This window comes from Schistocerca americana, chromosome 6, assembly GCF_021461395.2.
Source record: "Schistocerca americana isolate TAMUIC-IGC-003095 chromosome 6, iqSchAmer2.1, whole genome shotgun sequence".
Taxonomy (NCBI): Eukaryota; Metazoa; Arthropoda; class Insecta; order Orthoptera; family Acrididae; genus Schistocerca; species Schistocerca americana.
In genome coordinates this window covers 405292061-405350049 of record NC_060124.1, presented here as the reverse complement: position 1 = coordinate 405350049, position 57989 = coordinate 405292061, and the positions used below count along the sequence as shown (strand labels likewise).

Below are 57989 nucleotides of genomic sequence, written 5' to 3'. Positions count from 1 at the left end.
TCCTAGAACATAAAAAAACATTGCTTGTCAATCTCAGTGGAGAGAAATTTTCGTACGTAAAATGGACCTCGGACATACCCCAACAGAGTGTTGTAGGACCATTGCTGTTCAATACAGGGTAGTCAGAAACAGTCTGTAAAGCCTACAAGGGTATTTCAGGGTGGGCTGTGCTGAGAAATAATTGATAAGAAAAAAGTTCGATACCACACGCCGTTTTCAAACTAACTAACTTTGAAATTAGCCAATCAGGTCACTCAGCGAGCAAATTCAAGCAATCCGCCAGATTTGGTGTCGTCAAATGTGTTCTCCCTTAGGTTTCCTAAAATCAAACAAGAGAGCGATTCAAAAATTGGACATGGGACGGAAGCAAGGCTCCAGGCAAAGGCTCTGCAGTGTCGCATGCCATCATCTGCGCTATGAGAACGCCTGACATTAATTGCATCTGGCGGACCGATTGAATTTGAACTCGCAATGGCCATACTGGCCAGATTAAATGCTAATTAACTCGGTGAAACGTAGCTAGTGTTACTCTAAACAATCATTTCTCTGTACAACATACCCTCCAACAGCCTTACTGGCTTTCTAGAATGTTTCCGGACACCCTGTATACCTTCAGATCGATTGCTTTCAAACATGTTTAAGACATCGTAATTCGTCTTTCACTCAGATGAATTGTGTGAAAGTCTTCATAAACTATGAATAGTCTTTTTCATAGCAATATTAACTACAGGGAAATTGATATGACAGGTTGAATACAACTGAGAATGTTAAGTTGCTGAACTCAGAATGTCAAAGAAGAGGAAATAACTTCACAACATTTATTCGCCTCAGAGACATTCCAACAGTATTCACAGAATGAACAATTCCACCACTGAGAAAGATGATAATCAACAGGAAATAGTTTACTTTCTTCAAAATAGGCCATTGAAGATACACCATCATGTTATTAATGAATCACACGATCAGAATGACACTTAAAGCCATTCTTTTAAACATTTACGGAAAATTAAATCCCATAAAAAGAGAGAGAATCAATAGCAACAGAATCTACAAGTGTTGTAACAAATTTCTGTTGTTCAACATATGAATTAATAAATATAGACATCGCTCGGTCCCTTCATTCAGCTCATATGAGGTCCTATAAAACACGTATAGGGTAATAGGGTAAAAACTGAAACCATTTAGCCGCAATGTGACAACGGAAATGAATTACAAATCACTCATCCTTTCAGATCTTAGCGGTGAACAAGCCGTTCTTATATTTTGAGTCAGTTAACTCTAACTAAAAAAAAATAATTGTGACCCTTTAACAACGAGTATTTAAAACAGAACTACCAATCAAAAGATTAATCTTTCACGGTACTTTTAATACATGAGTTCTTAAAAAGGAAACACACAATTTAAAAATGATTGATTCTTTTTACACCTGGTCTTGATTGCACCAAATAGAAAAAGTGTTTCATTTTTTCATTGTGTTGCTCATCACAAGTAGGTTTAGCATTAATTCAGGTATATCCTGGTAACTCAGAATGCTGATCCACATTGAGTACTAAGATAAATAGACAAGTCACTAGTCAAAGCTAGAACCTGAATTAAATTTCGGTAACAAGGGCTAGCTCGAATAAAAGTGGTTTTCGCTAATCACAACCAGTAGCATAATCGCAAGTAACAAAAGGTTCTTACCGTTTCCTTTCTACACCGGTCCTTGGCTTTGTGGTAAATTCTGGCAGCCAGGCACCCACAAAGCAAAGCAAGAGAACTGAGAAGTGTGCACGAAATCAGTGGCAAGCATTAACTTTTTGTTTCGTTGGTATATCTTTCACAGTTACGGATCATTATCGATAACATAGCGAACCGAACCTCAGATCACGTTGAACAACCGTAGTTACCACACGGAACTGCAACAAAAGAATCGTCGGCGAAGAGGACGTGTGCAGTTAAATCCGCGCTGAGGGTGCCTGCCGGGATGTTGGCGAAACCTTCTCTGTGATATGAAGTACAGTGAAGTTTAATAAGCAGCATGCATCGATACTAACGTGCGAACGGTTCAAATTTAGGTATCAACTTTCCTTTTTCAGATTGATTAATAATAATTATTGCTGCTAGTTTCGTCGTCCTAAAAGACTAGTTACTAGTCTAGCGTAAATACAATGTTCAGAACTTAGTATTTATCTGTTTTGAACAGGAAGAAGATTTTCTGTCAAATATATTCTATTCGAAAAATTTATGTTCATACTAGTATCTGTGCGACTATTACTACTGTCAAAGCAGATTATACGTCACTTAGTAAGGAAGTTTTCAGACTTCATTACGGTGAACATAACATTAAGGCATCTTAAGTGGTTTCGGAAATGTATTTACACGTAGGTGAATCACCCATATTGTTTAACAACAGGAAAGGGGCAGTACACAATACCGTACGGGGGATAAAGGGAGGAACGGAATCGTCAATGGTAGTGTTTCGCCGCTCCTGCTCCGGTTTGCAGTGATAATATCTCGTATCTTTGTATTACATCCATCGCGCTTGTTGTGAATACCGGCGGCTCCTTTGTGTTGCATTAAATTATACCGGGTGACTATAATTAAAGTCAAGATGATGACAGAGGTGCTGCGTGAACTGCGATTATAGTATGGCAGCGAAACGTGGTAGGTATTCTAATGTGTTAATGCGGAACCAATTTACACTGGTAAGAAGTTAATCCCACATCAGGCGGGCATTTGTAAGCCCGGCGCTAAGAATGCGAGAGAGATGCATGGAAATGACTGCATATGTAATGGATTAGGAAAGACATGTGGTCAGAAAAGATCAAACTAGTGAGGACCTCATAACGTTCATTTTAGTATTAACCGCCGGCTACACAGTTTGTTCACTGTGACTACCGGAGATGTCGACGAAATGCTGTACAGCGTCAGATTCGCAGCTGGTTGCCAAAGCTGTAACAAATTTTTTTCAGTGTCGATTGGTTCCGCATTAACGCTTTAGCACATGTACCAAGGTTTTCTGCGGTACGATGATCACATCCGTGTGTAGTTTCAGTCTTATTATAACCACCAGGTATGTCTATGTCTTGGTCGCGTGCTACTTTATTCAAACTCGTTTCGACTTTACAGCCATCATGAAATCTAAAAATTACAAGAGGCCCGTAATCAGCACTAATGATAGCTGCAAAGTCGAAACGGGTTGGCAATGGTGATAAAGTAACATGTGGCCAAGACATAGAATTTTATAATCTAACCTGATGGACAGGTCGCCGGCGTGTTAGAGAGGTCAAAACGGCCTCATTCTGCGCCTTTGTCTTACATCCGCCATGCTTGTTGTGGTGTTGCAGGCCGCCTGGTGCCGCTGCCCGCCGCCCTGCCGCGGTTGGCGCCTCTGCCGCCCCCCGCCGCTCCCGCCGTCGTCATCGCCAAGGCTCCCGTAGTGTTCGCCGCCCCCGCAGTAGTCGCTGCCCCCGTTAAGGCCGCCCCACCGCCCCCAGCCGCGCTGTACGGCGCGCCACTCAAGAGCTCGCACACCGCCGTCACCACGTCACACGCCAGCTACCAGTACTGAAGAGCACCGTCCCGTCTTGTCTGTAAATACACCGTAGCAGGCGTTAAGTTGTAACATATTGTGCAAACTATTTAAAAACTCAAATAAAAACAACGAATTTCTTTTAATATATGTGTGTTTTTTTGCAATCTCCTTGCTTTCTAATTAATTGTTGTTGTTGTTGTGGTCTTCAGTCCTGAGACTGGTTTGATGCAGCTCTCCATGCTACTCTATCCTGTGCTAGCTGCTTCATCTCCCAGTACGTATTGCAGCCCACATTCTTCTGAATCTGCTTAGTGTATTCATCTCTTGGTCTCCCTCTACGATTCCTACCCTCCACGCTGTCCTCCAATACTAAACTGGTGATCCCTCGATGCATAGGAACATGTCCTACCAACCGGTCCCTTCTTCTAGCCAAGTTGTGCCACAAACTCCTCTTCTCCCTCCTCTTCTCCCCAATTCTATTCAATACTTCCTCATGTGACGTAGCATGTGAAAGTTGCTGAATTGGGCGGTTACTCCTGTAACATTACTTCCTCATTAGTTATGTGATCTACCCATCTAATCTTCAGCATTCTTCTGTAGCACCACATTTCTAAAGCTTCTATTCTCTTCTTGACCAAACTATTTATCGTCCATGTTTCACTTCCATACATGCCTACACTCCATACAAATACTTTCGGAAACGACTTCCTGACACTTAAATCTATTTCTCTTCTTCAGAAACGCTTTCCTTGCCGGCCGGAGTGGCCGAGCGGTTCTAGGCGCTACAGTCTGGAGCCGCGCGACCGCTACGGTCGCAGGTTCGTATCCTGCCTCGGGCGTAGATGTGGACTGATGACCTCAGAAGTTAAGTCCCATAGTGCTCAGAGCCATTTGAACCAAACGCTTTCCTTGCCATTGCCAGTCTACATTTTATATCCTCTCTACTTCGACCATCATCAGTTATTTTGCTCCCCAAGTAGCAAAACTCCTTTAATACTTTAAGTGTCTCATTTCCTAATCTAATTCCCTCAGCATGACCCGACTTAATTCGACTACATTCCATTAGCCTCGTTTTGCTTTTGATGATGATCATCTTATATCCTCCTCTCAAGACACTGTCCATTCCGCTCAACTGCTCTTCCAAGACCTTTGCTGTCTCTGACAGAATTACAATGTCATCGGCGAATCTCAAAATTTTTTATTTCTTCTCCGTGGATTTTAATACCTACTCCGAATTTTTCTTTTGTCTGTTTTACTGCTTGCTCAATATACAGATTGAATAACATCGGGTAGAGGCTACAAGCTTGTCTCACTCCCTACTAAACCACTTCTTCCCTTTCATCCCCCTCGACTCTTATAACTGCCATCTGGTCTCTGTACAATTTTTAAATAGCCTTTCGCTCCCTGCATTTTACCCCTGCCACCTTTAGAATTTGAAAGAGAGTATTCCAGTCAACATTGTCAAAAGCTTTCTCTAAGTCTACAAATGCTAGAAACGTAGGTTTGCCTTTTCTTAATCTAGCTTCTAAGATAAGTCGTAGGGTCAGTATTGCCTCACGTGTTCCAGTAAGTGTGCGGAACCCAACCTGATCTTCCGCGAGGTCAGCTTCTACCAGATTTTCCATTCGTGTATAAAGAATTCACGTTAGTATTTTGCAGCCGTGCCTTATTAAACTGATAGTTCGGTAATTTTCACATCTGTCAACACCTGCTTTCTTTGGGATTGGAATTATTATATTCTTCTTGAAGTCTGAGGGTATTTCGCCTGTCTCATTCATTTTGCTCACCATATGGCAGAGTTTTGCCAGGACTGGGTCTTCCAAGGCTGTCAGTAGTTCTAATGGAATGTTGTCTACTCCCGAGGCCTTGTTTCGACTTAGGTCTTTCAGTGCCTGTCAAATTCTGCACGCAGTATCATGTCTCCTATTTCATCTTCATCTAAAGCTTCTTCCATTTCTATAATATTGTCCTCATGTACATCGTCCTTGTATAGACCCTCTATATACTCCTTCCACCATTTTGCTTTCCCTTCTTTGCCTAGTACTGGGATACCATCTGAGCTCATGATATTCATTCAAGTGGTTCTCTTGTCTCCAAAGGCCTCTTTAATTTTCCTGTAGGCAATATCTATCTTACCCCTAGTGAGATAAGCCTCTACATCCTTACATTTGTCCTCTAGCCATCCCTGCTTAGCCATTTTGCACTTCCTGCCGATATCATTTTTGAGACGTATGTATTCCTTTTTGCCTGCTTCAATTGTTGCATTTTTATATTTTCTCCTTTCATCAATTAAATTCAATATTTCTCTTGCTGCCCAAGGATTTCTACCAGCCCTCTTTCTTTTACCCACTTGATCCTCTGCTGCCTTCATTACTTCATCCATCAAAGCTACCCATTCTTCTTCTACTTTATTTCATTCCCCCATTCCTGTCAGTTGTTCCCTTATGCTCTCCCTGAAACTCTGCACAACCTCTGGTTTCATCAGTTTATCCAGGTCCCATCTCCTCAAATTCCCACCTTTTTGCAGTTTCTTCAGTTTTAATCTACAGTTCATTACCAATAGATTGTGATCAGTGTCTACATCTGCCCCTGGAAATGTACAATTTAATACCTGATTCCTAAATCTCTGTCTTACCATTACGCAATCTGTCTGATACCTTCTAGTATCTCCAGGCTTCTTCCATTTATACAACCTTCTTTCATGATTCTTGAAGCAAGTGTTAGCTATGATTAAGTTATGATCTATGGAAATTCTACCAGACGGCTTCCTCTTTCATTTCATACCCCCAATCCGTATTCATCTACTACGTTTCCTTCTCTTCCTTTTCCTACTTTCGAATTCCAGTCACCGATGACTATTAAATTTTCGTCTCCCTTCACTACCTGAACAATTTCTTTTATTTCATCATACATTTCTTCAATTTCTTCGTCATCTGTAGTGCTAGTTGGCATATGAACTTGTGCTACTGTAGTAGGCGTGTGCTTCGTGTCTATCTTGGCCACAATAAGGCGTTCACTATGCTGTTTGTAGTAGCTTACCCGTACTCCTATCTTTTTATTCATTATTAAACCTACACCTGCATTACCCCCATTTGATTTTGTATTTACAATCCTGTATTCACCTGACCAAAAGTCTTTTTCCTCCTGCCACTAAACTTCGCTAATTCCCACTAAATCTAACATTAACCAATCTATTTCCCTTTTTAAATTTTCTAACCTACCTGCCCTATTAAGGGATCTGACAATCCACGCTCCTATCCGTAGAACGCCTGATAACGACGTCCTCTTGAGTAGTCCCCGCCCGGAGATCCGAATGGGGGACTATGTTACCTCCGGAATATTTTACCCAAGAGGACGCCATCATCATTTAATCATACAGTAAAGCTGCATGCCCTCGGAAAAAATTACGACTGTAGTTTCCCCTTGCTTTCAGCCGTTCGCAGTACCAGCGCAGCAAGGCCGTTTTGGTTAGTGTTACAAGGCCAGATCAGTCAATCAACCAGACTGTTGCCCCTGCAACTACTGAAAAGGCTGCTGCCCCTCCTCAGGAACCACACGTTTGTCTAGCCTCTCAACAGATACACCTCCGTTGTGGTTGCATCTGTATCGCTGAGGCACGCAAGCTTCCCCACCAACGGCAAGGTCCATGGTTCATGGGGGGGGGGGGGGGGGGAGGAGTGGGGGGGAGGAGTGGGGGGGTTCTAATTAATATATGACACAAAAGCTGTACAGTTAAATAAGACACAGTGCAAAGCTATTAGAGGGAAACAGAAAAGTTTCAGTTCGAAGGCCGTACATCTAAGAATCGGTATGCGAAGCAGGCAAATTCGTCGAGAGCATTGACGCATCAGTTTGATGATAACCCATCGGTGGTCTCGTCCTTCACGAATCACCGACCCTTCAAGACCTTTTTGTGGGACCGGACGGATGATAATCGCATGAGCAGACGTGAGGGCTATCGGACGGGTGTTCGTCGTTCTCTCACTTGAGCTGTCGTATTTCAGCGTTACGATAATTGCAATATGAAGACGTGCGTTATCATGAAACTGCAGCTCTTCTTGTCGCACCATTCCACAACGGAATGCTGCCCCAAACAAATTCTTTATTGAACGATGAATGTCTACCGGTGTTTCTCCTTCTTCACCAACAAACGAATAACAGCACATTGCTTCTGTTTTTAATCATTTCGTAATAACGTTCCCTGGCCTCATGTTTCCGCATTTGCCGTATGCACATCCGAAAGACACGAATGCCGCACTAATCCCTTGCTATACGTCGTAGCGTGTCTAGATTCATCGGAGTGCACTATGTTGCATATACGCTACAGCAGCGTCTCCAGACTGGTACTGTCTGTCGCCTCTTATAGTCTCCCGCAATTAGCGTTATAGTGCGCTAAACGCGACTTGAACAGTGCCCTTGCGTGAAATAAATGGAGACGAAGATGGTGGAATATATGAAGACAACAATAAATTTGGAAACCAGGCCACATCAAGAAACAAGAAATAAAAATACAACATTAACTGCGGGAAAATACAACATTAACATAGCTGAAGGACTATTTAAAATCAAGCATAAAATACCAGTAGAAGGGAGATTACTGTGTCTGTATGACTACTCATAAGTGATGGGTGATCTATGCACTCTACCCATACTACATTAACGACACACAGATACTTAAAACACGAACCTCATTCTTCTCATGATTCAAAATAGACGTCAGATCCTATGGGAGACCCTTGTCGTCACACAAAATACAATTAACCGATACTGTATCAAGAGCTGTGTTTTAAGACTTTGGGACATTGTTGGCACCTCCTGCCGTAAGAGGGAACCATATGCTAATGGCAATGTTCCTCTCTGTGCCTTAAAAGGGATACTTCTTCTGATCGTCGTGGTCAGAGCGAGGCCTTCACCAAGATTTTAAATACTATTCTTCAATTGCTTCCACTAAGCCTACAACACAGGGATCAACTGCCCTCAGCGGATAGAGCAGCGAGCAGGTCGAAGGGATGACGCGCTTTTTGAAGCTGTATCGGCAAGTCCATTTCCTCGGGTCCCTATGAGCTCTGGGACTCACCACAAAATTACTTCCTTCTCTTACCTTTGAAAGAAAAGGAGAGCGTCTAAGACATGTCGTACCATCCTATCTGTGGTCTGCTAGGTATATGTGACCAATAGTAAGAAGGATACTTTGGGAAACACAGTACAATAGGAATTTCTTGTCACGATGTCAACTCATCTGATCCATTGTCCTCAGAGTAGCAAACAATTTCCCATAGCAAAAGGGTGAGGGAATACCGATGATAAGGCTAGCTGATAATACTGCTATCTACAGTGAATATGAAGAAGAATTATAATGTATCTAGGACATGTACACTGTAATGAATACAGGATATGGATTGAGAATAAACCGGGAAAAGGACAAATATAATGAGATGCAGCAGCCCTAAAATAGCGAGAGGTTTAATTTTTCAAAATTGATGATCAGGAAGTAGACGAAACTTCGGAATTCTGTTACCTTGTTAGCAAAATTACCCATGGCGGACGAGGCAAGGCGAACATAAAAATCAGACTAGGACATGCAGGGAGGACATTGATGGTGAAAAGAAGTTTACTGGTATCAAACATAAGCTATAATTTCAGGAAGTAATTGCTAAGAATGTATATTTGAAGGACAGCAATGTATGGTTGTGCGACATGGATGGTAGGGAAACCGAAGCAGAATCGAATCGAATTGTTTGAGGTGTGGCGCTCCAGAACAAAGTGTTAATTATGTGGAACTCGTCTCGGTCCGTACAAGACCACTCAGAAATTGATTTTTCTTTTTTTAATTAAGAGCTGAGCAGCGCTTAGGGAGCTCTATCACAAGAACACATTCGGGGAACACGACGGAGCAGTTGGTGATCTTCTCAGCTTAGAACAATAATGTAATAGTCAGAAGTTCAATCGGTGACGCTACTTGCTCCCAGCCCGAGCAGATTCGTGATTAACAACCAGTACAGCCAATAACAAGGGACAATACATGTACGTGATGACCTGCAACAACCTTGCGTGTGCCCTGCCGTATCCCTGAAACACGACAGACCATTCCCACCACAAACAGCCAGCCGGTGTGGCCGAGCGGTTCTAGACGGCTCAATCTGGAACCGCGTGACCGCTACGGTCACCGGTTCGAATCCTACCTCGGGCATGGATGTGTGATGTCCTTAGATTAGTTAGGTTTAAGTAGATCTAAGTTCTAGGTGACTGATGACATAGAAGTCAAGTCCCATACTGCTCAGAACCATTTGAACCATTTGAACCCACCACAAACAGCCCCATCTCGTCGAGGTCCATTTCATGGATTCCACACGGCAGACGTAACGGGCCTCCGTGTTGCCTTCGCTCTCCCCTGATATCACAACATCACGCTAACAGCACAACTTCGTGGGTAGGCGTCATGCTTGTAGCAACGCACCGTTCATACACGAGTCCCCGCCTCGCTTAAGCCGAGAGTCACATCACGTCACAGGTGGCGCAAGATGTCGTAGCTGCCAGTTCCGTGTCGCCATCTCGCAAGGTCTCTGGTGACTAAGGTCATGCCGCACTTTTTTTTCTGTTGTTATTTCACTGTCCCCCCCCCCCCCCCCCGATCCATATGGGTGGGGGCTGGGCTGTCAGTGGTCCAATACTCTGTAGTTCAGACAATGCTATTTTGTCAAAGATATATCAAGATGAAACAAAACAGAATATGAAGATTGTTTTCGTTTTAAACTAAAAAGATTTATGGGATACAGCTAAAAGGACCAAAAATGTATACAATTTTAAAAAACACAATTGCAATGTGGTGATATTCTTCTATGAAAAAGCATTGGCGCAATATACTTTCACTTCACATCTGAAGGACTTGCACTAAGTGAGTTGTGGGAGGAGCGAATAAGTTTCAAAGAGGTCGATAGGGTGTGGGTGAAGAGATAGGGTATCTGGTAGTGGATAAACCATGGAGGTGATGGGAGGAGGATAGAGGGAGTACAGACGGTGGAAAAGGCGGAGGGTGAGGAGGAGCATGATATGTGAGGAGGATAGTGGTACAAGAGGTAAGGGATTGGGGTGGATGGAGAGAGAAAAGGAAAGAGAGGATCCCTGATGTGGAGTGGTAGGAGGGATAAATACCGTGAAGGATCTCACTGTGTGGGGGAGTACATGGGCTGCAGCTGTGTTGAGATAGCATATGGAGTTTGTGTAGGTGTAGGGATGAGTATGTGAAGCATAGTGATTAGAGGCGAAGCAGTTGGGTTATAGCGTTATCCGAATCTAGTGCATAGACTAGGAGATATGGGTGAGAAAGGGTGGAAATTTGATAATATGGTAGAGGATCCAAGTGAGGGAAGGTAAACAGATCCATAAAGCGAGACGGAATGCATGGTGTTCGAGCATTTGGAGGGACTTATGGAACTTTGGTGGGGCAGAGGTCCATGCAACATTTGCATAGTAGAGGATAAGTCGGAACGAGATATTTTAACTGTGGGGAATATGGAAGGGTGTAAGCCCCAAGTTTATCCAGTTAGTAGTTTTAGTAGTTTAAGTCTCTTGCAGGCTTTCTGTGGGATGGTTCCCAAGTCAGTTGCAGGTCGACGGTTAGTCAAAATATTTTGGTGTGTTATTTAACTGAATAGGATGGTTGTGTATTGTAAGGTAGGTATTATGGAGGCAGAAGGTGCAGGTGATTCGTCCTATGATTATTGCCTGGATTCTGGAGGCACTGATCTTGAATAGCCATTGATTACACCAGGAGGTAAACTAACTGAGATGATTTTCGAGGTATCGACTGAATTTCTGGAGTGTAGAGTAGAGGCGGAGGAAAGTGGAGATGGAGTAATTTGGTCATATCAGCAGTCCACAGGAGATAAGGGAGAGGGAAAAGGACAGAGCTTGGGGCACTCCTACAGTGGGGTGTAGGATACGGTAACTGGTGTTGTTAATAGTGACAAGGGACTGCCGATTAAATAAGAAGGTGGAGGAGATAGTGGTATAAAGGGTTACAAAGGTGATCAGGGGACTTTAAGGTGTCGATAGATGATGAAGTCTTGAGCAGGGCACGTATTCCGTTTTCTGTGACGTACTTAAGTACTTCTAGAATGAGATTCTCACTCTGCAGCGGAGTGTGTTTATTTTGTGTCAGGTACTGCGATTGGTGTATCTAATTGTGGTATGTCACCAATGTACCGGAAGCCGGGAGTCAAGGGACAAACAGCCATGTTAGTACATTCGTGGATCATAGGGAACATGGCTTAACAAAAAGGAGGGTCATCAGGGATGGACAAGGTGATGGAGAAGCTTTGCTGAAGCTGTCAGGTAAGGGATGGTTGTATGGTTGTTGTGGAGCATCGGGTAGTGAGGTATGGGGTGAACCTGTGAGTCGATGGAATACTTTCCAGTGCTTGGAAGAGTTTATGAGAAGTGTAGCGTCGAGTCTGGTGAAAGTCTGGATGCAGATCCGGCATTTTCGTTCATTTAATAAATTCCTGATGTGCCTCAGTATTTGCTGGTGGCGTGTGAGTGCATCCTGCTCATGAGTCTGCAAGAAGAAGCAGCATAAGCGACGGGATTCAAGAGGACTAAAGCTAGCTGGGGGAAAGTGAGATAATGAGCATATACGCTCTTCATAGGAATGTGGGTGAATACAGTTTCTGACATCGTCTACTGCAGGAAGGATGCGGCATGAGGGATAATGTCAGGTTCCTGGAAGGTCAGGGGTGGCTCGCAATCTGTGTTTATATGGATTCCCAGTAGGCATTCCAGTTGGCACAGTCATTGTCTTGAAGAACTCTTGGATGGGGATTGGAATGGGATGTATAGAGATGAGGCTGTGGGAGGAGAAAGTGAGAAGTACAGTGGATTGAGGGCCTCTGCAGTGAGGCGTCCAAGGAGACTGGGAATTCTTGGACGGCATCTGGAGTGATGTTGCTTTCAGGACTGGTTTAGTGTGGGATGGGTACTATGTCACCCTGCAGGTAGTCGGTAAGCTGGCGCCACTGATGAAGTTCTGCGAGGTATTGCTGGTCAGCGGCAATAATGAGGTGTTCGGTGGGAGTAGCAAGGGTTGTGGTGGAACACAAATGCTGGTGGCCAATTGAAACGTGCCGCCTCTGTGTTGCATGTGGTGTTGAGGATGTTAGGGAGAAGTTCGGATGGTGTGATGGGGTTAGAGGAACGTTTCATTAAGGATGGAGGTATGGAGGTTCTGTTGGGGCAGGATATCTATTGGCTCAAATGGCTCTGAGCACTATGGGACTTAACTCCTGAGGTCATCAGTTCCCTTAGAACTACTTAAACCTTACTAACCTGCAGACATCACACACATCCATGCCCGATGCAAGATTCGAACCTGCGACCGTAGTGGTTGCGTGGTTCCAGACTGAAGCCCCTAGAACCGCTCGGCTACATCGGCTGGCAGGATATCTATTAAAAGAGTTTTATTGAGATATAGAGAGCGAATGTTGCAGTGCTGGATTTATAGTGCTGTCGCGTCGTTGTAAGGGATAAGAATGGTTTTCGTCGATGAGGGCTAGGGGAGATTCAGACAAGGGTGTCGAGGCAGGTGTTTGTGATTACAAGAATCACAAACACATGTGTGTCGATCTGGCTTTTTCCACAATTGCGAGAACTTGCAAGATATTTCACTTTTATATACAATGGTTGTTAAATGACTTGGTGCGAAATGCCAGAACAAGCGCTTTGTGTTAACAATATATAGGAGGTAATGCTGAAAAGTAATTTCTCCGAATTTTTATTCTGTTACCGATATCGGTTGAGGTATTACACGTCATACTTGTTACACACTCGAATTTCCAGCATTGTTGAAGCAAGCTGCAATCCTCTGCCACTAGAGGTTTCCGAACTGTAGTGTATAAAATGGCGGAGTCTACCGTAACTGCCGGGTGACAATTATTGAACTATGTGATTAAAAATAGTAAATTAGTTACAAACTACGACGTGCTCACAATTTATTCGACATGTAAAAGTCACCAAAATATTCGTATTTAGGATATGATGTATTCGATATGCCTGCCGTAATTGGCGATGATGTTGCGCAGACGAATAGCAAAATTCTGCATGATCCGCTGAAGTTTCGGAACATTGATTCTGTCGATGACCTGCTGAATGGCTGTTTTAGGCTCAGTGATGGTTTTGGGATTATTGCTATATACGATGTCTTTAAAATACTCTAAAAAAAGGAGTAGCATGTGTTCAGATCCAGAGAATATGTCGGCCAATCGAGGCCTATGCTAGTGGCCTCTATGTGCCCCAGAGTCAGAAAGCAGGCCTCAAAGTGCTCCTCCAGGACATGAAACACTCTCCTGCTTCAATGGGGGCGAGCTCCGTCTCTCATGAACCACATCTTGTCTAAATCTGGGTCACTTTGGATAATGGAGATGAAATCATCTTCCAATACCTTCACGTACCGTTCGATAGCCACCGTGACATGAAGAAATATCAGACCAATTATTCCATGAATAGACGTTGCACACCACACAGTCACTCGTTGAGGGCGAAGAGACTTCTCGATTGCAAAATGCAGATTCTCAGGTAGCCAAATGCACCAAATTTGCTTATTGACGAGCCCATCTAAATGAAAGTGTGCCGATAACAACAAGCCATACTATTCCCAAAATGCACCGTGGCCAACCGTGAAGTTTGAACGTCATAACGAAAACCGCCCAGAAACTATGACGGTTTTATCTGATACAGTTCAGTAACTGTCACATTGCATGTCGGTTCGTGAGACAAGGCATTCTGTAATCGAGTTTCTGAAAACATGAATTCGAAGAGTTCGTGCCCACATGGAGCACTTCCTCCTTCAGCGTGTCAGTGCCACATCACACACGAGTGCTACCACATCTGCAACTATATAAGACCTTGGGTTCCCTGTCATCGATAATCCTCCTTACTGTCCCGACTTCACCCCATACGATTTTCATCTGTTTCTAAAATTGAAAGAACACTTTCGAGAACTTCACTTTGATAGAGATGGTTCAAATGGCTCTGAGCACTATGCAACTTAGCTTCTGAGGTCATCAGTCGCCTAGAACTAATTAAACCTAACTAACCAAAAGACATCATACACATCCATGCCCGAGGCAGGATTCGAACCTGCGACCGTAGCGGTCGCTCGGCTCCAGACTGTAGCGCCTAGAACCGCACGGCCACTTCGGCCGGCTTGATAGAGATTAAGCGGCGGAAGGAGAGATGTAGTTGTGGCTCTGTTAACAAAGCCAACTTTCTATAATGATGGTATCAACAAATCGGTCATTCTTTGAGAGGAAGATGCTGGATGCCAGATGACCCATGTTGAGGAATAAATATGCAGACATGAAGAAGAAGGATGTATAATGTTAATAAACATTTCCTGGCAGATTAAAACTGTGTGCCCGACCGGGACTCGAACTCGGGAACTTTGCCTTTCGCCGGCAAGTGCTCTACCAACTGAGCTACCGAAGCACGACTCACGCCCACTACTCACAGCTTTACTTCTGCCAGTACCTCGTCTCCTACCTTCCAAACTTTACAGAAGCTCTCCTGCGAACCATGCAGAACTAGCACTCTTGAAAGAAAGGATATTGCGGAGACATGGCTTAGCCACAGCCTGGGGGATGTTTCCAGAATGAGATTTTCACTCTGCCGCGGAGTGTGCGCTGATATGAAACTTCCTGGCAGATTAAAACTGTGTGCCCGACCGAGACTCTAACTCGGGACCTTTGCCTTTCGCGGGCAAGTGCTCTACCAACTGAGCTACCGAAGCACGACTCACGCCCGGTACTCACAGCTTTACTTCTGCCAGTACCTCGTCTCCTACATTCCAAACTTTACAGAAGCTCTCCTGCGAACCATGCAGAACTAGCACTCCCGAAAGAAAGGATATTGAGGAGACATGGCTTAGCCACAGCCTGGGGGATGTTTCCAGAATGAGATTTTCACTCTGCATATCAGCGCACACTCCGCTGCAGAGTGAAAATCTCATTCTGGAAACATCCCCCAGGCTGTGGCTAAGCCATGTCTCCGCAATATCCTTTCTTTCAGGAGTGCTAGTTCTGCATGGTTCGCAGGAGAGCTTCTGTAAAGTTTGGAAGGTAGGAGACGAGGTACAGGCAGAAGTAAAGCTGTGAGTACCGGGTGTGAGTCGTGCTTCGGTAGCTCAGTTGGTAGAGCACTTGCCCGCGAAAGGCAAAGGTCCCGAGTTGGAGTCTCGGTCGGGCACACAGTTTTAATCTGCCAGGAAGTTTCATATCAGCGCACACTCCGCTGCAGAGTGAAAATCTCATTCTGGAAACATCCCCCAGGCTGTGGCTAAGCCATGTCTCCGCAATATCCTTTCTTTCAGGAGTGCTAGTTCTGCATGGTTCGCAGGAGAGCTTCTGTAAAGTTTGGAAGGTAGGAGACGAGGTACAGGCAGAAGTAAAGCTGTGAGTACCGGGCGTGAGTCGTGCTTCGGTAGCTCAGTTGGTAGAGCACTTGCCCGCGAAAGGCAAAGGTCCCGAGTTCGAGTCTCGGTCGGGCACACAGTTTTAATCTGCCAGGAAGTTTCATATCAGCGCACACTCCGCTGCAGAGTGAAAATCTCATTCTGGAAACATCCCCCAGGCTGTGGCTAAGCCATGTCTCCGCAATATCCTCTCTTTCAGGAGTGCTAGTTCTGCATGGTTCGCAGGAGAGCTTCTGTAAAGTTTGGAAGGTAGGAGACGAGGTACTGGCAGAAGTAAAGCTGTGAGTACCGGCCGTGAGTCGTGCTTCGGTAGCTCAGTTGGTAGAGCACTTGCCCGCGAAAGGCAAAGGTCCCGAGTTCGAGTCTCGGTCGGGCACACAGTTTTAATCTGCTAGGAAGTTTCATATCAGCGCACACTCCGCTGCAGAGTGAATATCTCATTCTGGATACATCCCCCAGGCTGTGGCTAAGCCATGTCTCCGCAATATCCTCTCTTTCAGGAGTGCTAGTTCTGCATGGTTCGCAGGAGAGCTTCTGTAAAGTTTGGAAGGTAGGAGACGAGGTACTGGCAGAAGTAAAGCTGTGAGTACCGGCCGTGAGTCGTGCTTCGGTAGCTCAGTTGGTAGAGCACTTGCCCGCGAAAGGCAAAGGTCCCGAGTTCGAGTCTCGGTCGGGCACACAGTTTTAATCTGCTAGGAAGTTTCATATCAGCGCACACTCCGCTGCAGAGTGAAAATCTCATTCTGGATACATCCCCCAGGCTGTGGCTAAGCCATGTCTCCGCAATATCCTTTCTTTCAGGAGTGCTAGTTCTGCATGGTTCGCAGGAGAGCTTCTGTAAAGTTTGGAAGGTAGGAGACGAGGTACTGGCAGAAGTAAAGCTGTGAGTACCGGCCGTGAGTCGTGCTTCGGTAGCTCAGTTGGTAGAGCACTTGCCCGCGAAAGGCAAAGGTCCCGAGTTCGAGTCTCGGTCGGGCACACAGTTTTAATCTGCTAGGAAGTTTCATATCAGCGCACACTCCGCTGCAGAGTGAAAATCTCATTCTGGATACATCCCCCAGGCTGTGGCTAAGCCATGTCTCCGCAATATCCTTTCTTTCAGGAGTGCTAGTTCTGCATGGTTCGCAGGAGAGCTTCTGTAAAGTTTGGAAGGTAGGAGACGAGGTACTGGCAGAAGTAAAGCTGTGAGTACCAGGGGTGAGTCGTGCTTCGGTAGCTCAGTTGGTAGAGCACTTGCCCGTGAAAGGCAAAGGTCCCGAGTTCGAGTCTCGGTCGGGCACACAGTTTTAATCTGCCAGGAAGTTTCATATCAGCGCACACTCCACTGCAGAGTGAAAATCTCATTCTGGAAACATCCCCCAGGCTGTGGCTAAGCCATGTCTCCGCAATATCTTTTCTTTCGGGAGTGCTAGTTATGCATGGTTCGCAGGAGAGCTTCTGTAAAGTTTGGAAGGTAGGAGACGAGGTACTGGCAGAAGTAATGCTGTGAGTACCGGGCGTGTGTCGTGCTTCGGTAGCTCAGTTGGTAGAGCACTTGCCCGCGAAAGGCAAAGGTCCCGAGTTCGAGTCTCGGTCGGGCACACAGTTTTAATCTGCCAGGAAGTTTCATATCAGCACACACTCCGCTGCAGAGTGAAAATCTCATTCTGGAAACATCCCCCAGGCTGTGGCTAAGCCATGTCTCTGCAATATCCTTTCTTTCAGGAGTGCTAGTTCTGCATGGTTCGCAGGAGAGCTTCTGTAAAGTTTGGAAGGTAGGAGACGAGGTACTGGCAGAAGTAAAGCTGTGAGTACCGGGCGTGAGTCGTGCTTTGGTAGCTCAGTTGGTAGAGCACTTGCCCACGAAAGGCAAAGGTCCCGAGTTCGAGTCTCGGTCGGGCACACAGTTTTAATCTGCCAGGAAGTTTCATATCAGCGCACACTCTGCTGCAGAGTGAAAATCTCATTCTGGAAACATCCCCAGGCTGTGGGTAAGCCATGTCTCCGCAATATCCTTTCTTTCAGCAGTGCTAGTTCTGCATGGTTCGCAGGAGAGCTTCTGTAAAGTTTGGAAGGTAGGAGACGAGGTACAGGCAGAAGTAAAGCTGTGAGTACCGGGCGTGAGTCGTGCTTCGGTAGCTCAGTTGGTAGAGCACTTGCCCGCGAAAGGCAAAGGTCCCGAGTTCGAGTCTCGGTCGGGCACACAGTTTTAATCTGCCAGGAAGTTTCATATCAGCGCACACTCCGCTGCAGAGTGAAAATCTCATTCTGGAAACATCCCCCAGGCTGTGGCTAAGCCATGTCTCCGCAATATCCTCTCTTTCAGGAGTGCTAGTTCTGCATGGTTCGCAGGAGAGCTTCTGTAAAGTTTGGAAGGTAGGAGACGAGGTACAGGCAGAAGTAAAGCTGTGAGTACCGGGCGTGAGTCGTGCTTCGGTAGCTCAGTTGGTAGAGCACTTGCCCGCGAAAGGCAAAGGTCCCGAGTTCGAGTCTCGGTCGGGCACACAGTTTTAATCTGCCAGGAAGTTTCATATCAGCGCACACTCCGCTGCAGAGTGAAAATCTCATTCTGGAAACATCCCCCAGGCTGTGGCTAAGCCATGTCTCCGCAATATCCTCTCTTTCAGGAGTGCTAGTTCTGCATGGTTCGCAGGAGAGCTTCTGTAAAGTTTGGAAGGTAGGAGACGAGGTACTGGCAGAAGTAAAGCTGTGAGTACCGGCCGTGAGTCGTGCTTCGGTAGCTCAGTTGGTAGAGCACTTGCCCGCGAAAGGCAAAGGTCCCGAGTTCGAGTCTCGGTCGGGCACACAGTTTTAATCTGCTAGGAAGTTTCATATCAGCGCACACTCCGCTGCAGAGTGAAAATCTCATTCTGGATACATCCCCCAGGCTGTGGCTAAGCCATGTCTCCGCAATATCCTTTCTTTCAGGAGTGCTAGTTCTGCATGGTTCGCAGGAGAGCTTCTGTAAAGTTTGGAAGGTAGGAGACGAGGTACTGGCAGAAGTAAAGCTGTGAGTACCAGGGGTGAGTCGTGCTTCGGTAGCTCAGTTGGTAGAGCACTTGCCCGTGAAAGGCAAAGGTCCCGAGTTCGAGTCTCGGTCGGGCACACAGTTTTAATCTGCCAGGAAGTTTCATATCAGCGCACACTCCACTGCAGAGTGAAAATCTCATTCTGGAAACATCCCCCAGGCTGTGGCTAAGCCATGTCTCCGCAATATCCTTTCTTTCAGGAGTGCTAGTTCTGCATGGTTCGCAGGAGAGCTTCTGTAAAGTTTGGAAGGTAGGAAACGAGGTACTGGCAGAAGTAAAGCTGTGAGTACCGGGCGTGAGTCGTGCTTCGGTAGCTCAGTTGGTAGAGCACTTGCCCGCAAAAGGCAAAGGTCCCGAGTTCGAGTCTCGGTCGGGCACACAGTTTTAATCTGCCAGGAAGTTTCATATCAGCGCACTCTCCGCTGCAGAGTGAAAATCTCATTCTGGAAACATCCCCCAGGCTGTGGCTAAGCCATGTCTCCGCAATATCCTTTCTTTCAGGAGTGCTAGTTCTGCATGGTTTCGCAGGAGAGCTTCTGTAAAGTTTGGAAGGTAGGAGACGAGATACTGGCAGAAGTAAAGCTGTGAGTACCGGGCGTGAGTCGTGCTTCGGTAGCTCAGTTGGTAGAGCACTTGCCCGCGAAAGGCAAAGGTCCCGAGATCGAGTCTCGGTCGGGCACGCAGTGTTAATCTGCCAGGAAGTTTCATATCAGCGCACACTCCGCTGCAGAGTGAAAATCTCATTCTGGAAACATCCCCCAGGCTGTGGGTAAGCCATGTCTCCGCAATATCCTTTCTTTCAGCAGTGCTAGTTCTGCATGGTTCGCAGGAGAGTTTCTGTAAAGTTTGGAAGGTAGGAGACGAGGTACTGGCAGAAGTAAAGCTGTGAGTACCGGGCGTGAATCGTGCTTCGGTAGCTCAGTTGGTAGAGCACTTGCCCGCGAAAGGCAAAGGTCCCGAATTCGAGTCTCGGTCGGGCACACAGTTTTAATCTGCCAGGAAGTTTCATATCAGCGCACACTCCGCTGCAGAGTGAAAATCTCATTCTGGAAACATCTCCCAGGCTGTGGCTAAGCCATGTCTCCGCAATATCCTTTCTTTCAGGAGTGCTAGTTCTGCATGGTTCGCAGGAGAGCTTCTGTAAAGTTTGGAAGGTAGGAGACGAGGTACTGGCAGAAGTAAAGCTGTGAGTACCGGGCGTGAGTCGTGCTTCGGTAGCTCAGTTGGTAGAGCACTTGCCCGCGAAAGGCAAAGGTCCCGAGTTCGAGTCTCGGTCGGGCACACAGTTTTAATCTGCCAGGAAGTTTCATATCAGCGCACACTCCGCTGCAGAGTGAAAATCTCATTCTGGAAAATTCCCCCAGGCTGTGGCTAAGCCATGTCTCCGCAATATCCTTTCTTTCAGGAGTGCTAGTTCTGCATGGTTCGCAGGAGAGCTTCTGTAAAGTTTGGAAGGTAGGAGACGAGGTACTGGCAGAAGTAAAGCTGTGAGTACCGGGCGTGAGTCGTGCTTCGGTAGCTCAGTTGGTAGTCGAGTCGGCCCTCGGCGGCCGTGGCGAGCGGACGCGCGCTGGTGTTTACGGCTCTGCTGCTGCCGGCTGAGCGCTGTTTACGGTGAGTTGACGCTATTGTAGCGTACACAGTTAAGGGTTATTGTGTGGAACATGACACGAATTGACTATGAATGAACTAGCACGAAAAGATACTTTGAAATTCAGTTTCGATCCGAAATATGCACGACCTAAAGCTTACGAACTCGAAGCATGGATTGAGAATGTTTTGAAACGATCTTTTGACGAAATAGTTGGTGTACATCTTTCGATCGTTAGCAGTACTGCGCACATAAAGTTTAAAACTGCTGCAATATGCGATCAAATTGTTCAGTCATGCGGTGATAGCCTTAAATTTACTCACAGCGATGGTAATATTGGCGAAGTTCATGTATCTCGTGCAGGATTTAGTGTCCGCACAATTAGAATTTTCGAACTACCTTTTGAAGTTCCTGCCGACGAAATAAATGCAGTTTTGAAAAATTATGGCACGATTATCAGCAATATTGCGGAAAAGTGGATGTCCTTCAAAGTTCCTGTCTTGAACGGTGTTCGACAGGTGAAAATAGAACTGGAGAAACACATTCCATCATATATTACGATCTGTGGATACAGGGCAATTGTTATATACGATGGACAGCCTCGCACTTGCTCTGGGTGTGGTGCAACTGATCATGTTCGCGCACAGTGCGTACAGAGACGAGTGACGCAGTTGCCACCAGGCGAAAGGGTTCCTAGTAACAAGATGTCATCAATGCCTCTAACGTATGTGGCGGCAGTCCGTTCGACCATGGCAGCGACGGAGGTCACTCACATGGACCCAACTGTCAACACCACCGAAGCTGACCAGACACCAATGGAGACTGCCACCCCAGAGGGCAACGCTGACACCACCCCCGACGTGATGATGAAACTGACCGATCCGGAGGCTACGTGTTTGGTTAGCGCCCAGGTTGGCGAGAAAACCGAAGATGTTGAGAATGATCCGCGCACCGACAAAGGAGCGGATTCTAAATCGATGGGAAGCGACGACAATACCGGTTTACCAATCTGCAGCCCTACCTCAGTGACTGTGGCAGATGAAAGGGCTGACATTTCTCCCAAAAAACACAAAAAGCGACGGATCGCTCACAAGGATGCTGAGAAAACAGCTCCACTGCTGCGCGAGAAAGGTGCGCAAATTGCCCGCGAATTAACGGACGCAACTTGTGGCAGGACAGATGCGAAGCAATCGAGTGGCCACGACCAGGTGATAAAAGTGACCACGCCGAACTCTGGGGTTGGAAATCAAGCTGCAGCAGACGAGGATCGGGTCTCTCAGCAGCTCCTGAGAGAGGGGCGAAAAGAACAGTGTCCAACGGGAAAGGGCTCAGATCAGAAGATGGACATGTCAAATGCAGGCAGCTGGGCTGATGATATCGAGGACATTTCGGTGGATCGAGGACTGATTACGTCTGAACCACCAAAGGAGGCTATGGCAGCCGGGAGAGTAGAATTACTTGTGACACGACAGCTTTCAACGAACCTGAGAAAAGATGATGATTCGGATACGTATTAATTTCCTCACCGACATCATGCTTTTGCTGACTGGTCAGCGACTTTTAACATAGAGAACTTCATGCCTCCTTTTCAGGACTACAAGATAGTCACTGTAAACATAAACAAAATAACTTCAGAGCAGAAGATACACAGTCTCCGCGATTATTTGTATAGCTGTGATGCCGACATCGCGATGCTGCAAGAGGTGGCTCACCATTTCCTACCTGACTTTCCTGGGTATGACGTACTAACAAATACCATCCCACATAGCTCCTCAGGCACAGCTCTGTTATTCAAAGAGGGTATTATTGTCACGGATGTGGAAAGACTAGAGTCTGGCAGAGGAATCTCGTGCCTTATTAATGGAGTTCGATTGATAAACATCTATGCTCCCTCGGGGAATCAAAATAGAGCTGCCAGAGCACATTTTTACGCTACTGACTTATTGTATCTTTTACGGAGGAATGAGGAGGACGTGATCGTCGGCGGGGATTTTAATTGTGTTTTAAAGCCTAAAGACCAATGGCCGAACTTTAACGGCTGTGCGACACTTGCCGAAACTGTTCGACTGATGGACCTAGAAGACACCTGGGAAATCCTGAACGGGGACCGACAGTGTTTTACGTACTTTACCGCTCAAACTGCCAGCCGACTAGACAGAATTTATGTAGGAAAACGCCTGCGGGACAAGATCTCTGCAACGGAGACGTGGCCGTTGTACTTCTCCGACCACGAGGCATATCACTGTACAATCCGAATGGTACGGCAGGGAACGTACCGTGGCAGAGCAGGTTGGAAGCTGAATGTTTCAATACTCAATGATCAAGGTTTAAGAGAACGGGTGCAGGAAGTATGGGATCTCTGCTCACGCCGCCAACAAACTTTCCCGTCGGTTACGCTGTGGTGGTGCCGCTGCGCAAAGCCCACGCTTATTAATTGCTTGAAAGGTTACAGCTGTGAAAGGAGCCGGCAGCAGAAAGAGCTTTTCGAATTTTATTTTCGATGTCTCCGTGAGCTGTATTCTGCTCCTCATGTCACACAGGAGAACTTTGTACAGATCAAAAGGATTAAGGCGAAGCTAACACTATTGAAACGAAGACAACTGGAAGGAATTAAAATACGTTCTCGGGATGGTACCAGAGTTAATGACGAAAGCCCATCCTCCTTCCATCTTGCGAAAGAGAAACGCCGCGCTAGACAGAAATTGATTCACAGATTAAAAACAGAAGATGGCAGTGTCACCACAACCCAGAATGAGATAAAGGAATATATAACCGACTATTACCGACGGCTGTACATGTCAGAGCCCACGAATGACGAGGCAATTACGACCATGAAAAACTACCTTACAGCGACCCTCGACGAGACGGACAGACAACTATTACTGTGTGATATCACTGAGGAAGAACTTCGGGAGGCTTTGAGGAAGGCTCAGGGTAATAAATCGCCCGGGGCAGATGGCCTACCCATTGAATTCTACAAACAATTCTGGTATTTACTCGAACATTGCTTTCTGAACATATGTAATGAAATTAAAGCAGGTCGGCAACTACCAGCAGGATTTAGTGATAGTCTAATTGTACTCGTCCCCAAAGAATACCCACCAGATGATGTCAATAAATTTCGTCCTATTTCCCTCCTCAACTCCGATTACAAAATTGTGGCTCGCGTTCTAGCAACGAGAATTAAACATGTTTTACATAAAATCATACATGACAGCCAGACAGCAGCCGTCCCTGGTCGAACGATCTTTAGAAGTCTGGCAGATTATAGGGAGATCATCTCCTTTGGTGCTATTACCCAACCGGAGGCTGCAATTTTAGCTCTAGATCAATGCAAAGCCTTTGACAGGATCTCGCACAGCTACCTTTTTCAAATTATGAACCATTTAGGTTTTGGTGACGGTTTTATTACGATGGTCAAAAATATGTACACCTCTGCTTGCTCTAGGATCGTCATCAATGGCCAACTCTCCCGGCAAATAACTATTGAGCGATCTGTACGACAAGGCTGCCCCATGTCAATGCCTCTTTTTGTCATTGCCATTGAGCCACTTGTTCGTTTGCTGAACCGTACGCTTGAGGGCTTAACCCTGTATTCGACGACTGTAAAATGTGTGGCATACGCGGATGACATAAGTGTCATCGTACGTTCGGAGCGAGACCTACAAGAAGTCACTAATAGTGTACGGGAGTATGAAAGAGCCTCATGCTCAAAGCTCAACTATCGCAAGACTAAACTAATGCCGATCGGTAGTGGGTTTAGAATCGATGACAACTGTCCATATGTAGTACACGAGAGTATCAAACTGTTGGGAATACGAATGAGTCGCTGCCCTCTGAAAACTACTACGGACAACTGGCAAGAGCTTCTGGCTATGACGAGAGGTTGTCTCCAGCAAAATAAAGGCAGAGAACAGGACCTCATACAAAGAGTGCAGTTTATCAATAAAATGATACTTTCGAAAATCTGGTATGTAGGGCAGACAATCCCTGTGGTCAACAGCATTTCCAAGCAAATAATGACGGCAATTGGTTGGTATATTTGGAGGGGCGAAATATTCAAAGTGGGAATTAATGTTATTACTCTCCCACCAGAGAAAGGGGGCCTAGGGCTAATAGATGTTGAACTTAAATGCAAGGCTCTTCTTATACGGAGAACTATTCAGCTGTTTCAAGACTACCCAGACAGCGCGCTCCATATGGCCCTACGGATGTATACACCTACTAATATAGCAATACCGATAAACCTGGGGGAAACCCACTACAAAGCCAACCACATCAGGATGTTTCTGCTCGAAGTTAGTTACCTCCGAGCGAAGATGAGCGCACCAATACAGGACCTTACAACCGCCCAACTATACCGGATAATGAATACTACTGGAAGAGTAAACCGCATGGAAACGAAATATCCCCTACGGGATTGGGCTCAAATCTGGAAGAACATCCACAACAAAGTGCTCGGCACAAATATCAGATCAACGTGGTATCAAGTCGTTAATGAGACCATACCTACGAAAGAAAAATTACACAGAATACGATTGTCGGCAACTGACAGATGTGGAGAGTGTGCCCTCATAGACAACTTGCTACACAGATGTGTCTGCGGAGAAAATAAATTGGTCTGGGAATGGTGCAGAATGAACCTTGCCTCTATCTGCAGGACAGCTAGACAGACAATCTCCATCACATCGGTGTTGCAACCTGATGGCACTTACTACCCCATCACGAAGAAAAATATATGGACATGGCTGACAGGACATACTCTGCATTACCTAATTAAAGCCGAAGATGCGCCGTCTTACCAGGGCTACAGAGTATATCTAGCCACACAAGCGCAACTGCTGATGAAGGATGACAAATACAGACAAAAGTTTGCGAACTATATACCAGCATTGAGGATAACGACACTATGAACGACAAAGACGATGAACATAAACGAAGAAGGAATGACGAAGTAGATGTATGCACTGCCTCCGACTGTTGATAACGATGATGGCAGCGTTTTTCTTTTTTTTTTTTTTTTTTTTTTTTCCACATTAAACCAGTATGTGGCGCCCGGCAATTGGGCACTCAGTGCTAAGAGAAGACAACTGCCGACATAGGAGATCACATACAAACGAGGAGAAAGAAATGAGACCAAGCTATATGCTTGGGGTATACCATAATAGGCAACCCTCGAGAAGACGAGCGTTGAGTGCCGTCAACGAGCCGAGATGTCTCACGCAAAGAATAGTGGAAACAAACAATTTAACAAAAAAACTTGTTGTATATTAAAAAAGTTAAACAAGATAAAAAAATAAAAAAATCTAAAAAGAAAACTAACATAAAAAAACAAAAAAATAAAAAAAGCAAAAAAAAAATACGATGAAAATAAAAGTTTTGCAGCAAAGAGTGATCAACAAGGAATGAAACGTTTCCTTTGCTGCAGAAGAAACGCAACTTGAACTTTCCACTGCAGTGACAACACGTTTTCCTTTCTTGATGCAGAAGAGGCGTCCTGGGAAAAAAAAAAAAAAAATAAATAAATAAAAGAAAATAAAAGTAAAAGTTGGTCTAGGGGTATGATTCCTGCTTTGGGTGCAGGAGGTCCCGGGTTCATATCCCGGACGAGCCCTGCCATTTAGACAAAAAAAAAAAAAAAAAAGTTGGTAGAGCACTTGCCCGCGAAAGGCAAAGGTCCCGAGTTCGAGTCTCGGTCGGGCACACAGTTTTAATCTGCCAGGAAGTTTCATATCAGCGCACACTCCGCTGCAGAGTGAAAATCTCATTCTGGAAACATCCCCCAGGCTGTGGTTAAGCCATGTCTCCGCAATATCCTTTCTTTCAAGAGTGCTAGTTCTGCATGGTTCGCAGGAGAGCTTCAGTAAAGTTTGGAAGGTAGGAGGCAAGGTACTGGCAGAAGTAAAGCTGTGAGTACCGGGCGTGAGTCGTGCTTCGGTAGCTCAGTTGGTACAGAACTTGCCCGCAAAAGGCAAAGGTCCCGAGTTCGAGTCTCGGTCGGGCACACAGTTTTAATCTGCCAGGAAGTTTCATATCAGCGCACACTCCGCTGCAGAGTGATAATCTCACTGTGGAAACATCCCCCAGGCTGTGGCTAAGCCATGTCTCCGCAATATCCTTTCTTTCAGGAGTGCTAGTTCTGCATGGTTCGCAGGAGAGCTTCTGTAATGTTTGGAAGGTAGGAGACGAGGTACTGGCAGAAGTAAAGCTGTGAGTACCGGGCGTGAGTCGTGCTTTGGTAGCTCAGTTGGTACAGCACTTGCCCACGAAAGGCAAAGGTCCCGAGTTCGAGTCTCGGTCGGGCACACAGTTTTAATCTGCCAGGAAGTTTCATATCAGCGCACACTCCGCTGCAGAGTGAAAATCTCATTCTGGAAACATCCCCAGGCTGTGGCTAAGCCATGTCTCCGCAATATCCTTTCTTTCAGGAGTGCTAGTTCTGCATGGTTCGCAGGAGAGCTTCTGTAAAGTTTGGAAGGTAGGAGACGAGGTACTGGCAGAAGTAAAGCTGTGAGTACCGGGCGTGAGTCGTGCTTCGGTAGCTCAGTTGGTAGAGCACTTGCCCGCGAAAGGCAAAGGTCCCGATTTCGAGTCTCGTCGGGCACACAGTTTTAATCTGCCAGGAAGTTTCATATCAGCGCACACTCCACTGCAGAGTGAAAATCTCATTCTGGAAACATCCCCCAGGCTGTGGCTAAGCCATGTCTCCGCAATATCCTTTCTTTCAGGAGTGCTAGTTCTGCATGGTTCGCAGGAGAGCTTCTGTAAAGTTTGAAAGGTAGGAGACGAGGTACTGGCAGGAGTAAAGCTGTGAGTACCGGGGGTGAGTCGTGCTTCGGTAGCTCAGTTGGTATAGCACTTGCCCGCGAAAGGCAAAGGTCCCGAGTTCGAGTCTCGGTCGGGCACACAGTTTTAATCTGCCAGGAAGTTTCATATCAGCGCACACTCCGCTGCAGAGTGAAAATCTCATTCTGGAAACATCCCCCAGGCTGTGGCTAAGCCATGTCTCCGCAATATCCTTCCTTTCAGAAGTGCTAGTTCTGCATGGTTCGCAGGAGAGCTTCAGTAAAGTTTGGAAGGTAGGAGACAAGGTAGTGGCAGAAGTAAAGCTGTGATTACCGGGCGTGAGTCGTGCTTCGGTAGCTCAGTTGGTAGAGAACTTGCCCGCAAAAGGCAAAGGTCCCGAGTTCGAGTCTCGGTCGGGCACACAGTTTTAATCTGCCAGGAAGTTTCATATCAGCGCACACTCCGCTGCAGAGTGAAAATCTCATTCTGGAAACATCCCCCAGGCTGTGGCTAAGCCATGTCTCCGCAATATCCTTTCTTTCAGGAGTGCTAGTTCTGCATGGTTCGCAGGAGAGCTTCTGTAAAGTTTGGAAGGTAGGAGACGAGGTACTGGCAGAAGTAAAGCTGTGAGTACCGGGCGTGAGTCGTGCTTCGGTAGCTCAGTTGGTAGAGCACTTGCCCGCGAAAGGCAAAGGTCCCGAATTCGAGTCTCGGTCGGGCACACAGTTTTAATCTGCCAGGAAGTTTTTATATCAGCGCACACTCCGCTGCAGAGTGAAAATCTCATTCTGGAAACATCTCCCAGGCTGTGGCTAAGCCATGTCTCCGCAATATCCTTTCTTTCAGGAGTGCTAGTTCTGCATGGTTCGCAGGAGAGCTTCTGTAAAGTTTGGAAGGTAGGAGACGAGGTACTGGCAGAAGTAAAGCTGTGAGTACCGGGCGTGAGTCGTGCTTCGGTAGCTCAGTTGGTAGAGCACTTGCCCGCGAAAGGCAAAGGTCCCGAGTTCGAGTCTCGGTCGGGCACACAGTTTTAATCTGCCAGGAAGTTTCATATCAGCGCACACTCCGCTGCAGAGTGAAAATCTCATTCTGGAAAATTCCCCCAGGCTGTGGCTAAGCCATGTCTCCGCAATATCCTTTCTTTCAGGAGTGCTAGTTCTGCATGGTTCGCAGGAGAGCTTCTGTAAAGTTTGGAAGGTAGGAGACGAGGTACTGGCAGAAGTAAAGCTGTGAGTACCGGGCGTGAGTCGTGCTTCGGTAGCTCAGTTGGTAGTCGAGTCGGCCCTCGGCGGCCGTGGCGAGCGGACGCGCGCTGGTGTTTACGGCTCTGCTGCTGCCGGCTGAGCGCTGTTTACGGTGAGTTGACGCTATTGTAGCGTACACAGTTAAGGGTTATTGTGTGGAACATGACACGAATTGACTATGAATGAACTAGCACGAAAAGATACTTTGAAATTCAGTTTCGATCCGAAATATGCACGACCTAAAGCTTACGAACTCGAAGCATGGATTGAGAATGTTTTGAAACGATCTTTTGACGAAATAGTTGGTGTACATCTTTCGATCGTTAGCAGTACTGCGCACATAAAGTTTAAAACTGCTGCAATATGCGATCAAATTGTTCAGTCATGCGGTGATAGCCTTAAATTTACTCACAGCGATGGTAATATTGGCGAAGTTCATGTATCTCGTGCAGGATTTAGTGTCCGCACAGTTAGAATTTTCGAACTACCTTTTGAAGTTCCTGCCGACGAAATAAATGCAGTTTTGAAAAATTATGGCACGATTATCAGCAATATTGCGGAAAAGTGGATGTCCTTCAAAGTTCCTGTCTTGAACGGTGTTCGACAGGTGAAAATAGAACTGGAGAAACACATTCCATCATATATTACGATCTGTGGATACAGGGCAATTGTTATATACGATGGACAGCCTCGCACTTGCTCTGGGTGTGGTGCAACTGATCATGTTCGCGCACAGTGCGTACAGAGACGAGTGACGCAGTTGCCACCAGGCGAAAGGGTTCCTAGTAACAAGATGTCATCAATGCCTCTAACGTATGTGGCGGCAGTCCGTTCGACCATGGCAGCGACGGAGGTCACTCACATGGACCCAACTGTCAACACCACCGAAGCTGACCAGACACCAATGGAGACTGCCACCCCAGAGGGCAACGCTGACACCACCCCCGACGTGATGATGAAACTGACCGATCCGGAGGCTACGTGTTTGGTTAGCGCCCAGGTTGGCGAGAAAACCGAAGATGTTGAGAATGATCCGCGCACCGACAAAGGAGCGGATTCTAAATCGATGGGAAGCGACGACAATACCGGTTTACCAATCTGCAGCCCTACCTCAGTGACTGTGGCAGATGAAAGGGCTGACATTTCTCCCAAAAAACACAAAAAGCGACGGATCGCTCACAAGGATGCTGAGAAAACAGCTCCACTGCTGCGCGAGAAAGGTGCGCAAATTGCCCGCGAATTAACGGACGCAACTTGTGGCAGGACAGATGCGAAGCAATCGAGTGGCCACGACCAGGTGATAAAAGTGACCACGCCGAACTCTGGGGTTGGAAATCAAGCTGCAGCAGACGAGGATCGGGTCTCTCAGCAGCTCCTGAGAGAGGGGCGAAAAGAACAGTGTCCAACGGGAAAGGGCTCAGATCAGAAGATGGACATGTCAAATGCAGGCAGCTGGGCTGATGATATCGAGGACATTTCGGTGGATCGAGGACTGATTACGTCTGAACCACCAAAGGAGGCTATGGCAGCCGGGAGAGTAGAATTACTTGTGACACGACAGCTTTCAACGAACCTGAGAAAAGATGATGATTCGGATACGTATTAATTTCCTCACCGACATCATGCTTTTGCTGACTGGTCAGCGACTTTTAACATAGAGAACTTCATGCCTCCTTTTCAGGACTACAAGATAGTCACTGTAAACATAAACAAAATAACTTCAGAGCAGAAGATACACAGTCTCCGCGATTATTTGTATAGCTGTGATGCCGACATCGCGATGCTGCAAGAGGTGGCTCACCATTTCCTACCTGACTTTCCTGGGTATGACGTACTAACAAATACCATCCCACATAGCTCCTCAGGCACAGCTCTGTTATTCAAAGAGGGTATTATTGTCACGGATGTGGAAAGACTAGAGTCTGGCAGAGGAATCTCGTGCCTTATTAATGGAGTTCGATTGATAAACATCTATGCTCCCTCGGGGAATCAAAATAGAGCTGCCAGAGCACATTTTTACGCTACTGACTTATTGTATCTTTTACGGAGGAATGAGGAGGACGTGATCGTCGGCGGGGATTTTAATTGTGTTTTAAAGCCTAAAGACCAATGGCCGAACTTTAACGGCTGTGCGACACTTGCCGAAACTGTTCGACTGATGGACCTAGAAGACACCTGGGAAATCCTGAACGGGGACCGACAGTGTTTTACGTACTTTACCGCTCAAACTGCCAGCCGACTAGACAGAATTTATGTAGGAAAACGCCTGCGGGACAAGATCTCTGCAACGGAGACGTGGCCGTTGTACTTCTCCGACCACGAGGCATATCACTGTACAATCCGAATGGTACGGCAGGGAACGTACCGTGGCAGAGCAGGTTGGAAGCTGAATGTTTCAATACTCAATGATCAAGGTTTAAGAGAACGGGTGCAGGAAGTATGGGATCTCTGCTCACGCCGCCAACAAACTTTCCCGTCGGTTACGCTGTGGTGGTGCCGCTGCGCAAAGCCCACGCTTATTAATTGCTTGAAAGGTTACAGCTGTGAAAGGAGCCGGCAGCAGAAAGAGCTTTTCGAATTTTATTTTCGATGTCTCCGTGAGCTGTATTCTGCTCCTCATGTCACACAGGAGAACTTTGTACAGATCAAAAGGATTAAGGCGAAGCTAACACTATTGAAACGAAGACAACTGGAAGGAATTAAAATACGTTCTCGGGATGGTACCAGAGTTAATGACGAAAGCCCATCCTCCTTCCATCTTGCGAAAGAGAAACGCCGCGCTAGACAGAAATTGATTCACAGATTAAAAACAGAAGATGGCAGTGTCACCACAACCCAGAATGAGATAAAGGAATATATAACCGACTATTACCGACGGCTGTACATGTCAGAGCCCACGAATGACGAGGCAATTACGACCATGAAAAACTACCTTACAGCGACCCTCGACGAGACGGACAGACAACTATTACTGTGTGATATCACTGAGGAAGAACTTCGGGAGGCTTTGAGGAAGGCTCAGGGTAATAAATCGCCCGGGGCAGATGGCCTACCCATTGAATTCTACAAACAATTCTGGTATTTACTCGAACATTGCTTTCTGAACATATGTAATGAAATTAAAGCAGGTCGGCAACTACCAGCAGGATTTAGTGATAGTCTAATTGTACTCGTCCCCAAAGAATACCCACCAGATGATGTCAATAAATTTCGTCCTATTTCCCTCCTCAACTCCGATTACAAAATTGTGGCTCGCGTTCTAGCAACGAGAATTAAACATGTTTTACATAAAATCATACATGACAGCCAGACAGCAGCCGTCCCTGGTCGAACGATCTTTAGAAGTCTGGCAGATTATAGGGAGATCATCTCCTTTGGTGCTATTACCCAACCGGAGGCTGCAATTTTAGCTCTAGATCAATGCAAAGCCTTTGACAGGATCTCGCACAGCTACCTTTTTCAAATTATGAACCATTTAGGTTTTGGTGACGGTTTTATTACGATGGTCAAAAATATGTACACCTCTGCTTGCTCTAGGATCGTCATCAATGGCCAACTCTCCCGGCAAATAACTATTGAGCGATCTGTACGACAAGGCTGCCCCATGTCAATGCCTCTTTTTGTCATTGCCATTGAGCCACTTGTTCGTTTGCTGAACCGTACGCTTGAGGGCTTAACCCTGTATTCGACGACTGTAAAATGTGTGGCATACGCGGATGACATAAGTGTCATCGTACGTTCGGAGCGAGACCTACAAGAAGTCACTAATAGTGTACGGGAGTATGAAAGAGCCTCATGCTCAAAGCTCAACTATCGCAAGACTAAACTAATGCCGATCGGTAGTGGGTTTAGAATCGATGACAACTGTCCATATGTAGTACACGAGAGTATCAAACTGTTGGGAATACGAATGAGTCGCTGCCCTCTGAAAACTACTACGGACAACTGGCAAGAGCTTCTGGCTATGACGAGAGGTTGTCTCCAGCAAAATAAAGGCAGAGAACAGGACCTCATACAAAGAGTGCAGTTTATCAATAAAATGATACTTTCGAAAATCTGGTATGTAGGGCAGACAATCCCTGTGGTCAACAGCATTTCCAAGCAAATAATGACGGCAATTGGTTGGTATATTTGGAGGGGCGAAATATTCAAAGTGGGAATTAATGTTATTACTCTCCCACCAGAGAAAGGGGGCCTAGGGCTAATAGATGTTGAACTTAAATGCAAGGCTCTTCTTATACGGAGAACTATTCAGCTGTTTCAAGACTACCCAGACAGCGCGCTCCATATGGCCCTACGGATGTATACACCTACTAATATAGCAATACCGATAAACCTGGGGGAAACCCACTACAAAGCCAACCACATCAGGATGTTTCTGCTCGAAGTTAGTTACCTCCGAGCGAAGATGAGCGCACCAATACAGGACCTTACAACCGCCCAACTATACCGGATAATGAATACTACTGGAAGAGTAAACCGCATGGAAACGAAATATCCCCTACGGGATTGGGCTCAAATCTGGAAGAACATCCACAACAAAGTGCTCGGCACAAATATCAGATCAACGTGGTATCAAGTCGTTAATGAGACCATACCTACGAAAGAAAAATTACACAGAATACGATTGTCGGCAACTGACAGATGTGGAGAGTGTGCCCTCATAGACAACTTGCTACACAGATGTGTCTGCGGAGAAAATAAATTGGTCTGGGAATGGTGCAGAATGAACCTTGCCTCTATCTGCAGGACAGCTAGACAGACAATCTCCATCACATCGGTGTTGCAACCTGATGGCACTTACTACCCCATCACGAAGAAAAATATATGGACATGGCTGACAGGACATACTCTGCATTACCTAATTAAAGCCGAAGATGCGCCGTCTTACCAGGGCTACAGAGTATATCTAGCCACACAAGCGCAACTGCTGATGAAGGATGACAAATACAGACAAAAGTTTGCGAACTATATACCAGCATTGAGGATAACGACACTATGAACGACAAAGACGATGAACATAAACGAAGAAGGAATGACGAAGTAGATGTATGCACTGCCTCCGACTGTTGATAACGATGATGGCAGCGTTTTTCTTTTTTTTTTTTTTTTTTTTTTTTTCCACATTAAACCAGTATGTGGCGCCCGGCAATTGGGCACTCAGTGCTAAGAGAAGACAACTGCCGACATAGGAGATCACATACAAACGAGGAGAAAGAAATGAGACCAAGCTATATGCTTGGGGTATACCATAATAGGCAACCCTCGAGAAGACGAGCGTTGAGTGCCGTCAACGAGCCGAGATGTCTCACGCAAAGAATAGTGGAAACAAACAATTTAACAAAAAAACTTGTTGTATATTAAAAAAGTTAAACAAGATAAAAAAATAAAAAAATCTAAAAAGAAAACTAACATAAAAAAACAAAAAAATAAAAAAAGCAAAAAAAAATACGATGAAAATAAAAGTTTTGCAGCAAAGAGTGATCAACAAGGAATGAAACGTTTCCTTTGCTGCAGAAGAAACGCAACTTGAACTTTCCACTGCAGTGACAACACGTTTTCCTTTCTTGATGCAGAAGAGGCGTCCTGGGAAAAAAAAAAAAAAAATAAATAAATAAAAAAAAATAAAAGTAAAAGTTGGTCTAGGGGTATGATTCCTGCTTTGGGTGCAGGAGGTCCCGGGTTCATATCCCGGACGAGCCCTGCCATTTAGACAAAAAAAAAAAAAAAAAGTTGGTAGAGCACTTGCCCGCGAAAGGCAAAGGTCCCGAGTTCGAGTCTCGGTCGGGCACACAGTTTTAATCTGCCAGGAAGTTTCATATCAGCGCACACTCCGCTGCAGAGTGAAAATCTCATTCTGGAAACATCCCCCAGGCTGTGGTTAAGCCATGTCTCCGCAATATCCTTTCTTTCAAGAGTGCTAGTTCTGCATGGTTCGCAGGAGAGCTTCAGTAAAGTTTGGAAGGTAGGAGACAAGGTACTGGCAGAAGTAAAGCTGTGAGTACCGGGCGTGAGTCGTGCTTCGGTAGCTCAGTTGGTACAGAACTTGCCCGCAAAAGGCAAAGGTCCCGAGTTCGAGTCTCGGTCGGGCACACAGTTTTAATCTGCCAGGAAGTTTCATATCAGCGCACACTCCGCTGCAGAGTGATAATCTCACTGTGGAAACATCCCCCAGGCTGTGGCTAAGCCATGTCTCCGCAATATCCTTTCTTTCAGGAGTGCTAGTTCTGCATGGTTCGCAGGAGAGCTTCTGTAATGTTTGGAAGGTAGGAGACGAGGTACTGGCAGAAGTAAAGCTGTGAGTACCGGGCGTGAGTCGTGCTTTGGTAGCTCAGTTGGTACAGCACTTGCCCACGAAAGGCAAAGGTCCCGAGTTCGAGTCTCGGTCGGGCACACAGTTTTAATCTGCCAGGAAGTTTCATATCAGCGCACACTCCGCTGCAGAGTGAAAATCTCATTCTGGAAACATCCCCAGGCTGTGGCTAAGCCATGTCTCCGCAATATCCTTTCTTTCAGGAGTGCTAGTTCTGCATGGTTCGCAGGAGAGCTTCTGTAAAGTTTGGAAGGTAGGAGACGAGGTACTGGCAGAAGTAAAGCTGTGAGTACCGGGCGTGAGTCGTGCTTCGGTAGCTCAGTTGGTAGAGCACTTGCCCGCGAAAGGCAAAGGTCCCGATTTCGAGTCTCGTCGGGCACACAGTTTTAATCTGCCAGGAAGTTTCATATCAGCGCACACTCCACTGCAGAGTGAAAATCTCATTCTGGAAACATCCCCCAGGCTGTGGCTAAGCCATGTCTCCGCAATATCCTTTCTTTCAGGAGTGCTAGTTCTGCATGGTTCGCAGGAGAGCTTCTGTAAAGTTTGAAAGGTAGGAGACGAGGTACTGGCAGGAGTAAAGCTGTGAGTACCGGGGGTGAGTCGTGCTTCGGTAGCTCAGTTGGTATAGCACTTGCCCGCGAAAGGCAAAGGTCCCGAGTTCGAGTCTCGGTCGGGCACACAGTTTTAATCTGCCAGGAAGTTTCATATCAGCGCACACTCCGCTGCAGAGTGAAAATCTCATTCTGGAAACATCCCCCAGGCTGTGGCTAAGCCATGTCTCCGCAATATCCTTCCTTTCAGAAGTGCTAGTTCTGCATGGTTCGCAGGAGAGCTTCAGTAAAGTTTGGAAGGTAGGAGACAAGGTAGTGGCAGAAGTAAAGCTGTGATTACCGGGCGTGAGTCGTGCTTCGGTAGCTCAGTTGGTAGAGAACTTGCCCGCAAAAGGCAAAGGTCCCGAGTTCGAGTCTCGGTCGGGCACACAGTTTTAATCTGCCAGGAAGTTTCATATCAGCGCACACTCCGCTGCAGAGTGAAAATCTCATTCTGGAAACATCCCCCAGGCTGTGGCTAAGCCATGTCTCCGCAATATCCTTTCTTTCAGGAGTGCTAGTTCTGCATGGTTCGCAGGAGAGCTTCTGTAAAGTTTGGAAGGTAGGAGACGAGGTACTGGCAGAAGTAAAGCTGTGAGTACCGGGCGTGAGTCGTGCTTCGGTAGCTCAGTTGGTAGAGCACTTGCCCGCGAAAGGCAAAGGTCCCGAGTTCGAGTCTCGGTCGGGCACACAGTTTTAATCTGCCAGGAAGTTTCATATCAGCGCACACTCCGCTGCAGAGTGAAAATCTCATTCTGGAAACATCCCCCAGGCTGTGGCTAAGCCATGTCTCCGCAATATCCTTTCTTTCAGGAGTGCTAGTTCTGCATGGTTCACAGGAGAGCTTGTGTAAAGTTTGGAAGGTAGGAGACGAGGTACTGGCAGAAGTAAAGCTGTGAGTACCGGGCGTGAGTCGTGCTTCGGTAGCTCAGTTGGTAGAGCACATGCCCGCGAAAGGCAAAGGTCCCGAGATCGAGTCTCGGTCGGGCACGCAGTGTTAATCTGCCAGGAAGTTTCATATCAGCGCACACTCCGCTGCAGAGTGAAAATCTCATTCTGGAAACATCCCCCAGGCTGTGGGTAAGCCATGTCTCCGCAATATCCTTTCTTTCAGCAGTGCTAGTTCTGCATGGTTCGCAGGAGAGCTTCTGTAAAGTTTGGAAGGTAGGAGACGAGGTACTGGCAGAAGTAAAGCTGTGAGTACCGGGCGTGAGTCGTGCTTCGGTAGCTCAGTTGGTAGAGCACTTGCCCGCGAAAGGCAAAGGTCCCGAGTTCGAGTCTCGGTCAGGCACACAGTTTTAATCTGCCAGGAAGTTTCATATCAGCGCACACTCCGCTGCAGAGTGAAAATCTCATTCTGGAAACATCCCCCAGGCTGTGGCTAAGCCATGTCTCCGCAATATCCTTTCTTTCAGGAGTGCTAGTTCTGCATGGTTCGCAGGAGAGCTTCTGTAAAGTTTGGAAGGTAGGACACGAGGTACTGGCAGAAGTAAAGCTGTGAGTACCGGGCGTGAGTCGTGCTTCGGTAGCTCAGTTGGTAGAGCACTTGCCCGCGAAAGGCAAAGGTCCCGAGTTCGAGTCTCGGTCGGGCACACAGTTTTAATCTGCCAGGAAGTTTCATATCAGCGCACACTCCGCTGCAGAGTGAAAATCTAATTCTGGAAACATCCCCCAGGCTGTGGCTAAGCCATGTCTCCGCAATATCCTTTCTTTCAGGAGTGCTAGTTCTGCATGGTTCGCAGGAGAGCTTCTGTAAAGTTTGGAAGGTAGGAGACGAGGTACTGGCAGAAGTAATTCTGTGAGTACCGGGCGTGAGTCGTGCTTCGGTAGCACAGTTGGTAGAGCACTTGCCCGCGAAAGGCAAAGGTCCCGAGTTCGAGTCTCGGTCGGGCACACAGTTTTAATCTGCCAGGAAGTTTCATCTCAGCACACACTCCGCTGCAGAGTGAAAATCTCATTCTGGAAACATCCCCCAGGCTGTGGCTAAGCCATGTCTCTGCAATATCCTTTCTTTCAGGAGTGCTAGTTCTGCATGGTTCGCAGGAGAGCTTCTCTAAAGTTTGGAAGGTAGGAGACGAGGTACTGGCAGAAGTAAAGCTGTGAGTACCGGGCGTGAGTCGTGCTTTGGTAGCTCAGTTGGTAGAGCACTTGCCCACGAAAGGCAAAGGTCCCGAGTTCGAGTCTCGGTCGGGCACACAGTTTTAATCTGCCAGGAAGTTTCATATCAGCGCACACTCCGCTGCAGAGTGAAAATCTCATTCTGGAAACATCCCCCAGGCTGTGGCTAAGCCACGTCTCCGCAATATCCTTTCTTTCAGCAGTGCTAGTTCTGCATGGTTCGCAGGAGAGCTTCTGTAAAGTTTGGAAGGTAGGAGACGAGGTACTGGCAGAAGTAATGCTGTGAGTACCGGGCGTGAGTCGTGCTTCGGTAGCTCAGTTGGTAGAGCACTTGCCCGCGAAAGGCAAAGGTCCCGAGTTCGAGTCTCGGTCGGGCACACAGTTTTAATCTGCCAGGAAGTTTCATATCAGCGCACACTCCGCTGCAGAGTGAAAATCTCATTCTGGAAACATCCCCCAGGCTGTGGCTAAGCCATGTCTCCGTAATATCCTTTCTTTCAGCAGTGCAAGTTCTGCATGGTTCGCAGGAGAGCTTCTGTAAAGTTTGGAAGGTAGGAGACGAGGTACTGGCAGAAGTAAAGCTGTGAGTACCGGGCGTGAGTCGTGCTTCGGTAGCTCATTTGGTAGAGCACTTGCCCGCGAAATGCAAAGGTCCCGAGTTCGAGTCTCGGTCGGGCACACAGTTTTAATCTGCCAGGAAGTTTCATATCAGCCCACACTCCGCTGCAGAGTGAAAATCTCATTCTGGAAACATCCCCCAGGCTGTGGCTAAGCCATGTCTCCGCAATATCCTTTCTTTCAGGAGTGCTAGTTCTGCATGGTTTGCAGGAGAGCTTCTGTAAAGTTTGGGAGGTAGGAGACGAGGTACTGGCAGAAGTAAAGCTGTGAGTACCGGGCGTGAGTCCTGCTTCGGTAGCACAGTTGGTAGAGCACTTGCCCGCGAAAGGCAAAGGTCCCGAGTTCGAGTCTCGGTCGGGCACACAGTTTTAATCTGCCAGGAAGTTTCATCTCAGCACACACTCCGCTGCAGAGTGAAAATCTCATTCTGGAAACATCCCCCAGGCTGTGGCTAAGCCATGTCTCTGCAATATCCTTTCTTTCAGGAGTGCTAGTTCTGCATGGTTCGCAGGAGAGCTTCTCTAAAGTTTGGAAGGTAGGAGACGAGGTACTGGCAGAAGTAAAGCTGTGAGTACCGGGCGTGAGTCGTGCTTTGGTAGCTCAGTTGGTAGAGCACTTGCCCACGAAAGGCAAAGGTCCCGAGTTCGAGTCTCGGTCGGGCACACAGTTTTAATCTGCCAGGAAGTTTCATATCAGCGCACACTCCGCTGCAGAGTGAAAATCTCATTCTGGAAACATCCCCCAGGCTGTGGCTAAGCCACGTCTCCGCAATATCCTTTCTTTCAGCAGTGCTAGTTCTGCATGGTTCGCAGGAGAGCTTCTGTAAAGTTTGGAAGGTAGGAGACGAGGTACTGGCAGAAGTAATGCTGTGAGTACCGGGCGTGAGTCGTGCTTCGGTAGCTCAGTTGGTAGAGCACTTGCCCGCGAAAGGCAAAGGTCCCGAGTTCGAGTCTCGGTCGGGCACACAGTTTTAATCTGCCAGGAAGTTTCATATCAGCGCACACTCCGCTGCAGAGTGAAAATCTCATTCTGGAAACATCCCCCAGGCTGTGGCTAAGCCATGTCTCCGCAATATCCTTTCTTTCAGCAGTGCAAGTTCTGCATGGTTCGCAGGAGAGCTTCTGTAAAGTTTGGAAGGTAGGAGACGAGGTACTGGCAGAAGTAAAGCTGTGAGTACCGGGCGTGAGTCGTGCTTCGGTAGCTCATTTGGTAGAGCACTTGCCCGCGAAATGCAAAGGTCCCGAGTTCGAGTCTCGGTCGGGCACACAGTTTTAATCTGCCAGGAAGTTTCATATCAGCGCACACTCCGCTGCAGAGTGAAAATCTCATTCTGGAAACATCCCCCAGGCTGTGGCTAAGCCATGTCTCCGCAATATCCTTTCTTTCAGGAGTGCTAGTTCTGCATGGTTTGCAGGAGAGCTTCTGTAAAGTTTGGGAGGTAGGAGACGAGGTACTGGCAGAAGTAAAGCTGTGAGTACCGGGCGTGAGTCCTGCTTCGGTAGCTCAGTTGGTAGAGCACTTGCCCGCGAAAGGCAAAGGTCCCGAGTTCGAGTCTCGGTCGGGCACACAGTTTTAATCTGCCAGGAAATTTCATATCAGCGCACACTCCGCTGCAGAGTGAAAATCTCACTCTGGAAACATCCCCCAGGCTGTGGGTAAGCCATGTCTCCGCAATATCCTTTCTTTCAGGAGTGCTAGTTCTGTATGGTTCGCAGGAGAGCTTCTGTAAAGTTTGGAAGGTAGGAGACGAGGTACTGGCAGAAGTAAAGCTGTGAGTACCGGGCGTGAGTCGTGCTTCGGTAGCTCAGTTGGTAGAGCACTTGCCCGCGAAAGGCAAAGGTCCCGAGTTCGAGTCTCGGTCGGGGACACAGTTTTAATCTGCCAGGAAGTTTCATAACAGCGCACACTCCGCTGCAGAGTGAAAATCTCATTCTGGAAACATCCCCCAGGCTGTGGCTAAGCCATGTCTCCGCAATATCCTTTCTTTCAGGAGTGCTAGTTCTGCATGGTTCGCAGGAGAGCTTCTGTGAAGTTTGGAAGGTAGGAGACGAGGTACTGGCAGAAGTAAAGCTGTGAGTACCGGGCGTGAGTCCTGCTTCGGTAGCTCAGTTGGTAGAGCACTTGCCCGCGAAAAGCAAAGGTCCCGAGTTCGAGTCTCGGTCGGGCACACAGTTTTAATCTGCCAGGAAGTTTCATATCAGCGCACACTCCGCTGCAGAGTGAAAATCTCATTCTGGAAACATCCCCCAGGCTGTGGCTAAGCCATGTCTCCGCAATATCCTTTCTTTCAGGAGTGCTAGTTCTGCATGATTCGCAGGAGAGCTTCAGTAAAGTTTGGAAGGTAGGAGACGAGGTACTGGCAGAAGTAAAGCTGTGAGTACCGGGCGTGAGTCGTGCTTCGGTAGCTCAGTTGGTAGAGAACTTGCCCGCGAAAGGCAAAGGTCCCGAGTTCGAGTCTCGGTCGGGCACACCGTTTTAATCTGCCAGGAAGTTTCATATCAGCGCACACTCCGCTGCAGAGTGATAATCTCATTCTGGAAACATCCCCCAGGCTGTGGCTAAGCCATGTCTCCGCAATATCCTTTCTTTCAGCAGTGCTAGTTCTGCATGGTTCGCAGGAGAGCTTCTGTAAAGTTTGGTAGGTAGTAGACGAGGTACTGGCAGAAGTAAAGCTGTGAGTACCGGACGTGAGTCGTGTTTCGGTAGCTCAGTTGGTAGAGCACTTGCCCGCGAAAGGCAAAGGTCCCGAGTTCGAGTCTCGGTCGGGCACACAGTTTTAATCTGCCAGGAAGTTTCATATCAGCGCACACTCCGCTGCAGCGTGATAATATCATTCTGGAAACATCCCCCAGGCTGTGGCTAAGCCATGTCTCCGCAATATCCTTTCTTTCACAAGTGCTAGTTCTGCATGGTTCGCAGGAGAGCTTCTGTAAAGTTTGGAAGGTAAGAGACGAGGTACTGGCAGAAGTAAGCTGTGAGTACCGGGCGTGAGTCGTGCTTCGGTAGCTCAGTTGGTAGAGCACTTGCCCGCGAAAGGCAAAGCCCCGAGTTCGAGTCTCGGTCGGACACACAGTTTTAATCTGCCAGGAAGTTTCATATCAGCGCACACTCCGCTGCAGAGTGAAAATCTCATTCTGGAAACATCCCCCAGGCTGTGGCTAAGCCATGTCTCCGCAATATCCTTTCTTTCAGGAGTGCTAGTTCTGCATGGTTCGCAGGAGAGCTTCTGTAAAGTTTGGAAGGTAGGAGACGAGGTACTGGCAGAAGTAAAGCTGTGAGTACCGGGCGCGAGTCGTGCTTCGGTAGCTCAGTTGGTAGAGCACTTGCCCGCGAATAGCAAAGGTCCCGAGTTCGAGTCTCGGTCGGGCACACAGTTTTAATCTGCCAGGAAGTTTCATATCAGCGCACACTCCGCTGCAGAGTGAAAATCTCATTCTGGAAACATCCCCCAGGCTGTGGGTAAGCCATGTCACCGCAATATCCTTTCTTTCAGTAGTGCTAGTTCTGCATGGTTCGCAGGAGAGCTTCAGTAAATTTTGGAAGGTTGGAGACGAGGTATTGGCAGAAGTAAAGCTGTGAGTACCGGGCGTGAGTCGTGCTCAGTAGCTCAGTTGGTAGAGCACTTGCCCGCGAAAGGCAAAGGTCCCGAGTTCGAGTCTCGGTCGGGCACACAGTTTTAATCTGCCAGGAAGTTTCATATCAGCGCACACTCCGCTGCAGAGTGATAATCTCATTCTGGAAACATCCCCCAGGCTGTGGCTAAGCCAGGTCTCCGCAATGTCCTTTCTTTCAGGAGTGCTAGTTCTGCATGGTTCGCAGGAGAGCTTCTGTAAAGTTTGGAAGGTAGGAGACGAGGTACTGGCAGAAGTAAAGCTGTGAGTACCGGGCGTGAGTCATGCTTCGGTAGCTCAGTTGGTAGAGCACTTGCCCGTGAAAGGCAAAGGTCCCGAGTTAGAGTCTCGGTCGGGCACACAGTTTTAATCTGCCAGGAAGTTTCATATCAGCGCACACTCCGCTGCAGAGCGAAAATCTCATTCTGGAAACATCCCCCAGGCTGTGGCTAAGCCATGTCTCCGCAATATCCTTTCTTTCAGCAGTGCTAGTTCTGCATGGTTAGCAGGAGAGCTTCTGTAAAGTTTGGAGGGTAGGAGACGAGGTACTGGCAGAAGTAATGCTGTGAGTACCGGGCGTGAGTCGTGCTTCGGTAGCTCAGTTGGTAGAGCACTTGCCCGCGAAAGGCAAAGGTCCCGAGATCGAGTCTCGGTCGGGCACACAGTTTTAATCTGCCAGGAAGTTTCATATCAGCGCACACTACGCTGCAGAGTGAAAATCTCATTCTGGAAACATCCCCCAGGCTGTGGCTAAGCCATGTCTCCGCAATATCCTTTCTTTCAGGAGTGCTAGTTCTGCATGGTTCGCAGGAGAGCTTCTGTAAAGTTTGGAAGGTAGGAGACGAGGTACTGGCAGAAGTAAAGCTGTGAGTACCGGGCGTGAGTCGTGCTTCGGTAGCTCAGTTGGTAGAGCACTTGCCCGCGAAAGGCAAAGGTCCCGAGTTCGAGTCTCTGTCAGGGACACAGTTTTAATCTGCCAGGAAGTTTCATATCAGCGCACACTCCGCTGCAGAGTGAAAATCTCATTCTGGAAACATCCCCCAGGCTGTGGCTAAGCCATGTCTCCGCAATATCCTTTCTTTCAGCAGTGATAGTTCTGCATGGTTCGCAGGAGAGCTTCTGTAAAGTTTGGAAGGTAGGAGACGAGGTACTGGCAGAAGTAAAGCTGTGAGTACCGGGCGTGAGTCGTGCTTCGGTAGCTCAGTTGGTAGAGCACTTGCCCGCGAAAGGCAAAGGTCCCGAGTTTCAGTCTCGGTCGGGCACACAGTTTTAATCTGCCAGGAAGTTTCATATCAGCGCACACTCCGCTGCAGAGTGAAAATCTTATTCTGGAAACATCCCCCAGGCTGTGGCTAAGCCATGTCTCCGCAATATCCTTTCTTTCAGGAGTGCTAGTTCTGCATGATTCGCAGGAGAGCTTCTGTAAAGTTTGGAAGGTAGGAGACGAGGTACTGGCAGAAGTAAAGCTGTGAGTACTGGGCGTGAGTCGTGCTTTGGTAGCTCAGTTGGTAGAGCACTTGCCCGCGAAAGGCAAAGGTCCCGAGATCGAGTATCGGTTGGGCACACAGTTTTAATCTGCCAGGAAGTTTCATATCAGCGCACACTCTGCTGCAGAGTGAAAATCTCATTCTGGAAACATACCCCAGGCTGTGGCTAAGCTATGTCTCCGCAATATCCTTTCTTTCAGGAGTGCTAGTTCTGCATGGTTCGCAGGAGAGCTTCTGTAAAGTTTGGAAGGTAGGAGAGGAGGTACTGGCAGAAGTAAAGCTGTGAGTACTGGCCGTGAGTCGTGCTTCGGTAGCTCAGTTGGTATAGCACTTGCCCGCGAAAGGCAAAGGTCCCGAGTTCGAGTCTCGGTCGGGCACACAGTTTTAATCTGCCAGGAAGTTTCATATCAGCGCACACTCCGCTGCAGAGTGAAAATCTCATTCTGGAAACATCCCCCAGGCTGTGCCCAAGCCATGTCTCCGCAATATCCTTTCTTTCAGGAGTGCTAGTTCTGCATGGTTCGCAGGAGAGCTTCTGTAAAGTTTGGAAGGTAGGAGACGAGGTACTGGCAGAAGTAAAGCTGTGAGTACCGGGCGTGAGTCGTGCTTCGGTAGCTCAGTTTGTAGAGCACTTGCCCGCGAAATGCAAAGGTCCCGAGTTCGAGTCTCGGTCGGGCACACAGTTTTAATCTGCCAGGAAGTTTCATATCAGCGCACACTCCGCTGCAGAGTGAAAATCTCATTCTGGAAACATCCCCCAGGCTGTGGCTAAGCCATGTCTCCGCAATATCCTTTCTTTCAGGAGTTCTAGTTCTGCATGGTTCGCAGGAGAGCTTCTGTAAAGTTTGGAAGGTAGGAGACGAGGTACTGGCAGAAATAAAGCTGTGAGTACCGTGCGTGAGTCGTGCTTCGGTAGCTCAGTTGGTAGAGCACTTGCCCGCGAAAGGCAAAGGTCCCGAGTTCGAGACTCGGTCGGGCACACAGTTTTAATCTGCCAGGAAGTTTCATATCAGCGCACACTCCGCTGCAGAGTGAAAATCTCATTCTGGAAACATCCCCCAGGCTGTGGCTACGCCATGTCTCCGCAATATCCTTTCTTTCAGGAGTGCTAGTTCTGCATGGTTCGCAGGAGAGCTTCTGTAAAGTTTGGAAGGTAGGAGACGAGGTACTGGCAGAAGTAAGCTGTGAGTACCGGGCGTGAGTCGTGCTTCGGTAGCTCAGTGGGTAGAGCACTTGCCCGCGAAAGGCAAAGATCCCGAGTTCGAGTCTCGGTCGGGCACACAGTTTTAATCTGCCAGGAAGTTTCATATCAGCGCACACTCCGCTGCAGAGTGAAAATCTCATTCTGGAAACAACCCCCAGGCTGTGGCTAAGCCATGTCTCCGCAATATCCTTTCTTTGAGGAGTGCTAGTTCTGCATGGTTCGCAGGAGAGCTTCTGTAAAGTTTGGAAGGTAGGAGACCAGGTACTGGCAGGAGTAAAGCTGTGAGTACCGGGCGTGAGTCGTGCTTCGGTAGTTCAGTTGGTAGAGCACATGCCCACGAAAGGCAAAGGTCCCGAGATCGAGTCTCGGTTGGGCACACAGTTTTAATCTGCCAGGAAGTTTCATATCAGCGCACACTCTGCTGCAGAGTGAAAATCTCATTCTGGGAACATCCCCCAGGCTGTGGCTAAGCCATGTCTTCGCAATATCCTTTCTTTCAGGAGTGCTAGTTCTGCATGGTTCGCAGGAGAGCTTCTGTAAAGTTTGGAAGGTAGGAGACGAGGTACTGGCAGAAGTAAAGCTGTGAGTACCGGGCGTGAGTCGTGCTTCGGTAGCTCAGTTGGTAGAGCACTTGCCCGCGAAAGGCAAAGGTCCCGAGTTCGAGTCTCGGTTGGGCACACAGTTTTAATCTGCCAGGAAGTTTCATATCAGCGCACACTCCGCTGCAGAGTGAAAATCTCATTCTGGAAACATCCCCCAGGCTGTGGCTAAGCCATATCTCCGCAATATCCTTTCTTTCAGGAGTGCTAGTTCTGCATGGTTCGAAGGAGAGCTTCTGTAAAGTTTGGAAGGTAGGAGACGAGGTACTGGCAGAAGTAAAACTGTGAGTGCCGGGCGTGAGTCGTGCTTCGGTAGCTCAGTTGGTAGAGCACTTGCCCGTGAAAGGCAAAGGTCCCGAGTTCGAGTCTCGGTCGGGCACACAGTTTTAATCTGCCAGGAAGTTTCATATCAGCGCACACTTCGCTGCAGAGTGAAAATCTCATTCTGGAAACATCCCCCAGGCTGTGGCTAAGCCATGTCTCCGCAATATCTTTTCTTTCAGGAGTGCTAGTTATGCATGGTTCGCAGGAGAGCTTCTGTAAAGTTTGGAAGGTAGGAGACGAGGTACTGGCAGAAGTAAAGCTGTGAGTACCGGGCGTGAGTCGTGCTTCGGTAGCTCAGTTGGTAGAGCACTTTCCCGCGAAAGGCAAAGGTCCCGAGTTCGAGTCTCGGTTGGGCACACAGTTTTAATCTGCCAGGAAGTTTCATGTCAGCGCACACTCCGCTGCAGAGTGAAAATCTCATTCTGGAAACATCCCCCAGGCTGTGGCTAAGCCATGTCTCCGCAATATCCTTTCTTTCAGGAGTTCTAGTTCTGCATGGTTCGCAGGAGAGCTTCTGTAAAGTTTGGAAGGTAGGAGAAGAGGTACTGGCAGAAGTAAAGCTGTGAGTACCGGGCGTGAGTCGTGCTTCGGTAGCTCAGTTGGTAGAGCACTTCCCCTTGAAAGGCAAAGGTCCCGAGTTAGAGTCTCGGTCGGGCACACAGTTTTAATCTGCCAGGAAGTTTCATATCAGCGCACACTCCGCTGCAGAGTGAAAATCTCATTCTGGAAACATCCCCCAGGCTGTGGTTAAGCCATGTCTCCGCAATATCCTTTCTTTCAGGAGTGCTAGTTCTGTATGGTTCGCAGGAGAGCTTCTGTAAAGTTTGGAAGGTAGGAGACGAGGTACTGGCAGAAGTAAAGCTGTGAGTACCGGGCGTGAGTCGTGCTTCGGTAGCTCAGTTGGTAGAGCACTTGCCCGCGAAAGGCAAAGGTCCCGAGTTCGCGTCTCGGTCGGGCACACAGTTTTAATCTGCCAGGAAGTTTCATATCAGCGCACACTCCGCTGCAGAGTGAAAATCTCATTCAGGAAACATCCCCCAGGCTGTGGCTAAGCCATGTCTCCGCAATATCCTTCCTTTCAGGAGTGCTAGTTCTGCATGGTTCGCAGGAGAGCTTCTGTAATATTTGGAAGGTAGGAGACGAGGTACTGGCAGAAGTAAAGCTGCGAGTACCGGCCGTGAGTCGTGCTTCAGTAGCTCAGTTGGTAGAGCACTTGCCCGCGAAAGGCAAAGGTCCCGAGTTCGAGTCTCGGTCGGGCACACAGTTTTAATCTGCCAGAAGGTTTCATATCAGCGCACACTCCGCTGCAGAGTGAAAATCTCATTCTGCAAACATCCCCCAGGCTCTGGCTAAGCTATGTCCCGCAATATCCTTTCTTTCAGGAGTGCTAGTTCTGCATGGTTCGCAGGAGAGCTTCAGTAAAGTTTGGAAGGTAGGAGATGAGGTACTGCCAGAAGTAAAGCTGTGAGTACCGGGCATGAGTCGTGCTTCGGTAGCTCAGTTGGTGGAGCTCTTGCCCGCGAAAGGCAAATGTCCCGAGTTCGAGTCTCGGTTGGGCACACAGTTTTAATCTGCCAGGAAGTTTCATATCAGCGCACACTCCGCTGCAGAGTGAAAATCTCATTCTGGAAACATCCCCCAGGCTGTGGCTAAGCCATGTCTCCGCAATATCCTTTCTTTCAGGAGTGCTAGTTCTGCATGGTTCGCAGGAGAGCTTCTGTAAAGTTTGGAAGGTAGGAGACGAGGTACTGGCAGAAGTAAAGCTGTGAGTAGCGGGCGTGAGTCGTGCTTCGGTAGCTCAGTTGGTAGAGCACTTGCCCGCGAAAGGCAAAGGTCCCGAGTTCGAGTCTCGGTTGGGCACACAGTTTTAATCTGCCAGGAAGTTTCATATCAGCGCACACTCCGCTGCAGAGTGAAAATCTCATTCTGGAAACATCCCCCAGGCTGTGGCTAAGCCATGTCTCCGCAATATCCTTTCTTTCAGGAGTGCCAGTTATGCATGGTTCGCAGGAGAGCTTCTGTAAAGTTCGGAAGGTAGGAGACGAGGTACTGGCAGAAGTAAAGCTGTGAGTACCGGGCGTGAGTCGTGCTTCGGTAGCTCAGTTGGTAGAGCACTTGCCCGCGAAAGCAAAGGTCCCGAGTTCGAGTCTCGGTTGGGCACACAGTTTTAATCTGCCAGGAAGTTTCATATCAGCGCACACTCCGCTGCAGAGTGAAAATCTCATTCTGGAAACATCCCCCAGGCTGTGGCTAAGCCATGTCTCCGCAATATCCTTTCTTTCAGGAGTGCTAGTTCTGCATGGTTCGCAGGAGAGCTTCTGTAAAGTTTGGAAGGTAGGAGACGAGGTACTGGCAGAATTAAAGCTGTGAGTACCAGGCGTGGGTCGTGCTTTGGTAGCTCAGTTGGTAGAGCACTTGCCCGCGAAAGGCAAAGGTTCCGAGTTCGAGTCTCGGTCGGGCACACAGTTTTAATCCGCCAGGAAGTTTCATATCAGCGCACACTCCGCTGCAGAGTGAAAATCTCATTCTGGAAACATCCCCCAGGCTGTGGCTAAGCCATGTCTCCGCAATATCCTTTCTTTCAGGAGTGCTAGTTCTGCATGGTTCGCAGGAGAGCTTCCGTAAAGTTTGGAAGGTAGGAGACGAGGTACTGGCAGAAGTAAAGCTGTGAGCACCGGGCGTGAGTCGTGCTTCGGTAGCTCAGTTGGTAGAGCACTTTCCCGCGAAAGGCAAAGGTCCCGAGTAAGAGTCTCGGTCGGGCACACAGTTTTAATCTGCCAGGAAGTTTCATATCAGCGCACACTCCGCTGCAGAGTGAAAATCTCATTCTGGAAATATCCCCCAGGCTGTGGCTAAGCCATGTCTCCGCAATATCCTTTCTTTCAGGAGTGCTAGTTCTGCATGGTTCGCAGGAGACCTTCTGTAAAGTTTGGAAGGTAGGAGACGAGGTACTGGCAGAAGTAAAGCTGTGAGTACCGGGCGTGAGTCGTGCTTCGGTAGCTCAGTTGGTAGAGCACTTGCCCGCAAAAGGCAAAGGTCCCGAGTTCGAGTCTCGGTCGGGCACACAGTTTTAATCTGCCAGGAAGTTTCATATCCGCGCACACTCCGCTGCAGAGTGAAAATCTCATTCTGGAAACATCCCCCAGGCTGTGGCTAAGCCATGTCTCCGCAATATCCTTTCTTTCAGGAGTGCTAGTTCTGCATGGTTCGCAGGAGAGCTTCTGTAAAGTTTGGAAAGTAGGAGACGAGGTACTGGCAGAAGTAAAGCTGTGAGTACCGGGCGTGAGTCGTGCGTCGGTAGCTCAGTTGGTAGAGCACTTGCCCGCGAAAGGCAAAGGTCGCGAGTTCGAGTCTCGGTCGGGCACACAGTTTTAATCTGCCAGGAAGCTTCATATCAGCGCACACTCCGCTGCAGAGTGAAAATCTCATTGTGGAATGTTAATAAAGTTTGTTTTATTGAAAATGCTTTAAGAGTTTTCACATAAACAATTGGGAGACATTAGTTTTCAGCACACCCTCGTATATCATATTAGAGTTCACTCAAAGACGATGGTCCCTTAGGGGTTTATGGGTGACGATTTCAATCATTGGCTTCCTAGATCACTTATAAAATCAAATGGTTTTGTTGGAAAAGAAATTACGAGACTGCTGATTTATAGAGCTTCCAATATTGGGCAGGTAAAAGAGCCGCTCAGGTTAACAGCAGTCACACCGAGAAAGAAATCCAGCGTGTGCTCAGCAAGATTGCCAAAGAATGTGATAGGAAGGTAGAAGAGACTCTGTCGACGGTTGTTAAAAGCGCTTGGTGCGGCACTCCAGAAGTAATGGTTTGTGTTGAAAACAAATTACATCACTATCAGATGGATTACTAATGATTCCATGACCATGGATGAACATAAACGTGCGTTCAAAGGGTTACATTCTACGATAGTATTTGTCCGAAACATACATGTGATTTGACTGCAACACAAGGCAATTTTGAGGTGTCGTGGGCCAATACTTTTGATGTTCTAGGCTGCCGTAAGCAGCTGCCTACGCTGTGCTGTGGGGTTGCTTGTGTTGTTCATCAAGGATGGAGAATACCTGGTATTGCGGGATAGTAGGTACACTGCTCCTCATCTGTAAATGCTTCCCTCTGGCTGTCACCATTGTTTCCTGCTTCTCTCATTGACGGCGCTGCGGTCACGTATCTGAGTGAAAACAATATCTTTTCACCTTTGTTTGAAATGTTGCGCCTTTTAATACAACCACCTATTTTGTTAGTGTTTTGTTATTGTGTCTGTAGTGCACAATAATGGAGAAACGGCAAACGAGGAAACTACAAATTTCATAAATGCAATTCATCCACGACGAGGGCTGTGGGACGTCGAAGTAATGTAAACAATCACCACAACCTAAAAAAGGACAAAGAAAATTTGAACGACAGAATTTGTTCTGCAGATGCGGTAAGTAAAGTCAAAAGTAGAATCTTCTACCGTATGAACTCTAAATGCCAATGTATTTTGTTAATAAGACTAGCCTGAGGGCTTACACATTATCTACAGTAATTTGTTTCAGCCAACAGATATCTTTAAGTTCGTTTTCCTGTTCCGTAATTATTTACCTTTTTCTATGAAAATATAGCAGAAGAACCATCAAAGTGTAATTTATTACTTGCTTAAACACGTCAATTTAAAATTTAACCATCCAATTTTGTTTATTCAACACCATCAGATGAAATACAACATATTGGATTATATGTAATATCTACATTTTTCAGAGGCATTCACCGAAAGGATTGGAGCCATATTATTCATTGACTAAACTATATCTAGATTCACTTTGATTGTTTGTCAACTATTCTCTTAACAGGGAAAGAAAGTCTCTTTGTTAGTATAAAAGTCAGTATATCTTAATTGCTACACATTTTTAGTGTAAGTAAAGTGAACTATCCTCAGTGTATCATACAGTGAAACACAGCCACGGTTACCATATTTGGTCTACAGAAATAAGCTCGTTTCACACATTTTCTAAGATTCTGCGATGGCTTCAAAGATTTATTGTCGATGGATAAAAGCGGAAATTTTGGTGAGGAACATGCTGGCTCCTAAAAGTGTGCTTCACTTTTTAGACATTTTAAGAGGCTCAAAAAAACTCATTTTCTTTTCATTATAGACAGGCACATCGAATAAGGACAACAGAAAGATGTTTCCTGCTTGAATTCGCTGTTTTGACCCACTCAAAGAATTAAAAAACAAACTTTTGAGTTTCATTGAAGATGGCGATCAAACCTCTGCTGGAGTGACTCATTTTCAAGTTTAGATATCCACAAGTTGAATGTAAATAAGGTTTCGTCTTCTCAGTGAGAATAAGAAATATTACAAAGGCGAATTGCACTAATCATATACTCCACAATGCAATTAATAATGAGACTGATAAATTATACACTCCTGGAAATTGAAATAAGAACACCGTGAATTCATTGTCCCAGGAAGGGGAAACTTTATTGACACATTCCTGGGGTCAGATACATCACATGATCACATTGACAGAACCACAGGCACATAGACACAGGCAACAGAGCATGCACAATGTCGGCACTAGTACAGTGTATATCCACCTTTCGCAGCAATGCAGGCTGCTATTCTCCCATGGAGACGATCGTAGAGATGCTGAATGTAGTCCTGTGGAACGGCTTGCCATGCCATTTCCACCTGGCGCCTCAGTTGGACCAGCGTTCGTGCTGGACGTGCAGACCGTGTGAGACGACGCTTCATCCAGTCCCAAACATGCTCAATGGGGGACAGATCCGGAGATCTTGCTGGCCAGGGTTGTTGACTTACACCTTCTAGAGCACGTTGGGTGGCACGGGATACATGCGGACGTGCATTGTCCTGTTGGAACAGCAAGTTCCCTTGCCGGTCTAGGAATGGTAGAACGATGGGTTCGATGACGGTTTGGATGTACCGTGCACTATTCAGTGTCCCCTCGACGATCACCAGTGGTGTACGGCCAGTGTAGGAGATCGCTCCCCACACCATGATGCCGGGTGTTGGCCCTGTGTGCCTTGGTCGTATGCAGTCCTGATTGTGGCGCTCACCTGCACGGCGCCAAACACGCATACGACCATCATTGGCACCAAGGCAGAAGCGACTCTCATCGCTGAAGACGACACGTCTCCATTCGTCCCTCCATGCACGCCTGTCGCGACACCACTGGAGGCGGGCTGCACGATGTTGGGGCGTGAGCGGAAGACAGCCTAACGGTGTGCGGGACCGTAGCCCAGCTTCATGGAGACGGTTGCGAATGGTCCTCGCCGATACCCCAGGAGCAACAGTGTCCCTAATTTGCTGGGAAGTGGCGGTGCGGTCCCCTACGGCACTGCGTAGGATCCTACGGTCTTGGCGTGCATCCGTGCGTTGCTGCGGTCCGGTCCCAGGTCGACGGGCACGTGCACCTTCCGCCGACCACTGGCGACAACATCGATGTACTGTGGAGACCTCACGCCCCACGTGTTGAGCAATTCGGCGGTACGTCCACCCGGCCTCCCGCATGCCCACTATACGCACTCGCTCAAAGTCCGTCAACTGCACATACGGTTCACGCCCACGCTGTCGCGGCATGCTACCAGTGTTAAAGACTGCGATGGAGCTCCGTATGCCACGGCAAACTGGCTGACACTGACGGTGGCGGTGCACAAATGCTGCGCAGCTAGCGCCATTCGACGGCCAACACCGCGGTTTCTGGTGTGTCCGCTGTGCCGTGCGTATGATCATTGCTTGTACAGCCCTCTCGCAGTGTCCGGAGCAAGTATGGTGGGTCTGACACACCAGTGTCAATGTGTTCTTTTTTCCATTTCCAGGAGTGTATGTCGATGTGGAAAACATAGTTCTAAAATTTATGATCATTTCACTGATCCTGCAAAAAGAAGAAAGGAACAGAATTGTTTTTGCCAGGTCGTGGAACTGAGATGGACATACTGAGACCTGTGCCCACAAGATAGCTGTCTTTGACTACAGCTGTAAACAGGATTCATCTGAACTGGGATGCCATCACAAGATATTTCCAAACTATTGCTGAGTGTAAAAAATTAATGGGGTCAATTTTTCTGAACGAAAATCCCGAGCAAGGCATGATATCAAGAATATACGTCCATTTTGTGAGCAATGTTGGAAATTTGGTGGATACAGTTAACAGGACATTAGGAACTTGTGAATCGAGTGTCTTGGATATCTTTAAACAAACGTGTCTTCTAACTGATAAACTTAAACAGAGGCAGAAGGATGGTTCTCGAGGCTGCAAGGCAAATGAACTATTGGATGGCTTACCTCTTTAGTAATAAAAAAATGTTTCAGCAGCTTTCAATGGATTTTACCGTATTTTACTTCAGTATCTGGAAAAAAGATATGACATTAGAGCCCGTATTCGATATGAATGCTTACCTAGTTTTTCCTTGGAGAATGAAATTGAATTTACAGAATTTGAGACTGCAGTGGAAGTTCTTAACATGACAGATCACGTTTTTATTGACCGATTATGTGAAGAATTTTCTATATTCAAGCCCAACTTACATGAAAGTGTGAACAATGTTGGTAGTGAAGTAACAGAGTGGTTATGTTTCTTTTCAGCTGTGCCAGAACGTAACGTGCCAAATATTTCTAAGACAGTGGGATTCTTGCTCACTATACCTAGATCTAATGCTTTTGTGGAATGAGTTTTCTCATTAATGAATAACAAATGGAGTGAAGCAATAAATAGGTGTAGTATAGAACTGATCGAGGGAGAGCTCCAAATTGTGATGAATTGTATAAAACTAGATCTTACATTATTGAAAGATGTGAAAACATCTACAAAATATCAGCAAAATCATTATAAATGCTTCTAGTGTTTTTAAATAAATTTCATTATTATAAAATTTGGAAACATTGAGTATGTACTCATTTATATGTTTCAATAAAATCTAAAATATTTGAGAAGACACGAGTTTTTCTCCTTCAGAAACGGAGTAGCTTCCAAAATGCTCTGTTCTTTCCCCTCAAAAAGCCTTTCTCTTAATGATTCCTACCACAAGCCGCGTATGACATCCACGAGACTCTCTCCCACATTTCGCGATAATAAAGAAAGAGCTGTCCTTCTTTGGAATTTTTCGATACCCTCCGTCAATGCTATCTGATGTTGATCTCACACTGCACAGCAGTACCCCAGAAGAGGACAGTGAAAAAAATTTCAATTTTAAAAGCCAAATTCAAGGCAATTTGGCCCCAAATTAAATATCTTGCAAATAAATGCAGAAGAAATCTCCAGAGACAAATGCGAATGTCTAAGCAGATAGGCAACTGATAATACCATCGACATAATAGCTCTTCAAGAAACTCGCCAGCCAAAAAAAGCTCCTGAAGTAAGAATTAATATTAAATGATATAAGTTGATAGCGCAAATACCATGTGCTAACCATAGGTCAGCTGTATGCACTAGGTATGCTCTCAGTCACTAGAGAACAATTAAAGAAGAACAGCAACATGACGTTGAGACAATAGCCACTGAAGTTAACGCTGTAACTATCATGAATAATTACAAATCACCCAAAACAACCTGGGTAAATTCTGTCTTCCCACCTTTCCTCACCCTTGTATATATTTAGGGGACTTTAACAGCCGTCACCTTAATTGAAGCTACAGCAACACTGATGAAAACGGTAAAAAACTAACATAGTTGACAGGAATAGAAGATCTATACATGAGCTACGATGCCAAGGACCTGAAAACTTTCCGATCCGCAAGATGGAACACAAACACCAACCCAGACTCGTGTATGGATAGCAAGAAAACTAATAATATCCGTCTACCCCATGCAAAGAAAGTATTAAAGAACTTCCCAAACAGTCAACACAGGCCGTGTGTACAAAGTTCCCCCTAGTAAACTCCATCAGGAAGCTATGATGGAACTTTAACAAAGCAAAATGGCCGCAGTATACCAAAAAAATCGGAGAAATATACGATGGATCAAACCTAAAGTAGAAAAGTATAAACGATTTATCGGAATGATAATCAGTGCTGCTAAGAGAAACATACCCCGAGGTTATCATAAGGAATATATTCCTTCCTGGGACGAAGTCACTGGAAAGCTATACCAAGAGCACAGCGAGAGCGGTGATAATGGAAAGGGAAAACAAATACTAGGATCAATAAACCAAAAATGGAAACAAAACTGAAATACATTAACATCGGAGTTGAACTTTACCCACTCCAGCAGAAAGGCATGGTCACTACTAAGGAAATTGGGCTCTACTTCTGAAACAATTAGTGAACCAACTTTACGCACTTCACAGATAGCACAGCACATTAAACAACGAGCTGAAAATGCTCCTCTGTACCGAACAGCTGCAGCTGAAGTAAAGAAAGAGTTAGATGAAATGGCCAAAAGTCAGCAACCTTATCCATATTACAAGAACACCTTCACAAAGTTAGAAATAAAAGAAGCCATTAGGATCCTCAGAAACAGGAAAGCCGCTGGCATGGAGGCTATCTTCCCAAAATCAGCAAGCACCTAGGCATGAACGGCACAACTTGCTTAAGAGGTTTCTGCAACCACATTCTCAGCACTGGGAAGATTCCACAACAGTTTAAAATAGCTCACGCTATATCAATACTCAAACCAGATAAACCACACAGAGATCCAGCAAGCTCTCTTCTAATAGCATTACTGAGCGTAATCTACAAATTGTTGGTACGACTCACATACAACCGCATCTATAAGCCTATAGATGAAGTGATACCACCGTTCCGGGCAGGCTTCCGCAATAATCGCAGCTACTGCGAGCAAGTACTGGCTTTCATGTAACACATAGCAGTTGGGTTTCAGAGAAGACTGAAAACATCACTGGCATTCGTAGAGTTAACAGCTGCCTACGATACTCTTTTACTGGACGGAATCATGCTGAAATTGAAGAAAGCGATCCCATGCCTTCGGCTCACGACTCTCCTGAAGAACATGCTCACCAATCGCAACCTTGACATGACAAGTGGAATGTACGTAAGTAACTCTTTTAAGATCAAGAATTGACTACCTCAGGGCTCAGTGTTAGCAACACTACTATTCAACCTCTACACCAGCGCACAGTGAGCAAAAAATTCGGATACGCTGACGACCTGATCATAGCAGTGCAAAGCAAATCTCTCGGACAAGGGCCAAAAACTTTAATGGATGAATATGAAGTTCTTAGAAAATACTATAGAAGATGACGTATGTACCCAAATCCTACTAAGAGAGAAGTCTGCGCTTTTCACCTCAACAATAAAGCCGCCAATGAATGCTGACTGTGAAACTTCCTGGCAGATTAAAACTGTGTGCCTGACCGAGACTCGAACTCGGGACTTTGCCTTTCGCGGGAAAGTGCTCTACCAACTGAGCTACCAAAGCACGACTAACGCCCGGCACTCACAGCTTTACTTCTGCCAGTACCTCGTTTCCTACCTTCCAAACTTTACAGAAGCTCTCCTGCGAACCTTGCAGAACTAGTATTCCTGAAAGAAAGGATATTGCGGAGACATGGCTTAGCCACAGCCTGGGGGATGTTTCCAGAATGAGATTTCCACTCTGCAGTGGAGTGTGCGCTGATATGAAACTTCCTGGCAGATTAAAACTATGTGTCTCGGTCAGGCTCACAGTTTTAATCCGCCAGGAAGTTTCATATCAGCGCACACTTCGCTGCAGAGTGAAAATCTCATTCAGGAAACATCCCCCAGGCTGTGGCTAAGCCATTTCTCCGCAATATCCTTTCTTTCAGGAGTGCTAGTTCTGCAAGGTTCGCAGTAGAGCTTGTGTAAAGTTTGGAAGGTAGGAGACGAGGTACTGGCAGAAGTAAAGCTGTGAGTGCCGGGCGTGAGTCGTGCTTCGGTAGCTCAGTTGGTAGAGCACTTGCCCGTGAAAGGCAAAGTCCCGAGTTCGAGTCTCGGTCAGGCACACAGTTTTAATCCGCCAGGAAGTTTCATATCAGCGCACACTCCGCTGCAGAGTGAAAAACTCATTCTGGAATGCTGACTGTGTTTACCAACAGAGGGTGAATCATAACATACATCCTAAATACACTCCTGGAAATTGAAATAAGAACACCGTGAATTCATTGTCCCAGGAAGGGGAAACTTTATTGACACATTCCTGGGGTCAGATACATCACATGATCACACTGACAGAACCACAGGCACATAGACACAGGCAACAGAGCATGCACAATGTCGGCACTAGTATAGTGTATATCCACCTTTCGCAGCAATGCAGGCTGCTATTCTCCCATGGAGACGATCGTACAGATGCCGGATGTAGTCCTGTGGAACGGCTTGCCATGCCATTTCCACCTGGCGCCTCAGTTGGACCAGCGTTCGTGCTGGACGTGCAGACCGCGTGAGACGACGCTTCATCCAGTCCCAAACATGCTCAATGGGGGACAGATCCGGAGATCTTGCTGGCCAGGGTAGTTGACTTACACCTTCTAGAGCTCGTTGGGTGGCACGGGATACATGCGGACGTGCATTGTCCTGTTGAAACAGCAAGTTCCCTTGCCGGTCTAGGAATGGTAGAACGATGGGTTCGATGACGGTTTGGATGTACCGTGCACTATTCAGTGTCCCCTCGACGATCACCAGTGGTGTACGGCCAGTGTAGGAGATCGCTCCCCACACCATGTTGCCGGGTGTTGGCCCTTTGTGCCTCGGTCGTATGCAGTCCTGATTGTGGCTCTCACCTGCACCGCGCCAAACACGCATACGACCATCATTGGCACCAAGGCAGAAGCGACTCTCATCGCTGAAGACGACACGTCTCCATTCGTCCCTCCATTCACGCCTGTCGCGACACCACTGGAGGCGGGCTGCACGATGTTGGGGCGTGAGCGGAAGACGGCCTAACGGTGTGCGGGACCGTAGCCCAGCTTCATGGAGACGGTTGCGAATGGTCCTCGCCGATACCCCAGGAGCAACAGTGTCCCTAATTTGCTGGGAAGTGGCAGTGCGGTCCCCTACGGCACTGCGTAGGATCCTACGGTCTTGGCGTGCATCCGTGCGTCGCTGGGGTCCGGTCCCAGGTCGACGGGCACGTGCACCGTCCGCCGACCACTGGCGACAACATCGATGTACTGTGGAGACCTCACGCCCCACGTGTTGAGCAATTCGGCGGTACGTCCACCAGGCCTCCCGCATGCCCACTATACGCCCTCGCTCAAAGTCCGTCAACTGCACATACGGTTCACGTCCACGCTGTCGCGGCATGCTACCAGTGTTAAAGACTGCGATGGAGCTCCGTATGCCACGGCAAACTGGCTGACACTGACGGCGGCGGTGCACAAATGCTGCGCAGCTAGCGCCATTCGACGGCCAACACCGCAGTTCCTGGTGTGTCCGCTGTGCCGTGCGTGTGATCATTGCTTGTACAGCGCTCTCGCAGTGTCCGGAGCAAGTATGGTGGGTCTGACACACCGGTGTCAATGTGTTCTTTTTTCCATTTCCAGGAGTGTATTTGAGCGTTACACTGGACAGGACG

General features: G+C 47.2%; 6 non-coding genes across 6 annotated transcripts; all 6 read left to right on the top strand.

The window, feature by feature from the left end:
* The first annotated feature begins 17185 nt into the window (after positions 1-17185).
* Positions 17186-17260, top strand: Trnas-uga. The gene has a single exon. It is a non-coding gene; the product is annotated as a tRNA-Ser (tRNA).
* A 1730-nt stretch (positions 17261-18990) lies between these two features.
* On the top strand, positions 18991-19065 carry Trnas-uga. Its single transcript has one exon. It is a non-coding gene; the product is annotated as a tRNA-Ser (tRNA).
* A 226-nt stretch (positions 19066-19291) lies between these two features.
* Positions 19292-19366, top strand: Trnal-caa. Its single transcript has one exon. It is a non-coding gene; the product is annotated as a tRNA-Leu (tRNA).
* A 20678-nt stretch (positions 19367-40044) lies between these two features.
* Positions 40045-40119, top strand: Trnas-cga. Its single transcript has one exon. It is a non-coding gene; the product is annotated as a tRNA-Ser (tRNA).
* Positions 40120-45457: 5338 nt separating this feature from the next.
* Trnas-uga lies at positions 45458-45532 on the top strand. Its single transcript has one exon. It is a non-coding gene; the product is annotated as a tRNA-Ser (tRNA).
* Positions 45533-48465: 2933 nt separating this feature from the next.
* Positions 48466-48540, top strand: Trnal-caa. The gene has a single exon. It is a non-coding gene; the product is annotated as a tRNA-Leu (tRNA).
* The last annotated feature ends 9449 nt before the right edge of the window (positions 48541-57989 follow it).